Source organism: Macrotis lagotis, chromosome X, assembly GCF_037893015.1.
Source record: "Macrotis lagotis isolate mMagLag1 chromosome X, bilby.v1.9.chrom.fasta, whole genome shotgun sequence".
Taxonomy (NCBI): Eukaryota; Metazoa; Chordata; class Mammalia; order Peramelemorphia; family Peramelidae; genus Macrotis; species Macrotis lagotis.
The window spans coordinates 17,777,031-17,849,119 of record NC_133666.1 but is presented as its reverse complement, the minus strand read 5'-3'; the positions used below and the strand labels follow the sequence as shown (position 1 = coordinate 17,849,119).

General features: G+C 41.0%; 1 protein-coding gene and 1 pseudogene across 4 annotated transcripts; one reads left to right on the top strand and one right to left on the bottom strand.

Annotated features, from left to right (window-relative positions):
- Positions 1-2,937: 2,937 nt before the first annotated feature.
- Positions 2,938-4,478, bottom strand: LOC141498636 (NEDD8-activating enzyme E1 catalytic subunit pseudogene; annotated as a pseudogene).
- A 30,520-nt stretch (positions 4,479-34,998) lies between these two features.
- Positions 34,999-71,766, top strand: LAMP2 (lysosomal associated membrane protein 2). Of its 4 annotated transcripts, none has more exons than XM_074208338.1 (9): positions 34,999-35,116; positions 41,798-41,916; positions 42,764-42,977; positions 48,044-48,199; positions 49,477-49,664; positions 50,530-50,652; positions 54,329-54,392; positions 55,334-55,498; positions 69,345-71,766. In XM_074208338.1, exons 1-9 carry the CDS (start codon positions 35,041-35,043, stop codon positions 69,485-69,487), a joined length of 1,248 nt encoding a protein of 415 aa, XP_074064439.1. In that variant the 5' UTR covers positions 34,999-35,040; the 3' UTR covers positions 69,488-71,766. The 4 variants fall into 4 exon arrangements, with proteins under 4 accessions (XP_074064439.1, XP_074064442.1, XP_074064440.1 ...); XM_074208341.1 differs by having other exon boundaries at positions 64,753-69,429; XM_074208339.1 differs by lacking the exon at positions 69,345-71,766 and adding an exon at positions 58,058-63,341.
- The last annotated feature ends 323 nt before the right edge of the window (positions 71,767-72,089 follow it).

Sequence of the window (72,089 nt, the reverse complement as noted above, 5' to 3'; positions counted from 1 at the left end):
CTCACAATTTAAGTGATTTCATTTATTTATTTATTTTCCAATTTCATGCAGAGATAGTTTTCAACATTCATCCTTTTCGTAAGCTTTTGTGTTTCACATTTTTCTGCCATCCTCCCTTCCCTCCTCCCTCCCCATGGCAGCAAACAATTTGATCTAGGTTTTATATGTACAGTTGTTTTTAACATTTCTATATTAAGTATGTTATGAAAGAAGAATTAGAACTAAGGGGAAAATATGAGAAAAAAAGAAAAAACAAAAGAAGTTTTTAAAAAAGAAAATATTATGTTTTGCTCTGCATTCAGAATCCATAGTTTCCTCTCTGGATTATCCTTCACCACTGAACTGCTGAGAGTTCATTGTAGCTTACAGTGTAGTTGATCATCTCACAAATGCTGTTAATGCATACAATGTTCTCCTGGTTCGGCTCACTTCACTCAGAATCAGTTCATACAAGTCTTTCCAGGCTTTTCTGAAGTCAGGCCACTGATGATTTCTTACCGAACAATAGTGTTCCATCACATTCATATAGCATAGCTTGTTCAGTCATGCCCCAATTGATTGGTATTATAAAAAGTATTTCACACAATTTCACAAATACAGCTATTATTTATCCTTACCTTTACAGTGTCTTTCTCCTTCCTTATCCCTTTTAATTAGATTATTTTTGCTTTTGCAAATTAGGATTGCTACCTCTGCTTTTTTTTTTACTTTAGTTGAAGCATATTATAGTCTGCTCCAGTCTTTTAGCTTTACACTATGTGTATCTCTCTGCTTCAAATGTGTTTCTTGTTAACAACATATTAGAGGATTTTGGTTTTTAATCCACTTCTGTTTTATGGGAGAGTTCATTCACATTCACAGTTAAGATTACTAATTCTGAATTCTATTCCATCCTGTTTTCCCCTCTTTGTACATATCTCTCTCCTTTCCCTATATCCCTCCTCACCAATGTTTTATTTCTAACTGCTACATCTCTCAGTATGCCCTCTTCCCTTTTCTCCTCTCTTTCCCCTTTTATGTTACTTTTTTAAAAGATTTTTACTTTAACTTTATTTTTATTTTTACTTATCCCTTACCTTTTATCAATCTTACCTTATCTTTTTTCCCCTTCCCCCTACTTCCAATAGGGTAGGATAAATTTCTAAACCAATTGAGAATGTATATTTTTCCTTCTATGAACCAAATCTGTTGAGAGAAAAATTTTACTCAGAGCTCACTCTCTCTTCTTTTCCTTTACTAAAAAAGGTCCTTTATGCCTCATCATGTGCTACTCTTTATCCTCTAATGCCTTCTACTCTGGCATAGTTCTCTTTTTCATGTCTTTCATGTCTTCATGTCTTGTATTATACTCTCTGTCAAAGTATATTCCTTTTATCTGTCCTGATAGAAGTACAATTCTCAAGGGTTGATTGATTGAATGAGTGATTTATAAGCTTCATCACATCATAGTCCCAATATAAATACACCCCTGAAGAGCAAAGAATTTGATCACATCACAGTCAATTTATACCCACACCCCCTTTTCAAGTATTTTCCCTTCCACTGAACCAATAGGAATATAATCCTCAAGAGCTAAAAGTCTTATTACATCACAATCAATTTATACCCACACCTGCTGTCTAAATATGCTCCTTTCAACAAACCTAAGAGAAATACAGTTCTCAAGAGTTATAAGTATTGTCTTCCCATTTAGGGGTGTAGTCAGTACAGTCTTATTAACTAACATTCCCTCCCTTTCCATTTACCTATTTACACATTCTTGAGTCTTATATTTGAAAATAAAATTTTCTATTTATTTCTGGTCTTTTTATCAGGTAAGTCTGAGAGTTCTCTATTGGTTGAAAATTCATCTTTTCCCCTGAAAGAATAAGCTCCATTTTGTAAGATAGTTGATTCTTAGATTCTTGATCCAAGTACCTTTGCCCTCCAGAATATTATGTTCCAAGTCCTCCAGTCCTTTGATGTTGAAACTGATAAATCCTGCATAATCCTGACTTGCAATTTCCTGGTATTTAAATTACTTCTATTTTTGGCTTCTTGCAGTATTTTCTCCTTTAACTGAGAATTCTGAAATTTATCTACAATATTCTTTGGAATTTTTATTTTGGGATCACTTTTGGGGGGTTATCAATGGATTCTTTCAAGAGCTATTATATCTTCTTGTTCTAAGATATTAGGAAAATGTTCCATGATAATTTCCTGCATGATATTGTCCAGGCTTTTGTTTTTCTGATTGTGGCTTTTTTTATGTAGATCAACACTTTGTAAATTGTCTCTTCTGGATCTATTTTCCAGGTCAGTCATTTTTCCTAAGAGGTATTTTACATTTTCTTCTATTTTTTTCAGCCTTTTTGGTTTTATTTGATGGAATCTTGATATCTCACAGTCATTTGTTTCCATTTCTTCAATTCTAGTTTTTGAGGTTTTATTTTATTCAGTTTGCTTTTTTCCATTTGATTAATTTTATTTTCTAGCTAGTCAATTTTACTTTCAAATATATTGTTTTCTTCAACTAATTTTTCATAATTCTCCTATATGACTCTCATTTCTTCTCTCCATTTTTTCTTTTTCCTCTTTTCTTTGGTTTTTACACTCCTTTTTGTTCTCTTCCAAGAGTTTTTTTGGGGGAATTGAGACCAGTTCATCAACCTCTTAGAGGCTTCACATGTAGGCATTTTGCACTACTTTCCTCTTCTGAGATGATATTTTTATCACCTCTATCTCAGAATAGTAGCTGTCAAATAGCACTTTTTAATTTTGTTTGTTTTTTTGATAATTTTGTCAGTTGAGTTCTGTTCTTTTTTTTTCTCTAGGGCCATTCTTTTGCATACACATTTATTCAACCAAAAGCTCCAGATACAACATCCTACATCCTAGACCCCGCACAAGGCAGCCTTGGCCTCCTGCACCTAAGTCAGTCTCTGGGCAGCCGCTCTGGCCCCCTCTGAATGACAACTCTCACTCCCCATGCCCAGGCGGGCTTGTGGAGCAGTTCTGAAGTAACAAAGAGGATCCGTTATAAAAGTCAAATTCTATGGAGACTAACACTAAAAGGGACATCGATTGGGTTATTCTGAGGATCCACAGAGCACAATATTGCAGAAGATTTTCATCTTTGCGATGCATATTTATTGTTTTTAAGTAGTGAAGTGAAGTTTGAACAGTAAGGTCTGTGGAGTGGTCACGTCAGCAATGGCCAGCTCTTGTCCATCCATGAGGCCCAACTGTTTTAATGTCTTAGAGAGATTTGGCCTTGTTCATTCTTCAATGGAAGTTATTGTCTGTAAGTAAAGCGTTCTGTTTTTTTTCCCTCTAATGTGGCTGTGATGGCCAGAGATTTCATCTGTAAGGAGGCATTATTAATTAGATAATCCAAAATTTCTTGCAGCTTAGCTGATGGAGGAAACTGGATATTTTGGGGAAGCTGGCTGCAAGCTGGGCAATTGTCCTTTCTTTCTGCTTCAAATGTATATGTGTACAGCCCATCTACATCATTAAATACCAAGTAATTATTAAGGGGAATATATGCACTTGTGGCTGTTTTAAAAACCTCAGTGGCACACACAGCTGCAATGACAGCATATGTGGAAGCTACAGCTGGAATGATTCTTTTTTTACAACTCATTGGGTTAGCCTATATGTAACACCTCTAATATTAAATTGTGATGCTCTCTAGCGATTTTTTGAAAATCCATTGAATGTGATCAGGATCATTTCCATCTAATGTAACTCCCTCTCCCAAAGGCTGTTCCTTGGGCCACTGCCATGTTCTTACATACTCAATACAATGTTCAGGGAGCCTGGGCATAGATGCAATGGTACACATGGGAAAATTAACCTGTGGTGGATAAAGTTCCAGTGTGCATTCAATGCAAGCTGTCATTCCAGGTGGAATTCCGCTAGCATTTCCTTTAAAACCTTCTGTTCCCCCATCTATCAAAGGAATAATGGAAGTGGGATCTAATGCACCATCTTCATAATTTAGAAGTGATGTCAGCATGCCATTTATCCATCTTCTGGAAATAATGGAGTCCAGACCACATACAGTGATATGAAATTGTCTATAGAAAGTGTCATCAAAATTTTGAATCTTGTTGAAATGTGGGACTACAGAGCCATTAGGGATCCTGTCATGTGAGCATTCTGCAGCCACTTGAGCTTTGGATCTTCCAACACCCTTAGGCCTAAATAAAAAGTGTCTATTTAGGTTGGAAGTATCGATGGTGTCCATGCCTGTGACACGACTTTGTCCAAAACCAGGCAACGGCAGCCTTTTCGGGAGCTCACACCCTCACCCTGCTGCTCCGATGACTAGCACGTTACAAGTATCCCATGAACACTGACGAGATTCAGGCCTTGGTTCGAAATCAGGCTGTGTTGAATGGGCCAGATCGCTCGAGGACCTTCCTTGCACGAATCCAGTGAGCATCCCAGTCTCCAGTGTCCCCACACCCACCCTCAACAGCCATGATGAGCCGTTCGGAATGTGCTCCAGCGGGGCTGCTGAGCCTCGCCAGCTCTGGGAGGAGGCGAGAGGAAGGCCCGGCGCCCCGCTCCTGCGGCCTCTCTGCCCCGCGCCGGCTTCCGAGTGGCGCTGCGGGAGCGGCCGGGGCTCGACGGCCGCCGCGCACGCGGGGGCCGCTCTCCCCGGGCCGAGCCGGGCCCCGGGCCCCCCTCCCTCTCGCAGCCCCTCGGGGTCGGGGGAGTTGAGTTCTGTTCTTGTGGTCCAGGATGTGTAGTCCCAAGCTTTTTGTGCTGGGCGCCTGGTCCCTGGCTTTCCCCTCGGGCGTCTCCAATGCCCCTGGTTTGCCCCCTGCACTCGGGGAGCCCAGTGCTCCATCAGTTTCAGGGCCTGAGGAGACTGGCTGGGGTTCAGGCGGGAGGCTACGCCATGCTCCCTGCTTCCAACTCTCAGCTCCTTGTCACTGACTAATCTGTGGCCGAACTCCCAGGAACTCTCAGCCAATTGCCCCATAAATTGGGATTAAAGGCAATCTCTGATGAGCTGAAGTCACCTGACCCAAAGGAAGGCCCTCTGTGTTCAGAAAGAACTGGTAGCCAGGATGCTGGAGCCACGTGCAGGGCTCTGGGAAACATGGATCAGAGTGCGAGAAGTGCCTTCAGACTGGAAAAGTGACGATGTTGTTCTGAAACGAGGCAAGGAAGAAAAGGAGAGACCACAGCATGTCAATTACAGCCAAGTGGGCTTGCCTTCCAATACTGGGGAAATTCGGCGACAGCTCACCCAAGGGGCAGTTTGCTAAGTGGGTGGACGGGGCAATAGTAAGAGCTTGCGCCGGCTTCACCAAGGACAGATTTATTAGCAAAGACTGAATGACTACTGACTTGTTTTGAGAGGGTTGATCAGATCATAAGAATCAGGGACATAATCAGGAACAATTTACCTGAATTTTAGCAATGCATTTCATTAAGTGTCTCCTACTGTACATGAAGAAAAGTTAGAGTTTCAAGTTCGGTGATAATACCGAAAAAATGGATGCACAACTGCCTGAAGGGTCTAGTTCAAAGAGTAGTTTTTATGTCACCTTGGAAGAAAGTCTCTAATAGAGTGCCCCAGGGACCGATGATGTACCCTGTATTATTCAACATTATTATCAATGACATGGAAAGAGAGATCCTGAAATTTGCAAATGATACAATAGGGATTGGGCAGGATTGCTAACCCCATTGAATGACATGGCCCAGAGCTGAAAAGATCTTGACAGGCCAGAGCACAGGCCCGAGTCTAGTGGGAACTACAGATAAACAGAAAGTCTGACACTTGAATTCAAATGATCAGCTTCACAAGAGTGGGATGGGGCAAGCCTAATCAGCCAGCATTTTGTGTAAGAAAGGATGACTGCAATTGTAGTCAAAGTCTGCAGGACTTGGTGGCAAAGTACAGGTCATGTGATCTTGGGCTGCATTAAGGGAGAGCTAGGTTCCCAGAGTGGCTCTGCAGATAGCATAGCGGGCAGGGAATCAGGACAAGCCAAGTTCAAATCCTGCCCCAGACATTTACGAGCCTTGTGATCCCGGGCAAACCACTTCATCCTGCTTACCTCACTTTCCTTATCTGTCAAATAAGCTGGAAAAAGAAATGACCAACCACTCCAATATCTCTGCCAAGAAAACCCCAAATGGGATCACAAAGAGTTAGATGCAACTGAACAACAAGGATCCTAATAAAGATGTGATAGTCCCTCTGCCCTAGTACAACCACACCTTAAAAAACACCTTGAAAAGAGTTAGACAGCATCCAGAAGGGAGAAACATAAATGGGAAAGGGCTTTGAGTCACATCATTTGAGGAGTGGTTGAAGAAATTGGACATGTTTAGCCTGGATGTTTAGCAGATTCTGGGGGGACATGAGAACTGTACTCAAATCTTTGAAGGACTGGAATTCTTTGTTGTGTTTGACCCCTGGAGGAAGAACTGGGAGCAATGGGGGATGAGGGGAAGGAATGAATTATAATGAGAAGAATCTAGGTTATACATTCTAACTATGAGGTGTTTGAAAGTGGAGTGGGCTGCGGAGGTCGTGAGCTCTGCATCCCTGGAGTCCTTCAAACAGAGACTAGATAGCCACTTGTCATTTAGAAATAGCCTTCAGGGACAGCTAGGTGGCACCGTGGATTGAGCACCAGCCCTGGAGTCAAGAGGAACTGAGTTCAAATCCAATCTCAGACACTTAATGATTACCTAGCCGTGTGGCCTTGGGCAAGCCACTTAACCCCATTGCCCTGCACAAAAAAAGAAGCCTAAAAAATGTGGGCAAAGAAATAGCTTTCAAGTAGGAATTGAACTAAATGTCTTCTGAGGTCCTTTCCATATGGAAAACCCTGAGTTTCTCTGAGCTTGGGTGGGAAAAGCAAAATTTCAGAAGATTGGTGTAGTGGTTGTTTGTTTTTACGAAAATGTAAACGGGAAGCTTTAACCTTAGCTCCTGCTAACCTGCAAAGAGTTAACTCATGGATATCTTGCCTTAAGCCCTTCAATGCTTCATTGGATCTGTGTTCTCCTTGATGGATACAGATTACAACCCATCCGTGTCTTCTCATGCTGTGTGATTCTTGTCTATGTCCTCCATCAACAGATGATTGGCCAAGGAGTAAGCCCTCCTCCGGGCCTTGTTCCACTTCATGAGCCATAGAGCACCCCTGGGGCTGTCCACTTGCCACCCCACTGATGCTTTTGATCAACTATAGAATGAACATTCACTTAGCAAAAAGTCTCTTCATTTCAGAAAGAAGACTTCCCCTCATGACCTTCTATGAGCAAGGAGGTCCATTTCAAAATGGGGCATGACTTACCAAACTCTAATGCTCACACAATTTTTGAAAATCTAGCTATTTTCCAAAGGGATGTGCAGAGAGCTAGTATCTACACTTATGCAAAATTCTGGCACTTTCCAAGTAAAGGATATGAATATGGTGCTATCTAGGGCTATGGTTGCAGTTGGGTCAGTCTTTTGAGAAAATGTGGGACTTTATGTGGTGCTAGTGGACAGAGGAGACTGAGCTAGGTTACATCTAAGGAGGCTCAAAGGTTTAACCTCTTCAGTGGGGGGTTGAGGGGGGGGGAATCACTTCATCTGCTCATCAAACATTTCATAATCTTCAAAAAGAATGCCACGAAGCTGGTTGCTTGAATGAATAATTTTGTTCGTTCTTGTAAGGGAAACAGTTAAGAATTTCCAGCAGCAATGGTCAAAAAAGATAGACACTCTAGGTCCTGAAATTTTCAAATTGAAGGTGACAAACTAAAGAATCAACTCAAAGAAAACATTGGGTGAAATGCTGGGTGAAAATGTTGAGAAACTGATGAAGATAAGCACAAACCTTTATTGGCATCTGTGCCTTTTGGGTTTTCTAACCCAAAAGAGTTATGGAGGTTGGGGAGGAAGAACATGGGTTGGAATGCTGTCTTTGCTTCTTCCTAGTTGAGAGTCCCTGGACAAGTCAGGTCATCTTTTGAGGCCTCCAATTCTTTATCTGTTAAAAAAATAAAAATAGAGTTAAAGATCTCTAAGACTCCTTCTAACCTTAAATTTTAAGTCTTTGAGATTTGTACGTCCCTGTAAAGGTATATTAGAGAAAATGATACAGAAAAAACAACAACATTGGAGAGAGGCATAGCATGTCTGTGTGATCCTGGGCAAGTCACATAGCTTCTTATTACTTTAAGTTATTCACTAAGATAAGGGTTCTTATTATAGGAGCTAAAGGGTCCATGGGTAGATTCCAAGGGATTTATTAATTTAGATGGGAAAAATTCTATATCTTCATTTTTACTAACTAGAGGCAATTAGTCAGGTTGATCTGAATTCTAATCCAGCCTCAGTCACTAACTAACTGTGTGATCCCAGGCAAGTCACTTCACCTCTGTCTGCCTCAGGTTTCTCATCTGTAAAATAGGGAAAGTAAGAGTACCTGCTTCCCAGAGTTGTTCTGAGGATCAGAGGAGATCATTGTAGGGCAGTTGGTACAGGGCCTGGCATGTTTCTGTGATTCATTTGAATTCAACTCTTCCTGATGCTGTTTGTAGTTTTCTAGGCAAAGACACTGGAGTGGTTCACCATTTTCTTCTCCAACAAACAGAGGTGAAGTGACTTGCCAAGGTTCACACAGCTGGTGAGTGTCTGAGCCTAGATTTGAACTCAGATCTTCCTGTCTCCAGACACAACGCTCTCTCCAGTGAGCCATCTAGCTGTCTCCTGGCACATAGTAGGTACTAAATACATCCTTCTCCCTTTCCTTCCCCACCAACTACTATTTGAAATTTAGCATTTCCCTCAATCCCATTATTTGGAGGAGTGTATGGTGTTACTTGTTCAGTCGGGGTTGGACTTGACCTAGTAAGTGACAGTCTGAGTTTCCAACCCAGGTGCCCTGGATCTAAGTCCAATTGTACATTTGACCTCCATCGTTCTTCCCATTTCACTCTACAAAGAGTCAGGAGGAATGGAATTATATTATCTTCTGTTATTGTTATTTTTAAAAAATATCCTCTCAGGGTGGCTAGGTGGTGCAGTGGATAAAGCACCAGCCCTGGAGTCAGGAGTACCTGGGTTCAAATCCGGTCTCAGACACTTAATAATGACCTAGCTGTGTGGCCTTGGGCAAGCCACTTAACCCCATTTACCTTGCAAAAACCTTAAAAAAAATACCCTCTCTATAAATTATTCATCAAGGAACATATTTCAGTATCAGATAAGCCCGTCTTGGACAATATCCATAGAATTTAGTTGCTGTCATACTCAAAGAAGCTCATTTAAAATAATTTTTTTCCATGATGCAGGCCTGGATGATAAAGCATTGAGAACAAGGTGACTTAGTTAAAGAGAACTTATGGACCATTGGCTATGTATCACGAATAGGATCTGTGTGCTAGAGGGGCCTCAGTGTACATGCACAGGCCATCTACCATAACAATTAGGGACATGCTCTGCTTTAGTTAATCTTACTGATTTACTGCATTCTCTTCATCCTGCCTGGTTTTCAGGGATGAATTTGGATGAATTTCTGCATAAAAGGCTCTTAGCCCTCAGGTAATTTAAGGTACTGCTTTCATGGATCTGGGTGAAGGAACAAATTCATCTAGGAATATTTTCTAGGCTGGGATAAAAAGAAGCATGAACCACTCAACAAGCACACCACCACAGTGGATAGAACGCTGGGCCTGGAGCCAGGAAGACTCATCTTCCTGAGTTCAAAGCTGACTTCAGACACTTACTAGCTGTGTGACCCTGGACAAGTCACTTTACCTTGCTTGCCCCAGTTTCCTCATCTGTCAAATGAGCTGGAGTAGGAAATGATTAACTACTCCCGTACCTTTGTAGAGAAAACCCCAAATGGGGTCACAAAGAGTCAGACATGACTGAGACGACTGAACAACACTATGCTCAAACCTCTGGGCTAGGTATTTTAGAGGATAAAAAGATAACAGCAATTATGATCTCTGCCCTCTAGGAGTTCACCATATAGGAGAGGAGATAAGATAATACACATAACTATAACACAAGACAAAATGTGAAAGTGCATTAAGAGAGGTCCTGAGATAATGCCATCTTGGAGAAGGGAGCATGTAACACCATGAAGGAGTCAGTCTTTGAAGGATGGATAGGAATTAGATAAATAAATGGATAATCCGAGAGAGCAATGATAACTGATATTTTTATAGCAATTTAAGGTTTGCAAAACAACTTCTTGAAGCATGTTTGTCATAATCTTCTAGCATCCTCCTCTATAATATTTTGACAATCAGCTGTTATTCTAAATTGGTGTTGTCCTTGGCTGCCATGTGTCTCTGGCAAGGAGATGAAATGTTTGTTGGATGAGGTGGTTTCTGGGCGACTGAGAAGACATCAGCCGTTAGTGACCCATATGCCTGTTTTCTCATCTTTAGACAACTTGAAGAGAATAATTTGTGTATATTGAGAGTATCCTTTAAGAAAACACAAGAAGAGAATAGATAAACTCTTGCCATCTAATTTCTACAGAAGACTCCAACTTCATGGTCATACAAATGCTCGAGGATATGAGAAATGTAAGATTCTATTGCATTTATTAATTTTGATTTTTTTTAAGTATTGGATTTGATCAAACGTGAAGGCTCTCCTCAAAGTGAATTCATACGCATATATGTCAAAATTCTACTTCAGGAGAGATGTAAATGGGGAGATAACAGTTCAATATGCCACTGAGAAAATGACAACAAGGGTAGGTTCAAGTGGAGATAAAATATATGTTCACCTCAGGTGCTTGCTTCTTTCTCATATTGAAAATGAATAGATTGGGTGGCTAGGTGGCGTAGTGGATAAAGCACTGGCCTTGGAGTCAGGAGTACCTGGGTTCAAATCCGGTCTCAGACACTTAATAATTACCTAGCTGTGTGGCCTTGGGCAAGCCACTTAACCCCGTTTGCCTTGCAAAAACTAAAAAAAAAAAAAAAATCAATAGATGACATGATACTAATTGCCTTGAAGCCTGAAACACTGCAAAGCAATGTGACAATGAGTTGGGCCCAGAACAAAGCTGCAGGAGATGGCCAGATCATGATGGGGAAACTGTCCACTCAATATTTATTGCAATCCCAAATTTCTCCACAAGCAAAAGGTCCCTCTCTATAACAACACCAGTTAATCCTATAAGAGGCCATGCGACTATAAATCATGGAGCATAGTGATCTCAGGAGAATTTGAAAGGCTATTAGCCCAAAGGGCAATGGGAAGACTTGAATGGGGAGGGACAAAGAAAGTGGGCTTTGAGCATATTATCAGACATGAATCACCACTGAGAAGTGGTAGCGGAGATAAACTCAAGGATCTGTAGGATCCAAAAATGAGGTGGTTGTGTACAATATAGGAAGAAGAAGGTAATGAGGAGAAGGTAAAATGTGGTACCAATATCTGTGAAATACTGAAAGACCCAGAGGAAGGCCAGAGGACTGTTGGGAGTTACCATATTGAGGGTTGTGGAAGTATCAGAAGATCACAGATTTAGAGCTGGAGAGACTTCAGAGGCCCCTTTTGACCAACCTCCTCCTTTTACAGAAAGGGAAATTGAAGCCCAAGAGTGGAAGGGACATGCCCAAGATCATACTTGAAACCCTAGCTCTAGAGGTGGCCCTCAGAGGCCTAGATCCAGTTCATCTCCCTCATTTTCAGAGGAGGAAACTGAGATCTTACAGTAGAAGGGAAATGTCCCAGGTCAACATAAAGCCCTAGCTCTAGAGCTAAAGGACCTGTGATCCCTACATCCAGTCCATCCCTCTCGTTTTACAGAGGAGGAAATTGAGGCCTGTGTGAGGAAGGGAGTTACTCTGGATCACATATGAAACACTTGCTCTAGAGATGGAAGGGGCTTTAGAGGCCTAGATCCAGTTCATTCCACTCATTTTACAAAAAAGGAAACTGAGGCCTCAAAGGGAAAAAAGGACTTGCTCAAGGTCACTCATAAAACTCTAGCTATATCCCTTGAAAGGCTTTCAGAAGTCTAAATCAACCCCACTGCCATCATTTGACAGAGGAAGAAAATGAGACCAGAGAGTGAAAGGATTTTGCCCAAGGCAACACATGAAGTCCTACCCTGGAGATGGAAGGGACTTGAGTCCTAGAGCCCGTTAATCCCCCGATTTTAGAAAAAGAAGAAATTGAGTCCTGTGAGCAAAAAAGAATCACCCAGGCTCACACAGAAAACACTTGCTCTAGAGATGAAAGAGCCTTCAGGGGCTTCCATCTAGTCCATTCCATCATTTTACAAAGGAGGAAACTGAGAACTGAAGGAGGAAGGGAATTGCTCAAGATAACACATAAAACTCTATACCTAGAGCTGGAAGGGACCTGTGAGTCCTAGATCCTGTCCATCCCCCTCGTTTTGCAGCAAAAGAAACAGGTCTGAGAAGCGAAGGGACTTGCTCAAGGTCACATGTTAAATCCCACCTCTAGAGCTGGAAGGATCTCAGGCCTAGGTCCAGTCCATTCCCTTCATTTTACAAAGGAGGAAACTGAGGCTTGATGGACTTAAGTTCATATGTAAAACTCTAGCTCTAGAGCTGGAAGGGGCCTCCGAAGCCTACATCTCATCTACCCCCCCTTGTTTTCCAGGGGTGGAAACTGAGGCTTGAGAAAAGAAGTGACTTGTCCAAGTTCCTGAGTCTGAAGTGAGATAGACCCTGGTTGCCATCTAACGCAATGCCCTCCACTTTACACAGGAGGAAATAGAGGTCCAAGGAAATGACATAACCTTCTTAAAATCACCCATAACCCTCCATCATGAGCATGAAGGGACCATGGCAGTCAAATAGTCATACCTACTCATTTCAGAGAGAAAGAAACTGAGACCCAGGGAGGAGGAGGGACTTGCCCAAGGTCATACAAAAAAAGATGATTTAGTCCTGGAAGTGAACTCCAAGGAATGGATCAAACCCATCCATCTAATTTAACAGAGAAGGAAACTGAGGCCTGAGAAGTGATGGTACATGCTCAAGGTCATACATAAAGTACTAGTTCTATAACTAGAAGGGACCTGTGAGTCCTAGAACTAGTCTGTCTCCCTTATTTTACAGAGGAGGAAAATGATGCCTCAGAGAAGAAGGGAGCTGTACAGAATTACACATAGATCCCAGTTCCAGTGCTGGAAAGCACCTCAGTCCCAGATCAGTTCAATCACCCTCATTTCACAGAGTAAGAAACTGAGGCCTGAGAGGCAAAAGGACTTGCTCAAGGTCACATCTAAAATACTAACGCTACAGTTGGAAGGAACCTGAGAGTCCCGGATCCAGGTCATCTTCCTCATTTTCCAGAGAAGGAAACTGAGGCATTAGCAGGAAAGAGACTTATCAAAGGTCACACATAAAATCTAGCTCTATCAATGAAAGGGCCATCAGAAGCCGAGATCTAGTCCATCCCCTCCATTATACAGAGCAGGAAACTGAGACCCACGTGAGGAAGGGAATTACCCTGGATCACATATAAAGCAATTGCTCTAAAGATAAAAGGGGCGTTAGAGGCCTAAATTCAATGCATTTCTCTCATTTTAGAGGAAAACATTGAGGTCTGACCGGGCAGGACTTGTCTAAAGTTGCACAGTCTTAGATATGAAACAGACAGATCTTGGGCGCCATCTAGGCTAAGGCCCTCACTTTACACTGGAGGAAATGTTGGTCCATGGAAAAGAAAGAAACTTAGTCAGCAATAGGATGGTTCATCATGAACCTGAATGGACACTGACAGTCAGCTAGTCCAACCCACTCATTATAGAGAGGAGGAAACTGAGGCCCAGGGAAGGGGAGGGACTCTCCCAAGGTCACACCTAAAACATTTGCTCCAGACGTGGAAGGGATTGCCAAGGCCCAGATTTACTGAAGAGGAAGATGAATCCTGAGAGGGAAAGGGACTTGCTCAAGGTCACCCATAAAACCCTGGTTCTTTAGCTGAATAGAATCTTAGAGACCTACATCTGGTCCCTTTCCCCATTTTACAGAAGAACTAACTGAGACCTGAGAGAGATTGGGAATTACTCAGTATCACACATAACACACTTACCTTAGACCTGGAAGTGACTTCACAGGCTTAGATAAAGTCCATCCTTCTCATTTTCCAGAGTAGGAAACTGGGGTGTTAACAGGCAAGAAACTTGCCAAAGATCACATATAAAGCACTTGCTCAAGAGATGGAAGGGGCTACAGAGGCCTAGATTCCAACCATTCCCATCATTTGACACAGTAAGAAACTGAGGCCAGCACAGGGAAGGGACTTGCCCAAAGTTAGACATGGCATCCTTAGTATAGTACTAACATTGGAAGAGACCTCAGAGATCTAGATCAGTTCCATTTCCCTCATTAGCCAGAGAAGAAAACTGAGGCGTGAGATATGAACAGATTTGCCAAAGATCACGCGTACAAAAGCCTTTCTCTTTACCTGAAAGGAACCTTAGCGGTCTACATCTACTCCATTGCCCTGTTTTATAGAGGAGCAAGCTGAGGCCAGAGAGCGAGACAGGGACTTACCCAATATGACACATAAAATACTTGCTATAGACCTAGTGGTGACCTCAGAGGCTTAGATCCAGTCCATCCTCCTCAGTTTCATAGGAGGAACTGAGGCTTTAGCAGGTAAGAGAACTGCTGAAGATCCCAGATAAAAGAGTTGCTTTAGAGATGGAAGAGGCCTTAGAGGCCAAGATCCAGTTTAATCCGCTGATTTTTCAGAGGAGGAAACTGAGGATGCAGGGTAAAAAGGGCTTCTTCAAAGTCACACATAAAACCCTAGCTCTTTAGCTGAAAGAAACTAGTCCTAGATTTGGTCCATTTCCCCCATTTTGTAGAAAAGCGAACTGAGGCCTGAGATGGGAAGGGGCTTGTACTGGTAAAATATAAAATTGAATACCTAGAGCTGGAAGAGACCTCAGAAGCTTGAACCCATTCCATCCCCCTCATTTTGCAAATGAAGCAACTGAGACCTGAGAGGTGAAGGGACTTGCTGAAGAACTCACATAAAATCTTACCTCTAAATTTGGAAGGGATGTTAGATATCTAGATTCCATTCATCCCCTTCATTTTATGTGGCAGGAAACTGAGGCCTGAGAGGGGAAGGGACTTGTCCAACGTTAGGCATGTAATTCTAGTATCCAAATGTGAAGAAACCTCAGAGGTCTAGATGTATTCAATTTCATTCATTTTACAGAAGAGAAAACTGAGGCATGAGAATTGAAGGGTATTATACCGGGTCACACATAAAACCCTAACTCTTCAGCTGAAAGAAATCTTAGAAGCTTAGATCTGGTCCAGGGAAGGAGGAAGAGGCCTAAGAGGCATAGGGATGGAGCCAAGATCACCCATAAAACACTTGCATTAGGCTAGGAAGTGACCTCAGAGGTCTGTCCTCCTCAATTTCCAGAGAAGGAAACTGAGACATTAGCAGACAAGAGATGTCAAAGATCACATATAGAACACCTGCTGTAGAGATGAAAGGGGCTTTAGAGGTCTGGACCTAGTCCATTCCCTTCGTTTTACAGATGAGGAAACTGAGGCCTTAGAGGAAAAAAGACTTGCTCATGATGACACATAAAACCCTAGCTCTAGAATTAGAAAGAATCTGTGAGTCCTATATGTAGTAGTTCCTCTTTATTTTCTAGAGAAGCAAACTGAAGACTGAGAGGGGAAGGGGAACAACAAGGGAATATCAAGGAAACCTGACACCTAGTGCTGGAAGGGACTTGAGAGTCCTAGATCTAATCTGTCTCCCTCATTTTACAGAAGAAGAAACTGAGAAAGAAAAATAAAAGAATAAACTGAGGCCTGAGAGGCAAAGGAAGCTGCTGAAGGTCACACATAAAATGCTACCTCTAAATTTGGAAAGGACAATAGAGACCTAGATGCAGTCCATCCCCCTCATTTTACACAAGAGGAAACTGAGACCTGAGAAGGGACTTGTTCAAAGTTAGACATGGAATTCTAGTACTAAAGTTGGAAGAGACCTCAGATATTCCATCTATTTCCTTTTCCTCATTTTCAGAGCAGCGAAATGAGGACTGAGGATAGTGACTCACCTGATATCGCACACAAAGCCCTTACTTTAGACTTGCAGGTGGCCTCAGAGGCCTAGATCCAATCCATAACCCTCATTTTCCAGAGGAGGAACCTGAGATGTTAGCGGGAACGAGACTTGTCCAACATCATACATACAATCTAACTCTACAGGTGGAAGGGACATCAGAAGTCTAGATCCCATCCATTGCCTTCATTTCACAGATGATCAGATTGAGGCCTGTGTGAGGAAGGGAATTACCCTGAATCACATATAAAACACTTGCTCCTTCAATGGAGGGGACTTTACGGCCTAGATCCATTCCACTCCAGTCTTTTTACAGAGGAGGAAACTGAGGCCTCAGGAAAAAAGGACTTGTTCAAGGTCACACATAAACCCTTAGCTCTAAAGTTGGAAGGGACCTGTGAGTCCTAAATGTAGTCAACTCCCCTCCTTTTAGAGGAGCAAACTGTGGCCTGAGAAGGGAGGGGTCTTTTCAAGGAAACCCAGAAAACCTGAAACCTAGAGCTGAAAGGGACCTCCGAAGTTTGGATCTACTCAATCCCCTTCATTTTTCTGAGAAATAAACTGAGGCCTGAGAGGTGAAGGGAATTGCCAAAGGTCCCACATAAGACTCTAGATTTGGAAAGGATCTTAGATCAGACCTAGATCCATTCCATCCCACTCACTTTTAAGGGGAGGAAACAGATCTCAGGGGACAAAGGACTTGTTCAAGATCACACATAAGACCCTAGCTCGAAAGTTGGCAGGGACCGTGTGAACCCTAGATTGTAGCCTATCCCCCTCCTTTTACAGAGGAGCAAACTGAGGCCTGAGAGGGCAAGAGATTTAGTCGAGATCACACATAGAACTCTTGTTCTAGAGCTGGAGAGCACCTCCCAAGCCTACATCGAATGTATCTCCCTCACTTTATGGAGATGGAAGCTCTCTCATTTTACAGAGTAGGAAACTGAGGCATGACCAGCCAAGAGACTTGGCAAAGGTCAAAGACAAAACCTCGCTCTACAGGTGGAAAGGGCATCAGAAGTCCAGAACCATTTCATCCCCTTCATTTTACAGAGGTGGAAGCTGAGGCCTGACAGAAGAAGGGACTTACCCAAGGTCACATATCAAACCCTCTAGTCCTGAAGTGATCTCAGAGACATAGATCCAGTCCATCCTCCTCATTTTCTAGAGGAGGAAACTGAGACCTACAAGGGCAAGGAACGTACCCAGAGTTCGACACAGAATCCTAGCTCTAGAGCTGGGAGGACTGAAGTCATCTAGTCCAGCCACCTAATTTTACAGTGGAGGAAACTGAGGCCTGAGAGGCAACGGGGATTGCTCAAGGTCATACATAAAACCCAGCTCTAGAGTTAGAAGGACTTTAGAGGCTGAGATGTAGTCCATCTCCTTCATTTTCCAGAGGAGGAAACTGAGGCTTGATGGAAATCAGGACTTGCCTAAGATCACACACAAAACACTTGCTGTAGGCATGGAAGTGACCTCAGAGACCTAGATCCAGGCCATCCCCCTTATTTTATGCAGGAGGAAACTGAGGCCTGAGCCTGGAAGGGAATTGCTCAAGATAACATACATAAACCTCCACCCAGAGCTGGCTGGGACCGGTGAGCCCTCCGTCTGGCCCATTCCCTTCGCTTTACATGGAGGAAACTGAGGCCTGTGTGAGGAAGGCAATTACCCCAGATCACATGTAATATACTTCCTCTAGAGATGGAAGTGACTTTAGAGTCCCGAATCCAGTCGTTTATACTATTTTTCAGTAAAGGAAACTGAGGCCTCAGGGGGGTAAAGGCTTGCTCAAGGTCACATATACAATACTTGGTCTACAGCCAGAAGGGACCTCCGAGTCCTTCATCTAGTCCATCACCCTTGTTTTAGAGAAGAGTAAACTGAGACATGACAAGGGAAGGGACTCGTCTTGAGTTCCACATGGAATCCTTGTCCCAGAGCTGGAAGATATCTCAGAGGCCTGGATCTATTCTGTCCCACTCACTTTTTTTTTAGGTTTTTGCTAGGCAGATGGGGTTAAGTGACTTGCCCAAGGCCACACAGCTAGGTAATTATTAAGTGTCTGAGGCCGGATTTGAACCCAGGGACTCCTGACTCCAGGGCCGGTGCTCTATCCACTACACCACCTATTTGTCCCCCCACTCACTTTTAAGGGGAGGAAACTGAGGCCTGAGAGGCAAAGGAACTTGTCCTTGTCCACATATAAAACTCTTGTTCTAGACTTAGAAGTGACCTCAGGGGCATAGATCCAGTCTTTGACAGAGGAGGAAACTTAACCCCGGGGGAAAAAGGACTTGCTCAAGGTCACACATAAAACCCTAGCTCGAGAGCAGAAAGGGACCTCAGAGGCCCAGATCTAGTCCATTCCTTTCATTTTAAAGAGGAGCAAACTGAGGCCCGATAGGGAAAGGAGACTGCTCAAAGTAACACATAAACCCTGATACCTAGAGTTGGAAAGGACCTATGAGCCCAAGACCTTGTCCATCTCCCTCATTTTACAGAGGAGGAAACTGAGGCCTGTGTGAGGAAGGGAATTACTCTGCATCACATATAAAAACACTTGCTCTGGAGATGGAAAAAGTTGTGGAGGCCTAGATCCAGACCATCCCACTCATTTTACAGAGAAGGAACCTGAGACCTCGGGGGGGGAAAGGACTTGCTCAAGGTCACACACATAGAACCCTAGCTCTAGAGTTGGAAGGCATCTGTGAGCCCCAGAGAAAATCAATCCCCCTCATTTTGCAGAGGAAAACCTGAGGCCTGAGTGGCAAAGGGACTTGCTGAAGGTCACACATAAAATCCTACCTCTCGATTTGGAAGGCGACGAGATCCCATCCATCCATTTTACACAAGAGGTAACTGAGACCTTAGAGGGAAAGGGGCTTGTTCCAAGTTAGACGTGGGATCCTAGTACTGGTGTTGGAAGGGACCTCAGATTTCCAAATCTATTCCATTGCCCTCATTTTACAGAGAAGAAAACTGAGGCATGAGAGATGTAGGACTTGCCAAAGGTCACACATAGCACCCTAGCTCTTTAGTGAAAGGGACCTTAGAGACCTTAGATCTAGTCCTTCCCCCGCCATTTTACAGAGGAGCAAACTGAGACCCGAGAGGGATAGGGACTTACCTAATATCACACATAAAACACTTTTAGACCTAGAGATGATCTCAAAGACCGCCTCATTTTCCTGAGGAGGAAACTGAGGCCTGAGAGGGATAAGGACTTGTCCAGTGTTAGACATAGAATCTTAGTGCTAGAGTTGGTACCTCAGAAGTTTAGATCCAGTCTATCCCCCTCATTTTACAGAGGAGGAAACTGAGGCCTGAGCAGGGAAGGGACTTATCCAAGGTCACACATATAATTCTAGCTCTAGAGCTAGAAGGAATCTCCAAAGTCTACATTCAGTCTATCCCCCTCAGTTTACAGAAGCCCGAGAGGGGAAGTGACTTGTCCAAAGTTACACCTAGAATCCTCGTTCTGACATGAAACAGATCTTGTGTGTGTCTTCTGGCCCAATGCCCTCCACTTTACACAGGAGGAAATGGAGACCTAAGGAAGTAAAGTAACCTTTAAATCCCCATTGGAACCCTACATCATTGGTTGAGGGGACATTGACAGGCAACTAGTCATACCCACACGTTTTCCAGAGGAGGAAACTGAGATCTGATAGAAGAAGGGATTTACCAAGGATCACACATAAAAAGCCTTGCTCTAGAGCTGGAAGTTAACAAAGAGCCCTAGATCCTGTCCATCCCCCTCATTTTACACAGAAGGAAACTGAGGCCTGAGAGAAGAAAGAACTTGCCCAAGGTAACACATAAAATCCTATATCTAAAACTGAAAGAGACCTGTGAGCCCTAAATCTAGTCCATCTCCCTCATTTTCCAGAGGAGGAAACTGAGGCCTCAATGGGGAAGAGACTTGCCAAAAGTCACTCACAAAATCTAACAGCCTAGATCCAACCCACCCCCTTAACATGGAGGAAACTGGAGCCTGTGTGAGGAAGGGAATTATCCTGGATCATATAAAACACTCTAGAGATGGAAGGGGCTTTAGAGGCCTAGATATAGTCTATTTCCCTCATTTTACAGAAGAGGAAACTGAGGTCTGAGAGATGAAAGTTACTCCTCAAATCCTAGATTAAGAGCTGGAAGTGACCTCAGAGGACTAGTTCTAATCTATCACTCTCATTTTACAGAGGCAACTCAGACCCTGGAGGGGAAGTGACTTGTCCAAAGTTACACATACTCCCAGGTCTGAAGCTGAGCCAGACTTTTGGTACCATCTTGACCATTGCCCTTACTTTAGAAAGGAGGAAACTAATACCAAAGGAAGTAAAACAACCTTCTTAAAGTCAACCATATAATCCTACACCATGAACTGGATAAGACCTTGGGACCCAGCTAGTCCAAACACCTCATTTTGCAGAGGAGGAAACTGAGGCTCAGGGAGAAGAAAAGACTTACCCAAGTCACATAGGGATTAAGTGTCAGTAATAGGATATGAACCAAGTCATACTAGAGACATGCTTTTTCCACTATACTGACCATGCCCATATATGATATCATCTATACTCTCATACAGTGAAAATGCATGGAGAATCAGTAATCTGTTCCCGCCCCAATTGGGTGGGATACGTCTCATTGCATTCTCCCTGGTCAGACCACAAATGTAGTAAACTGGGCACTACAGTCTAAGAAGGACACTGATAAACTGGAAAGTGTCTAGAGGAGAGTACCTGAAATGGTGTCTTATGATGATTTGCTGAAGGACCCAAGGCCACTTAACCCAGAGAAGAGAAGATTAAAGGAGTATCAAAGAACTATTGTCAAATGTCTGAAGAGCTATCAAGTCATCATAACTTGTTCCCTTTCACCCCAAACGCCAGGACCAGGAGCAATGGGCAGAAGTTGCAGAGAGATCAGTGTAGGCTGGATGTCTCTTAACTATGAGAACTGTCCCTGAGTAGGATGGACCACCTGTGGAGTCTGGGCCACAACATAGTGGAGGTTCCTTTAATGAATGGGTTGGACACTGAGGTAACTCCCAACTCTCAAATTCTGTGATTCTTTGAATAGAAATCAAGCCATAAGCTCAATATGTTTAGTCCAAACCTTCCATTATCCTCATGCATTTACACAATGCATCTCTGGAAGTCCCCTGCCTCTGTACCTTAAAGAGACATGTGGCCATGGATCTCTATGATCACTGCTTCTTCTTTTCAAAGCTTACTAACCATCTTTCTAATATTGTGTTATAGATTTTTGCCAGGAATTGAAATCAAGTTTGTAGGCCTCTGGTTTGCAGACTATACTTCCTTTTTTAAAAACTGGAACAACTCCACCTTTCTTCAGTAGGGTCTCCCTAATTCTCCACAATCTTTCAGATGCTTCTGCCAGTGGGTCATTTGTTTCACAGTCCAAGGATGTAGTTCATTTGGATCAGGAACTTAATTTCCATCCAGAACAGCTAGGTACTCTTTTAATCTCTTGATTTGTTTAAGATATTTTCATCCAGGGCAGCTAGGTGGCAGTGCAGTGGAAAGAGTGCCAGGTCAGGGGTCAAGAAGCTTCACCGTTGTTAAGTTCAAATCAAGCCTCAGATACTGACTGGCTGTCTGACATTCAGCAAATCACTTCACCCTGTTTGCCTTAGTTTCCTCATCTATAAGATGGGCTGGAGAAGGAAATGGCAAACCCCTCCAGTATTTTTGCCAAGAGTTAGACTGGACTGAAAAAAAGCACAGGATCTTTGATCTTTTTGTTGTTATTGTTCTACCCTTTCTAATTCAAAGATCCTTCTCCTTGGTAGAGAAAAGGGAAGAAAAATAAGAGAGGAGCAGCTCTGCTTCCTTCTCATTCCAGAGACAAATCACACTGAGGTTGACTCAGACACTTACTAGCTATTTGACCCTAGGCAAGTCAGTTAACCTCTAACTACCTCATCTTCCCCATCTGTAAAAGGAGAATACTGATAGCAACCCACCTCAGGGGACTATTGTTTTTTTTTCCAATCATATGTAAAGATAGCTTTCAATATTCATTTTCTGTAAGATTTTGAGTTCCATATTGTTTACCTTCCTTCCCCTCTCCCTATGACAGCAAGTTCTAATATAGGTTTACATGTACAATCATGTTAAACATATTTCCATATTAGTCTTATTGTGAAAAAAAGAATCAGAGCCAAAGGAGAGAAATGAGAACGTAAAAACCATAAAACAAATTTTTTAAAAGAAGCAAACATAGCATGCTTTAGTCTTCCTTCAGACTCCATAGTTTGTTCTCTGAATGGGGATGGCATTTTCCATCACAAGTCTTTTGAATTGTCTTTGATTATCGTACTGCTGAGAACTAATTCTATCATAGTTGATCATCATACAGTGTTGCTGTTAATGTGTGCAATGTTCTCCCGGTTCTGCTTACTTCACTCAGAATCAGATCATGTTACGTTTTTCCAGGTTTTTCTGAAATCTGCCTGCTCATCATTTCTTTTTTTTTTAATATTTTATTTATTTATTTTTCTAACTACATGCAATGGTAGTTTTCAACAATCTTTTTTTACAGGGTTTTGAGTTTCACAGTTTTCTTCCTCTTTCCCTTCCCTCCCTCCTCCTGATAGAAAGCCATCTAATATAGGCTAAACATTTATAACCATTCTAAATATAGATCCATATTAATCATTTGGTAAAAGAAGAATCAAATCAAAACGGGGAAAAACATTAGAGAGGGAAAAGCATGTTACATAAGACAACTTTTAAAAATTAAAGATAGTAAGCTTTGGTCTTCATTTAAACTCCACAGTCCCTTCTTTGGATATGGATGGTATTTTCCTTCACAAGTCTTTTAGAATTGCCTTTGATTGTTGTACTGCTGAAATGAACAAATCCATCAAGGTTGATCATCGCCCAATGTTGCTGTTAGTGTGTACAATATTCTTCCGGTTCTACTCATTTATTCAGCATCAGTTCATGGAAGTCTTTCCAGGCTTTTCTGAAGTCCCATCCCTTGTGATTTCTTATAGAACAATAATGTTCCATCTCATTCATATACTACAATTTGTTCAGCCATTCTCCAGTTGATGGGCATTCCCTGTTTCCAATTCTCTGCCACTACGAAAATAGCTGTCATGAATACTTTTGTACATGTGGGTTCATTTTCCTTTTTTTATGATCCTCAAAGGGCCAATGTAAGGATAAAAAGACATAGTATTTATAAAATGCTTAGTACAGTACCTGGCTCACAGCAGGTGCCTAAATGCATATGCCCTTTCTTTTATTCTCCAAGAGATTTCTCATGTCCCATTGCTGAACAGCTCTAGCAAAGTTACCATAGCACCCAAGGAATGAAAGAATATTTAGTCAAAGTCAGCCTAAAGTCATAGACCTGGAGCTGGAAGAATCATTAGAGGTCATCTGGTTTGCCCTCTTTTTTTTGAAAGGTGAAAAAACTAAGGACGTTCAGAGATGGGAAGGGACTTGCCCAGGGTCATATAGCATGTTACCCCATTCTCAGTCTGCTGCAGGCCACCATTCTGTATCCTCATCAATTACTTCAATATGTTTGGAGTAGGGATTCTGGAAGGATAGTCAATAAGGCCCAAATCTTGTCCCTGTTCTTGAGGAGCTGACAATCCTTTGGGGGAGATTTTACTAAAGATAAGTACAACAGGGCAGCTAGGTGGCTCAGTGGATAAAGCACCGGCCCTGGAGTCAGGAGTACCTGAGTTCAACTCTGTCCTCAGACACTTAATAATGACCTAGCTGTGTGGCCTTGGGCAAGCCACTTAACCCCATTTGCCTTGCAAAAACCTAAAAAAAAGATAAATACAACATGCACTGGAAAATTTGTGCCCTAAATAGGTCAATAAATTTGCTTCCGATTGCTAAAGGTGGCACCTCCTAGCACATTTTAATCCTTACAATATCATAAGAACAGAGATTTAGAGCTAGAAAAAACTATGGTGATATAGCAATAGCAGCAATAATGGAAGGTAGGTATTCTTATTATCCTCATTTGATATATGAAGGAAACTGAAGCAGTAAGAGGTTATGTGACTTGTCCAGGGTCACACAGCTAGGAAATTTCTGAGGTCACATTGGAATTCAAGTCTTCCTGACTCTGGGGAAGCTAGGTGATGCTGCAGAGGGTAGAGCACCTCTCTCCTTTTGCAGAGGAAGAAAATGAGTCCAAGAGAGGTGAAGTGACTTACCTAAGCCCACATAGTTAGTAACAGTAAATATATCTTAATTTCCCAGCTGGAAACATATATATTCCCCAGCAGATAGAATGCTGGGCCTGGAATCAGGAAGATCATAATTCAAATCTGGCCTTAGACACTAAGTAGTTATGTGACCCTGAGCAAGTCATTGAACCTCTGTCTACTTCAGTTTCCTCACCTATATGATGGGGATAATAACAGCATCTATCTCCCAGAGTAGTTGTGAGGATCTCTCGAGATAATACTTATAAAGTAACTGACATATAGATACTATAGAAATGTGAATTCTCTCCCTCTTCTTCCATTTCTTACTTTACAAAAATTAATCAGAGAAAAACAAAATAGCTTTTACCTGTCAAATAAACCTGGTTTCATATCACAATGTTTTCTTAGACATTTCTTACTCTTTTTATCCTATCTATGATTTCATTGGTGCAAAAAACTCCAAGGTGAGGAGTTTACTTCCTTCTAAGCAGTTTAGAGATTGAGATATTTGCTTGTGGTACGATGAGATTAAATGACTTGCCTAAGGACATACGGCCAAGATGGGTCCATGGTAGCACTTGAAATCAGGTTCCAGCATTCAGGTTTCCAAACACTGATACATTCTCCTTTAGGTATTCTTTATTAAGGACCTATATTATAAAGTAATGTCATTAATGTGATGCATTGTGACCACAAAGAGAAACTTAAAGGCTATAGTAACTAAGTGGTTGATCTTTGCCAATAAAGCAGCATTATAGTCATATGATTTTGTAAATTAAATGCATGTCAGTTTCATGTATTATAGTTATTTTATTTCTTACCATGTCATGTGTATATTTATGAGTACATGTGTATTTCGTGAGGTGGTCAAAGAATAAAATAAAGGGATTTCCAGAAATACAAATTATAAATGATCACATAAAATCATATTCCACTAACTCTCAGGTTTCACCAGGCCTGGGAAGGTTGTCAAAGATGGAGGGGGTGGATAGGTGGTCCAGTGGATAGAGCACGGCCTGGGAGTCAGGAGTACCTGAGTGCAAATCTGGCCTCAGACACTTAATAATTACCTAGCTGTGTGGCCTTGGGCAAGTCACTCAACCCCATTGCCTTGCAAAAAAAAAAAACCCATAAAAAAAAGTATGTGAATGAAGTTACTAAAAATGTTCATACCCTTTGACACTCAAATCTCACTACTGGTCTATACCCCAAAGTAGCCAAAGACAGAAACAGAGGCCCAGTATATACCAAAATATTAAAAGCTATACTAGTGGACTGGAAATTAAGTATGGGTGCCCAATAATTGGGGAATACTAGAAAAACCAATGGTATTTAAATGTAATAGAATATTATTGTGTAGTAATAAATGACATATATGAAGAACTCAGAGAAACTTGGGGTGATTTATTTGAATTATTCAGTCTAACTCCCTCATTTCACAACTGAGAAACCTACTGCACAGTGACTTGCCCAAGGTTACACAGCCGGCAAGTGTCTGAGACTGAATTTGAACCCAACTCTTTCTAATTCTAAACTCCCTGTACTGCCTAATGGCACTCAGCTGGGTACAATTTTTTCCCCTCTGGGCCTCATTTCTCTCTTTCACAAAATGATGATGTGGGACCAATGATCTTTAAGATCCATTTAAATTCGGATGTTCTAGTCACTCCCTGGCTAGAATTAATAGTAAATTAATACTCCGTTATGCAAACCAGCAGTATTCAGAGCATTGAATCTGTAGTCTGGAAGACTCCTCTTCCTAAATGTAGATCCACATTCATCCACTTCCTAGGTGTGTGACCCTGGGCAAGACACTTAACTTGCCTCAGTTTCCTCATCTGTAAAAGAAACCGAAGAAGGAAATGGCAAACCCCCTTAAGAAAACCCTACATGGGGATCATGAAGAATCAGATATGATTGAAAGATGACTTAACAATGACATAAAAACAATAAGAAAAATACTCATCAACTCACACTTGGATTACTTCAATAGTATGCTGATTGATCTCCCTGCCTTAAGTCTCTCCCAAGTACAATCCATCTCAGCTGACAATTTAATCTTGTTAAAGTAGAGGTCTCACTCCCCCCCCCCATTCAATAATCTCCAGTGATTCCTTATAACTCCAGCTTCAAATATAAAATTCTCTGCTTAATTTACAAAGTTCTTTTTTTTTAGCAAGGCAAATGGGGTTAAGTGGCTTGCCCAAGGCCACATGGCTAGGTAATTATTAAGTGTCTGAGACTGGATTTGAACCCAGGTACTCCTGACTCCAGGGCCGGTGCTTTATCCACTACAACACCTAGCAGCCCCTACAAAGTTCTTTATAACCTATTCCTACATCCTCCTCTGTCTCTCCCCCCTTCCTCCCCCTGCCCCCCCCCCCAGTCTTCTTTAAGGTTACTTACCGCCATATTTTCTTATCCCTATGGTCAGTAACACTGGTCTCCTTGCTGTATCTCTGTTTCTGTATTCTTTCCATTCTGTCTGGTTGTCCTTCATGCAGAAAACATTCTCCCTTCTCATCTCTTCCTACTGGCTTTCTTAGCTTCCTTCAAGTCCCAACTAAAATCTCCTCTTCTTTAAGAATTCCACATTCTTCTGAGATCACAGTACTATTAATAACCATAACTAACATTTACTATGTGCGCAATACTAAGAGCTTCATAATTATTATTTCATTTGATTCTCACAACCCTGGGGGATAGGTGCTATAACTGTCCCCATTTTACAGTTGAGGAAACTATAGTAGACAGTAGTAAATGACTTGCCCATGGTCACACAGTTAGTGTTTGGGGCAGGATTTGAACTCAGGTTCTTTCTGACTCCAGCGGTTACCTTGGCATTACTTCTGATTAATCCTATCTAGCTTACTTGTATGTAGATATTTGCACATTCTCTCCCCCATTAGACTTTTCCCTTTTGTTGTATTCTCTAGTTCACAGGGTCAGCACCTAGTAGATGCCTAATATACCCTTGTTGACTTGACTTGACAAAGGCAGAGTTAATAACTGAATGCGGAGAAAGCTCAGAAAAGGTTTTTCTCTGTGGATTTTATTGACTGATTCCCTCAGTCAGCAAACATTTATTGAGCTTGTCTCAAGTATATGGCTTGCTCTTTGGGAAATAGAGATTAATGACAAGACTTTTTTGTAGGGGTTCACTGTCCCTTAGTGGTGCAAAAAATATAAATCCAGAGAATTATACTACACGACAATCTAGTTATGGCACAAAAGGGGAGGAACAAAGTGCTGTAGGATGGCAGGTGGGGCCGTTCTGAGCACATGTGTAAATCAAGTTTCATAGATAAAACATTGATGAAATGGAAAGAGCACAGGCTTTTTTTTAAACTTTTTTTTTGAATTTTACAATTTTTCCCCAAATCTTGCTTCCCTTCCTCCACTTCCCACAGAAGGCAGTCTGATAAAACTTTACTTTATTTCCATGCTATACATTGATCAAAATTGAATGTGTTGAGAGAAAACTCATATCCTTAAGGAAAAAATAAAATATAAGAGGCAGCAAACTTACATAATACATAAGATATCTTTTTTTTTTTTCCGCAAGGCAAATGGGATTAAGTGGTTTGCCCAAGGCCACACAGCTAGGTAATTATTAAGCATCTGAGGTTGGATTTGAATTCAGGTACTCCTGACTCCATGGCTGGTGCTCTATCCACTGTGCAATATAGCTGCCCCTATAAGATAATGTAAAAAAAATTAAAGGTAATAGTGTTTGGTCCTTGTTTAAACTCCATAATTCTTTCTCCACGATATTATCCACTGTAGATACCCTAAAATTGTCCCTGATTATTGCACTGATAGAATGAGCAAGTCTGTTAAGGATGATTCTCAACCTCATGTAAGTACTGGCTTTTCTTTTTAGGTTTTTTTTATTTAATATTTATTCTCATTTTGTATAAATGTTTTTTTACATTAATAAAATATTCTTATTTAAGAGTAAACGAAATGCCCCCTCCCCCCATAAATATAGACTTGCTTGATCGATAAAGTAAAGGGGAGATAAAATAAAATTAAAATAAAAAAAATAATAGTAATAATTGTAGGTATGGCCAGGTGGCGCAATGGATGGAGCACCAGCCCTGGAGCCATGAACACCCGAGCCCACATCCGGCCCTGTACAGCCAACAATCACCCAGCTGTGTGATATGCAATCCACCTGAACCCCACTGCCCTGCAAAAACCAAAAAAGAAAAAAAAAAAAAAAGAAAAAAAAGACCCATAATAAAATAAAATATTAATAATAGTAGGGGTGACTGGGTGGCAGACAGAGCATTGGCCCTTGAGCCAGGAGCACCTGGGTCCAAATCTGGCCTCAGACACCCAACCATCACCCCGCTATGCGGCCCCAGGCAGGCCACCCAGCCCCATTTGCCCTGCACCCCGCCCCAAATAATAATAATAAAAAATGTGCTTGAGTCTTTGTTCCAACATCAACAACTCTGTTGTGGGTGGATCACATTCTTTATAAGTCCATGGCAAAAGTTACTTCCATATTTTTCCACCATTGCCATTGCTGATTGCAACTCCCTCCTTTCTTATTTCTCCACTACCATGTACTATATTTTCTCTCTCCTTTCACTCTGACTCTGCTGTAGGGTAGCTGAGTAGGGCAGCAGACAGATCCCCAGCTCTGGGGTCAAGAGGCCCTGAGCCACCATACCACCCCGTAGGCCCAGCATCCACCTGGCCCTATGGTCCCAGACAGGCCATCCAATCCCAGCCCCTTGCAAGAAGTAAAAAAGAAAATGTGTTATATCTGACCACTCTCCCTCCATGGTCCATCCTCTCCTCCATCACTCACATCCCCCCCTTCCCCCTGTCCCCCCCTTTTCTTCTTACTCCAGATGCCTATACCCCATTGAGTATATATGCTGTTTCCTCTCCTAACCACCTCTGATGAGAGCGAAGTTTCCCTCATTCCCCCTTGCCTTGCCCCCTTCCATATCATTGCAATAGCTCATAGTAATAAAGAAAAATCTTATTGTATGAGATATCTTGGCCCATTCCCCCCTCTCCTTTTTCTTTCTCCCATTACATTTCCCTTTTTTCTATTGACTCCATTTTTACACCATATTTTATCTTTGAATTCTGCTTTCTCCTGTACTTCAACTATAAAAGCTCCTTCTACCTGCTCTATTAACTGAGAAGGTTCATATGAGTGTTATCAGTATCATTTTTCTATGCAGGAATACATGTAGTTCATCATCATTAAGTCCCTCATATTTTCCCCTTCTCCTAAAATCTCTATGCTTCACCCGAGTCCTGTATCTGAAGATCAGACCTTCTGTTCAGCTCTGGCCATTCCAACAAGAACATTTGAAATTCCCCTGGTTCATTGAAAGTCCATCTTTTTCCCTGGAAGAGGACATTCAGTTTTGTTTGGTAGTTGATTCTCCATTGCATTCTAAGCTCTTTTTGCCTTCCGGTATATTATATTCCAAGCCCTAGGAGAGCTTCCAATGTAGTTTCTGCTAAGTCCTGTGTGATCCTGACTGCAGCTCCACGGTATTTGAACTGTGTCCTTCTGGCTGCTTGTAATATTTTCTCTTTGACTTGGGAGTTCTGGAACTTGGCTATAATATTCCTAGGGGTTGTTTTTTTGGGATCTCTTTCTCGGGGGGATCAGTGGATTCTCTCCATTTCTATTTTGCCCTCTGCTTCTGGAATATCAGGGCAATTTTCCTGTAGTAATTCTTTGAAAATGATGTCAAGGCTCTTTTCCTGATCATGACTTTCAGGTATTCCAATAATTTTTAAATGATCTTTCCTAAGTCTGTTTTCCATATCAGTTGTTTTTTTCAATGAGATATTTCACATTTTCTTCTAATTTTTCATTGTTTTGGTTTTGAAGTATTGATTCCTGATTTCTGGTAAATTCATCAATCTCCCTGAATTCTATTCTTTGTTTGAAGGATTTGTTCTCTACAGAGAGTTTTCTTATCTCTTTTTCCATCTGGCCAATTTTGCTTTTAAATCTTTCTTCTCCTCCCTAACTTTTTGAACTGTTTTATCCATTTGACCTAATCTGGTTTTTAGCATGCTATTTTCTTCAGCATTTTTTTTGTATTTCCTTGACTAGGCTGCTGACTTCATTTTCATGTTTTTCCTGCATCTCTCTCATTTCTTTTCCCAGTTTTTCTTCTAACTGCCTCGTTTGATTTTCAAAGTCTTTTTTTTATGTAACAAATTGTTGTTTATTTATTTATTTATTTTTAAATTTATTTTTATTAAAGATATTATTTGAGTTTTACAATTTTCCCCCAATCTTGCTTCCCTCCCCCCACCCCCACCCCCCACGGAAAGCATTCTGTCAGTCTTTACTTTGTTTCCATGTTGTATCTTGATCTAAATTGGGTGTGATGAGAGAAAAATCATATCCTTAAAGAAGAGAAGTCTAAGAGGTAACAAGATCAGACAATAAGATAGCTGTTTTTCCTAAATTAAAGGGAATAGTCCTTGCACTTTGTTCAAACTCCACAGCTCCTTATCTGCATACAGATGGTACTCTCCTTTGCAAACAGCCCAAAATTGTTCCCGATTGTTGCACTGATGGAATGATCAAGTCCTTCAAGGCTGAACATCACTCCCATGTTACTGTTAGGATGTACAGTGTTTTTCTGGTTCTGCTCATCTCACTCAGCATCAGTTCATGCAAATCCCTCCAGGCTTCCCTGAAATCCTGTCCTTCCTGGTTTCTAATAGAACAATAGTGTTCCATGACATACATATACCACAGTTTGCTAAGCCATTCCCCAATTGTAGGACATTTACTTGATTTCCAATTCTTTGCTACCACAAACAGGGCTGCTATGAATATTTCTGTACAAGTGATGTTTTTACCCCTTTTCATCATCTCTTCAGGGTTTAGACCCAGTAGTGGTATTGCTGGGTCAAAGCGTATGCACATTTTTGTTGTCCTTTGGGCATAGTTCCAAATAGCTCTCCAGAAGGGTTGGATGAGTTTACAGTTCCACCAACAGTGTAATAGTGTCCCATATTTCCCACAACCCTTCCAGCAATGATCATTATCCTTCCTGGTCATATTGGCCAATCTGAGAGGTGTGAGGTGGTACCTCAGCGAAGCTTTAATTTGCATTTCACTAATAATTAATGATTTAGAGCATTTTTTTCATATGGCTATGGATTGCTTTGATCTCCTCATCTGTAAATTGCCTTTGCATGTCCTTTGACCATTTGTCAATTGGGGAATGGCTTTTTGTTTTAAAAATATTACTCAGTTCTCTGTATATTTTAGAAATGAGTCCTTTGTCAGAATCATTAGTTGTAAAGATTCTTTCCTAATTTACTACATTTCTTTTGATCTTGGTTACATTGATTTTATCTGTGCAAAAGCTTTTTAATTTAATGTAATTGAAATCATCTAATTGGTTTTTGGTGATGTTCTCCAACTCTTCCTTAGTCATAAACTGCTCCCCTTTCCAGAGATCTGACAGGTAGACTAGTCCTTGATCTTCTAATTTGCTTATAGTATTTTTTTTTATGGCGAAGTCCTGTAACCATTTGGATCTTATCTTGGTAAAGGGTGTGAGGTGTTGGTCTAATCTAAGTTTCTTCCATACTAACTTCCAATTATCCCAGCAATTTTTATCAAAGAGGGAGTTTTTATCCCAATGGCCTGACTCTTTGGGTTTGTCAAACAGCAGATTACTATAAAGATCTTCTGCTTTTACAGCTAGTCTATTCCACTGGTCCACCACTCTATATCTTAGCCAATACCAAACAGTTTTGATGACTGATGCTTTATAATATAATTTTAGATCAGGTAGGGCTAAGCCACCTTCTTTTGCACTTTTTTTCATTAAGTTACTGGCAATTCTTGACATTTTATTTCTCCATATGAATTTACTTAGAATTTTTTCTAACTCGTTAAAGTAATTTTTTTGGAATTTTGATTGGTAGGGCACTAAACAGATAGTTTAGTTTTGGTAGAATTGTCATTTTTATTATATTAGCTCTACCTATGGATGAGCAGTTGACATTTGCCCAGTTATTTAAATCTGATTTAATTTGTGTGAGAAGTGTTTTATAATTGTTTTCAAAAAGATTCTGAGTCTGTCTTGGCAAATAGACTCCCAAATATTTTACATTGTCTGAGGTGACTGAGTATTTTGATCTTTCTTGGGCTCATTTGCAAAATATTTTTCAATGGTGTTACTCTTTTTTCTCTGCTTGCTCATTTCCCCAGCCTGAGCCTGTTTGGGGGGTACTTCCTCCGCTTTTGGGACTCTCCCACAAGGGTCTCAGTGTGAGGGGCTCTGTCCTCCCTCCTGGTCTGTGAATGACCATATGTGCCCCCCCCTCTGCCACGGGGCTGAGGTGGGGGGGGCCTGCTGCTTTATGGGGGGGCCTAGACTGTGATCAGGATCTGAATGTGGTCAGAGCCCTAGTGTCCTGTTCCAGGGAGAGAGGACGGAGCTCTGCAGTCTCTCCCTTCACTCCCCTCCCTCAGCCCAATGGGCTCATGCCCTGGGGGCTCCTGCTTACTGCCTCTGCCTGCTTCTGTTTCTGGTTCTGGGCTGCAGAAAGACCGAACTGCTAGCTGTGTGCCCTGAGGGCTGGGCTCCACGTGCTTGCTCTGGCAGAGGTCCCCTGCTGTTCCCCCTCTTTGTGCTTGGTGCTCCCCGGGGTGTAGCTCAGGAGACTCCCCCGCTGCTATGAGCCGCGGCTCCCAGCACTGTGGGGCTGCCTTCGGGAGGCTGAAGTTCTTTTGCTCTGGAGGGCCACCCTTCTGGCGGGGCCACCCTTGTGGCGAGCTGCCCCTCTGACCCCGGGGAGCAGAGCCTTTCTGCTCTTTTCCAGGTTACCTTGAGTAGGAGAACTGCCTCACTGGGTCTCTCTGTGGGTTCTGTCTCTCAAAAATTTAGTTAGAGTCCTTAACTTATGAGTTTTATGAGATAGCGCCTAAGACATGATCCTTTTTTATCGCCATCTTGGCTCTGCCCCAAGTCCTGGCTTTTTAAAAAATATTTTTCATTTGTTTTTTCTGATGTGTTTAAGGATAGCTTTCAACATTCATTTATGTGAAATTTTCTCTGTCTCATCTTTCCCCGCCCACTCCCTAAGATAGGAAGAAATTTGATCTAGGTTATATATGCACAATTATATTATGCATCTTTCCATATTAGTCATGCTGTGGAAAAAGAATCAGAAGAAAAAGGGAAAAAGTATGAAAAAAAATTCTAAAAAAGTGAAAATAGTGTGGTTTAGTCTGCATCCATAGTTCTTTTTCTGGATGTGGATGATATTTTCTGTCACAAGTCTTTGATCAGTGTATGGGTGAGAAGAGCTAAGTTTATCATGTTGCTTTTAGTGTGCACAATGGTGACTGATTTTGTTCATTTTGCGCAGCATCCGTTCATGTAAGTCTTTCCTGACATCCAACTGTTTATCATTTCTTATAGAACAATGTTCCATTACATTCATATACCAAGGAGCACTGACTTGTGAGTCAGAGAACCTGGCCTTGAATCTCACTTTGGATGCTTCCTATTTGTGTAAGCTGACGTGTCACTTTTCTCCTGACCTCAGTTTCTTCATCTGTAAAGTAAGAAGAGTGGAGTAGCTACTGAGATCTTTCTAGATCTAAATGTTTGTATGAGTAAGTGCAGTGAACAATCTTGGTTCAAGGAAACAGAAGATGACAGATAATTTTCTCCTCCAGAAAGAGTGTGGGGCATTACACAAGTCTGTGGTTGCTTTGTGAGTTTTGTTTAATTTTCTTTAGTTCAGTGCAGAGTGGGGAGGAAAAATGTGTGGGAAAACGCTTGTGATATTCAAGAAACAACAAAAGCATCAACTCACACAATGAAGAGATGGGAAGTGGTCAGGTGTATCCGACAGGAGCGGGTAGGGAAAAAGCCCTTCTCTGAGGGCCCACGATGGGCCCCTGCTTCACCAATGTGATCTCCTTTGATCTGGAGTTGCAGCCCAGCCGTCTGGAGCCATCCTTTTCCAGGTGAGGAGTCATTTGAAGCCTGGCGAGTTGAAGCAATGGTCCAAGGTCACACTTAGGATCCTGGGTCTGCAGCTGCAAGGGACCTCGGAGGACATTGGGTTGAAACCCTTCGTTTTACGGGGGAGGAAACGGAGGCCCAGGGAGGGGCAGGGTTTTGCTCAAGGTCTAGGGGGAGAATTTGAATCCAGGCCTTTCCGCTGGCGCTCTAAAGAGGCAGGGGTGGGGCTGGCGGCAGGAGGCGGGTGGAAGCCCCCAGTCTGCTTTGCCTGGAGCCAGAGCGGAAGTGGAGCGATGAGCCCGGTCCGGGATGAGGCCCGGGGCTAGGCTGGTGCCACTGCCCGGGCTAAGCCCCCCCCCCCCCTTCCTCTTGCCTGCCTCAGTGCATCGTCGGCGCCTCGCCCTTACTGAGCGCTGCCCGGGGACTGCGCCGGGCGCGGGACGCCGCGGGGAGGCGGCGGGCCATGCGGCGGGCCCTCCCGCCTCCTCGGCCGGGCCCCCTCCTGCCGCCCGGCCCCCCGCCATTTAGCCTGGCGCAGCAGCCTTGCAGCCCAGCTGCCGGCGTCCTCTCCGGAAGCTGGGGGGGCGCTCGCGACGCCGGCTGCAGCCCCCGGCCCGCCCCCGCCTGCTGATTGGCCGGCGGAGGAGCCCCGCCCGAGTTCCTCCGCAGCCCTGGGGGCGGAGCCTGGGTGGCTAGTTGCCCCGCTTCCGAGTCCCTGCTCCCGGCCGCCGGCTCTCCCCGGACTTGGCTTGGCGCTCTCGCCTCCGCGGCCCAGGGCCATGGCGCGCAGCTGCCGTCTTCCTCGCCCTCTCGTCACCGTGCACTCGGCCTTGGCTTTGCTGTGCCTCTTCCTGGGTGAGTGCGGGCGGGCGGGGGTGGCGAGGGGGCCCGGGCCCAGGGCTCAGTCCGGCTCAGGGTCCGAGACCGCGGCAGCCCTTGCGCGACAGTGATGACCGTGCATGGGGAGGGGGACCGAGGCCAGGACGAGGCCCCGAGGGAGCCCGGGCTGGGGTGGGGGGAGAGGCCTGGCCTATGGGAACGGGGCAGCAGAGGCTGTGGGGTGCGGGAGAGATGAAGGTGCAGGGGGCGCGGTACGTGCAGGAAGGCCAGGGACTAAGGTGAGAGTGCAGGCTAGCAGGGAGAGCAGCCTGGGGGTGCAGGGCCCCACGGCGGACCGAGCTAAATGGGGGTTGCGGGCCCTAGACGGCAATGGCAGGGGGTGCCAGGGGACAGCAAGCATCGGAGCTGGAGGGGAGGGCTGAGGGCTCACCCACAGGAGCCGTGGGAAGACCCGAGGAGTGCCCAACGCTGGAATGGTGCAGTCGGCAGGGACGCAGTGGACTTGGGGGGTGGGGGGAGAACACAATAACCAAAGTGAGGGTGGGGGCTTGGGGGGGACCTGGACCTGGTGGGGAAGTGTGTGGAGGCCACAACGCTAAGACCAGCTGCAAGCCAGATCCTGAAGCTGAGGATGCCCTAGTGCAAAGAGTAGTCTTTCATCTGGGGAGCCCTCCCCCCAATTCCTTCTCCTTCCTTGCGTGGCTAGGGAGGGAGCCACCCCACCCTGGACCCAGTTGAGGTGGCTTCTCCTAGCTTGACTGGAGTTTAGGGCTCCGTCTACTCTCCATACCTTTTCAGTTTGCTCCCCTTCCCCCCCTGCCATTATTAGCTCCCAGGGATGTTTCATGAAGAAAACATGCTGGAGTTCAATAAGAAACTGATCTCAGACACTCAGCCTCACAGAGAGGATGATGATAGAAACCAGTTTTAAAAGGTTTGAGAAGAAGAATTTTTGATTTGGTTTTGTTTGTTTTGCAAGGCACTGGAGTTAAGTGGCTTGCCCAAGGCCACCAGCTAGGTCATTATTAAGTGTCTGAGGCCGGATTTGAACTCAGGCACTCCTGACTCCAGGGCCACTGCTCTATAGACTGCACCACCTAGCTACCTCATCAGAATTTTTAAAAAAAGAAACAAAAAAACTTTCCAGTAGATTTTAAATATCCCTCATAGACTTTGCTGGCAGAATTAATCTTATGATCTAATCTACTAACCTGGCTTCCCATTTGCCCCCAGAAAGGCCACTATTTCTTCTTTTTTCCCATTTCCTAAACTCTCCTACAATTTCTGGGACATTTAAATTGCTCTAGACAGATAAGCAGCCCCAAGGGCTTGGAATTCAGAACTTCCATGAAAGTCCTAAATGACAAAGATTTCTGTCAAGTCAATTTGTTTAGCCTTATCCAGTTAAATGCTAAACTTGTCATAGATGTCTCCTTCAGACATGTAATTAAAGGGATTAATGAATATGTAGTCCCTGATGGGATAGAATCTATATCAATTCTTTTTTTAAAAAAATTTATTTTTATTTAAGGCAATGGGGTTGAGTGACTTGGCCAAGGTCAAACAGCTAGGCAATTATAAGGTATCTGAAGTTGAATTTGAACTCCAAGGCCAGTGCCCTACCCACTGCACCACTTAGCTGCCCCTGTATCAATTCTTAGGTATAACAATACCTAAGGAGCTTCTTGTTGAATCACAAAGACCTTAGGCAAAGATATGTATGACCACTTTATAATTCTCATAAACTACATTTCTTTTCCAAGGCTTTGCTTGAATTCCATTTACAATATAGGTATTTGAAATGACTTATTACTTAGTTAAGTAACCATTTAACCCTCACATTTTTTTATGTTTCTAAGGTTTTACATTTTTTTCTTTTTGTTAAAGATTTTATTTTGAGTTTTATAATTTCCCCCAATCTTACTTCCCTCCCCCACCCCCCAAAATTTACATTTTCACATTTTTTTTATTATTGATCAATCTCTTTAACTAACAAGAACCATTCAAATAGTTGAACAAATGCAACAGTGAAACAAAAAGACTATAAATCATCTCATTATAACTCTAAACTGGCCAAGATTGTGCCTTCAGAGGAGTGACCTAGATGGGAATGGCAGGGAGGATGCCAGGGGAGAGTAGTGATCAAAGTTGGAGTGCAGTGCAGTAGGGTAGGGGTGGCTGTGCAGTTGAGTGCTAACCTAGAAGAGAGATGGGGCTGGGGGTTTTGGACTAACCTAGATGAGAGGATAGGTGGAAAGACCAGAGGAGTGAGCAAGATTGGAATGGGTGCAATGGGTGTTGGAACTTTTTTCCCCTTATCAGATCCTTATTCTCCTACTTCCCCCACATCATATGGATCAACTTTGCAATATTACAATAGATTATACTTTTAGATCTTGGTTCCTGGAGCCTCTGAAATGTTCAAAGGCATTCTTTCCTAATCTTACATTCAAGTGATTACAGTCATTTCTGATAGGAAATGATTTACTTGGAGTCAGAGCTGTCTACAATGAGATGGCACTGGAGGTTGTCCAAATGGACAACCTTTTCCCATGGTAGCATTTTTTTTCCATTCTTTCTCAGAATGAACAAGCATTTTGTTGATAAAAGTTTAAACACTACAAATTTGAATCATATTTGCTATTTAATCATCAGTAATTTTAAACACCTAACAAAAGCATCACTTTCTGAAATTATGGAGCCATTCATGACAGTGGGTGAAAGGTTACTAGTTATTTCTCTCATGGGGAAAATTTCTTTTGATGCAAAAAGATTAATTAGATGGGGAGCCACATCTCAGTAAAAGTGAAAGAACCTTTCTGATTTCTCATCATAAATCAGTTAATGTTGGCCTGGGGTGAGAATCCTATACTTTGTCAAAGAGAATAATTCTTAATAGCAAAACTGGTTTTGGGAAAGAAGTGTTGCCTAGTAAATCAGAATAGCCCAGTAGAGGTTTATTATGGAGGAGCTTATTCTGCCTCCAATTCTATTTTTCTATAAACTCTACAAGGCTATGAAGGTCTTATATTTTTGAAATCTATCTTTTGAGTAATTCATATTATAATTCGATTTTTAAATGTTTTTTAAAACTATCCTCTGGGGGCAGCTAGGTGGTGCAGTGGATAGAGCACCAGCCTTAGAGTCAGGAGTACCTGGGTTCCAATCTGCTCTCAGACAATTAATAATGACCTAGCTGTGTGGCTTTGGGCAAGTCACTTAACCCCATTTGCCTTGCAAAAACCTAAAAAAAAAAAAACCTATCCTCTGTATCCTCTTTGCTGTTGTTCATTTTTGTCCACTCTGCTTTTTTCCCCTATAATCCTCCTAAATTCTTTTCCAAGGCTTTGCTTGAATTCTATTTAGAATATAAGCATTTGAAATGTCTTCATCATTGTATGAATTGTAGTTTACTCCAGAGGGTCTGGAGTTAGGAAATCATATTGAGGGATGACCATCTTAATGAGGATGGAAGTGGGGAGCAGGAGTTACAGATGCTAAAAAGGAACTTGTGCTGATTTACTTTGCAAAAGTTTTTTCAAATACTGGGATTTGAAAGAGAAATAATTTGGAGAACCCCTGAATAGACAGCATGCTTTCTTTGGATCCCTTGCTGTTCCAGGATATGTCCATACTTTTATTTATTTATTTTTTGGTTTTGTTTTTTAATTTGTCAAGGCAATGGGGTTAAGTGGCTTGCCCAAGGTCACACAGGTCATTATTAAGTATCTGAGGTAGGATTTGAACTCAGGTACTCCTGACTCCAGGATCGGTGCTCTATCCACTGCATCACCTAGCCGCCCCATCCATTCTTTTCAATGGACTGTTTAGGGAAATGATATTGACTAAGGCTAGCCCCAAAGAAGAACTAATGGCTTCCGTGCAGAGGTGGGGGACAATGGAGGTGGAATACCACATATGGAGGATGGAAGGCATTTTTCTTTGTTTGGTTTTTGCTACGTTTTGTTGAATTGTTTTTGTTTTGCTCCTTATTTCTTGTTCTCTGATACATTGCCAGAAGGAGGTGAAATAAAGACCCAAGATAGTGATTAAAAATAACTGCTTCTCTGTGTTACCTCTTTGGAGGACAGAGTATCTTGTGAGCAAATAGGGATGTATTGAGAATCCTGCCTTTAGAAACGTGACTGAATTACAGAACTAATTGTCCACTTGATTTGCTGATTTCAAACCCATATAGAGAACAACAGTGTTGTTACTGTGATAAAATCAAAGAAGAGGTAATTCTAGGGTCTATTTCTTGCTTAATTCTATGTTAATACTTTCTACCCCAAGGCTGCAATTTAAGGGTTTTGGTATTTGAACAGTTTATAAATCTCTTTGGGGAAACTAGGTTGAGACATTCCTCTCTCCTGTCTTCTCCTCTCCAGTCCACATAGAGTATCATACCCTTACCTGCGGCTGTTCTGCCCAAAGGCATGTACATTTTGATCCCTTGAAACCAACCAAGCTAGACATCTTGGGGTTTACTGACTTAATTTCTTTTTTTTATGAACCATGCCTTAAACTCAGTCACTCTGGCTCCCACTGATTGGCCAACAGTGAATGAGTTTGGGATCTGATGGCTCACAGTGAATATTAATGGAAATTGTTTGTGTTTTGGCCAGAAACCCTTCCAGATTGATTTCATTGTTTTATTTTTTTTCCACTAGGTAGCAGAGGCCATTCTTTGCCTTATTTCTTTCCTAGCCCTAATCACTGAATGGGTATTATCTCAGTCAAAATGAGAACTGTCAAAGATCTTGGCTTGAAAAGTCCAAGGTCTCCCATTGCATCCAGGGCCATTTCCACTCATCCTGATCCATATCTGGCCACTGGACCCTGATGATTCCATAGGGGAAAGTGAGACTGAGGACTTAGCACAGCACCTGTTCACTTAAATCCAGTTCACTTGCATGTCATGGCATCACCTCCCTGATGTCATGTTCTTCTTCATGAATGAAGGATAAACAATAACAACAGATTGGTACAACTACCATGTTGATATAGTAGAGAGGACCATGATGTCAGGAAGACCTGGGTTTGTATCCTACCTTAGATCCTTATTGAACTCTGTGACTCTAAACAAGTCACCTCAATTTCCAAAACGAAGGACTCAGTGAATTCCAAGTTTCCAAATTGATGCCCTATGAAATAATGTTGTTCAATTGTGACAGAATATTATGGAGTATATAATGACTTACTCAGTAAAGGCTTTTGGGACTAGTTGAGACTTTAGCTGAACCTTGAAGGATGGACATAATTTAGAAAGAAGGGCAGTCATTCCCCCTAATGAGAAACAATCACAGAAGGGATGTGGTTAGGGGACACTGAGGAGGTCAGTCTGATTAGAAGGTTTGATATTGAGGCAGCTAGCCCTGGAGTCAGGAGGACCCGAGTTCAAAGCCGGCCTCAGATACTTAATAATTGTCTAGTTGTGTGTCCTTGGGCAAGTCACTTAAAAACCCTATTGCCTTAAATAAATAATTTTTTTTAAAAAAGAAAGTTTGATACTTGCATTATAAAAAGTGGGGACAGATTATGATGACCTTCAAGACCCAGCAGAGGGACATGGAACCATTGAAAGTTCTTTTTAGCTTTTGTTTTGGTTTGTTTTGGTTTTTGAAAGGCTGTGGAGTTAAGTGACATGCCCAAGGTCACACAGCTGTCATTATTAAATGTCAGATTGGATTTGAACTCAGATCCTCCTGACTCCATGGCTGTTACTCTATCCATTGCATCACCTAGCTGCCCCAAAAGTTCTTAAGAAAGGAAATTTGAAAAAAAAAATTTAAGGAAAAAAACTGCCTGGATGACTTGGAGTAGGGAGGTGCTAGGAGAAAAGTTAACTGAGGAGGCTTTATAATAATTTAGGGGGCTGGGGTTAGGACTAGACTTGTTTCATTATTTGTCCTTCATTCTTGAAGAGAACTTTGACATCAAGAAGGTGATGCCATGACATGCAAGTAAAATGGATTTAAGTGAGGGAGAACTGTACAAAATCCCCAGCCTCACTTTTTCCTCTAGAGCCATCTGAGTCCAGTGGCCAGATATGAATCAGGGTAACTGAAAATGGCCTGGATGCAATAGGAAACCTTGGCCTAAGCTGAGGTTTTTAACAGATCTCAGTTTGAGGCAATGCTCATTCAGTGATTAGGGCTAAGTAAGAAATAAGACAAAGAATGACCACTTTCACCTAGTCAAGAAAAAAATCAGTCTGTGAGGGGAAGACCCACAGGTATAGGGAATGTCCAAGTGAGGAAATCAATGCAGGTCAGCACCTTTTCTTCAAAGTCTGAGAACTTCCTAGAACACTAAGAGATTAAGTGACTTGTTTAGGGTCACACATTCTGGCTTAGTCCCAAGGAGGGCTTAAATTTGCATTCACCTGGCTTTTAGGCTGGCTCTCTATTTACTGTTCCACATTGCCTAGACAGTAACATGGGTCAGATGTGTTCTGAATATCCATATTGCTTGAACATATGTTTTAATGGTTATTCCAGTCTTCCTTCAAATATATAGGAAAGCAACAGTAGAGGAACCCAATTGTATAGTTACCCAAGAGGAGTTGAGCTTGGATCTTAAACCTGACCTGAGATTCATATTTGCAAATGCATTTTTCTTTTTGCCAGCAACAGTCTCATTTTGTCAAAAAAAGAAAAAAGAAAAAAAAAGAAAAAAATTTTTTTTTAATTCCAGGCATTCTCAAGATCGATACCTTGAGTCTCAATTTGAAGAACTCCCACAATGCCACCTGCCTGTATGCCCAATGGCAGATGAATTTCACAATTGAATATGAAACTGTAAACCATGGCCTTGTAAGTAAACGTTGGGCAAATGAAGGGGAATTTCTGTTGCTATCCTCTGGGCTGGATTAACTTGCAATTTAGTCTGTCCATGTTTTTTTCTATGTACTTGAAGACATTTAAGTTTTGTGGTTTTATGAATTGTACTTCCCTGAAGTTATAAATTATTTAGGTTTCTCAGACTCAATTAAGGGAAAATGATGAAGAGTAAGCTACTCATTTCTAATGACTTAATACTTAGATGAACACTCTTCATTGAAACATTTACCCTTATCATCTCATCTTTGTCCTCCATTTTTGGTTTCTCTCATTTCCTTACTTGCTGGTTAAGGGTTATTTTTCTCCCTTTCCCTCCCCGCTTTCTCCATCCCTCTCTCTCCATATTCTCTTTTTTGGGTAAGTCCTATGCTTTCATTGTAAGTTACCAGTACAGATTACTCCTGCTTTTTAGAACATTAGACTTGGGCAGGGGTGCTGACTTACAGAGGCATACAACCAGTGGGTTATCTGGAGTCTGCACTCTGACCTAAGCCTGAGGCTAGTTCTTCAGTGCTGCCTCTCTAAATCTACCAACTTGCAGCCTGGGGGAGGGGCAGAGGGAAGAACAAAGACAAATCTGTCTGCTAAATAACATTTGCTGATCTTGACCCATAATCAGTTTTGTGATTTCCCTAGAGAAGTAAAAAATATGGAAACACCTGAGCCCCACCTCCCCTTCCCCCCACTTTTTTTTAACGGAGTAGACTAAGGAAAGACAGATAGGGAGGGTAGGAGAGTATTGATTCTAAACCTTGGAAATTTGCTTTTATTCATATTATGTTTCTTTTCCTCCTCCATCCCTTTCCACTTTTTACTGTAGAAAAAAGTAACAATTCAGGTCCCCAGTAACGCATCATACAACGGAAGTGATTGTGGTACTGATGGCAGTCTCCCCCAAATTCAAGTCCAGTTTGGATCAGGTTTCTTTTGGAATGTGAATTTTAACAGAGAGACTTCTGCTTATTCCATTGGCAACATCTCCTTTTCCTATGACACCAGCGATAACAACACTTTTCCTGATGCCAAAGAGAAAGGTAAATTGGGCACTTAGGGTTTCTTTGTTTTGAGAAGAATCAGGTAGGTTGGGTGGAGTGGTCAGTGACCTCTTGGGGTATTCCGATAGCATTTTATACTAAAACTTTAGATACTGAATGATAACCAATCAGATGCCAGCCCCCACCCCCTTTTGCTGTGGGAAACCTATAGAGTCAAAATTAACTGAGAAAGACTTTTAGGGTGGAAATAGCATTTGTGACTTCTTAAAGGAGCTGTTCAATTTGGAATGCCTTTAATCCCTGGAACTAAAAGAAGTTCCTGGTCTTTTCAAGCTGTGATTGTTAGTTTTATTTTTTGTTGTTGTTGTTTTTGGTTTTTTGCAAGGCAATGGGGTTAAGTGGCTTGCCCAATTACAGCTAGGTAATTATTAAGTGTGAAGCTGGATTTGAACTCAGGTCCTCCTGACCCTAGGGCTGGTGCTCTATCCACTGCACCACCTAGCTGCCCTGAGCTGTGACTGTTTGAAAGTTTATACGTAGCTCACATTCCAGCCAGACTTTTATGCAGGATATAACAATAGTATTAATGAAAATAGTTTGTATATGAACTCAAACCCTTTCCAAAATGAAAAGAAATGTGACACTATGACTGTTGTTAAGTTGTTTTTCTGTTGCGGCTGACTTTTCATGAACCCCCTTTGAGGTTTTCATGGCAAAGATACTGGAGTGGTTCATCATTTCCTTCTCCAGCTCATTTTACAGATGAGAAAACTGAGGTAAACAGGGTGAAGTGATCGACTCAGGGTCACACAGTTAGTAAATATCTGAGACCAGATCTGAACTCCATCTTCCTGACTCCAGGCCCAAGATTTTATCCACTATAGCACCACCTAGCTGCTCCTGAGGCATAATATATGGTATAAATATGTCATATAATTAGGGGGCGGGGATCAACAAATCACTGCTATTAAAGTTAGTAGAGCTGGGTCCAAATCCTACTTTTTATCCTTATGATGCGTATGACCTTGCTCAAGTCCCTTCATCTCCCTGGTCCCCCCTTTTTTTGCTTCTTTAAAATGATGGCCTGTGAGGTCCCTTCTGGCTCTGGAGCTTGGATCTCATGATATGCTCTATTATGTTTTGGGAACAATATTTTTGTTTTTCTCAGACAGAGCAAACAAAATTTGTTCCCACTAATGGCCATCTGGAAGCAACCTTTTTATTTAGACTTGCTAATGAATAATTCATAGTTGCTTCTAGTCCACAGAGTTGTACTTCTTGAGATAAAGAAATGAATGATCCAAGTGTAAAAGTCTGAAGGGGATAACAAAATAGACACTAAAATTCTCTTTGCTTAGCCTCCCTCTTAGTTTGTTATTAAGCCAGAGTTTTTAGCCCAAAGTCATCAGATACTTTTTCAGCCTCTCCTATGTACATAGTAAGTGAGCTGGGTGGCAAGGGGAGAAGTCCTAGCTTTGTTCTTGAGTAGATAAAATGTATATGAAATTTGTGGAGAAAGTCAATGATATTTCCTCAAAAGATAAGATGGCAGAAAATGGAAGGGTGAGTACCTTCACAGAGAAGATAGAACTTGGCTAGGGAGATGGGAAACCCATATGGGGGAGAACAACTTGAGGAAGGCAGCCATGAGCATAGTGTATGCAAGAGGCTTAACCTGGCTATAGTGGAAGGATGTGTATTGGATAGATGAATGGAACCCTGGTCAAAGCAGAGAACTGTGGGCCTGAAGTCAGGAAGACTTGAGTTCAAATCTGATCTCTGTCCTTTACTAGTTGTGTAGTCCTGAGCAATTCACTTAACTCCTTGTTGCCTCAGTTTCCTCACCTGTAAAATGGGATTAATAGCAGTATGTACCTTTTAAGTTGTTGTGAGGATCAAATGAGATAATATTTGTATAATGTTTAGCACAGAGTCCTAGCACATAGTAAGCACCATATAAATGTTAGCTATGATTATCATTGTTGTTATTGCTGCTAGAGGGCCTCAGAAGCTAGACAGAGTGGTTTCGACTTGTTACATGCAAGTCCTAGGGAGTCATAGTGTGTTCTGAAGCATAGGAATTGACATGGCAAGAGCAGAATTGAATATGTAGGATGAATTTTTGAGGGGGGAGTACTAGAAGCAGGGATGAGCCAAGGGTTTGGGAAATGGGGCAGTAGGAATGCATACAAATTAATTATTTGATAAGTGTTTTTTCATTCTTTCATTGGGATACAAAGATGAAAATGAAACACCCCCTGCCCTCAAGGATTATAACTAGGGGAGTAACAAGTACTTATAAAGAAGAATTTGCAGAATACACCTCAAGAGAACAAATATGAAAGAAATACCAAGTATTTTAATACAAAGTGAAGATTGGACAAGGCTAGAGGGCACTAGCAGTTGGGGAACCATTTGGTTGCTTGTTGTCCTTCATTCTCAAAGACCAAAATGACATCATTATGTTAAGAGTCATGTTATAGTGTGTCCAACTGTGACTAATCAGTCCAATTCAAGCTTGGAATGTTCTACCATAAGTCAGGCACAAGTAGTCCATGTGAACATTTGGAGAGAATTCTCTAAATTGGCACATCTCACATCTCTTTTGAGCTACTTAAATTCTGTTTTACTCATAGAGCCCAGCACCTTCTTTAGATGAGGGCATGCCATGCTGGGAGGTCTTGTACCAGTGTCTCCCAATGTCATCCAATCCCATAATTCTTTTTTTTTAAATTTTATTTGTTTAAGGCAGTTGGGTTAAGGTCACACAGCTAGGGAATTAAGAATCTGATGCTGAATTTGAACTCAGGTCCTCCTGACTCCAGGGCCAGTGTTCTATTCACTGTGTGACCTAGCTGCCCCTCAATTCCATAATTCTTGGCTTGCCCAAGGCCACACAGCTAGGTAATTATTAAGTGTCTGAGACCGGATTTGAACCCAGGTACTCCTGACTCCAAGGCCGGTGCTTTATCCATTACGCCACCTAGCCTCCCCAAAGAAACTTTTTTTTTAGGTTTTTTGCAAGGCATATGGGGTTAAGTGGCTTGCCCAAGGCCACACAGCTAGGTAATTATTAAGTGTCTGAGACCAGATTTGAACCCAGGTACTCCTGACTCCAAGGCTGGTGCTTTATTCACTACGCCACCTAGCTGCCCCTCAATTCCATAATTCTTAAGAGAGACCTTGAGAGTGTCCATGTATCACTTTCTGACCATTATGTGAACACTTGCCTTGTGCGAGTTTTCCACAAAATACTTTTTTAGGCAAGCATACATATATTTGTCATTTGGCCAATGTGGCCAGCTCATCGGAGTTGTGTTCTTTAGTAGAGTTTGAATACTTGGCAGTTTAGTTTGAGAAAGAACTTTAGTGGCTGGTACCTTATCCTGCCAGGTGATCTTCAGAATCTTTCTAAAACTATTCAAATAGAAGCAATTCAGTTTCCTGGTATGGTGCAGGCAGATTGTCCTGGTTTGATAAGCATACAACAATGGTTCTGTAGAACTTCAGTTTGGTAGTCAGTCTTCTCTCCCACACTCTCCTTTGGAGCCTCCCAAACACTGAGCTAGCTCTGGCAAAATAGCAACCTCATCATCAATATGTATATCTCAAAAAGGACACTGCCAAGGTAAGTGAACTTATCTACAATATTCAAAACTTCTCCGTTTGCTGTAACCAGTGGTGCTGCATATGAATGGTGTTATGCTGCCTGGTGAATGTTTTTTTGATGTTGTTAGGTTTTCATGATCTTTTTGAACATATAGGAATGGCTCATTGGCTACTGCCATATTCTCTTGACTCTTCCTTCTAGAGACAGTGGTTCTTTTTTTTAGTATAAAAATCTTTTAAGTAATATGTAAAAACAGTTTTTAACTTTTGATTTTTTAAATTTTGAGTTCCAGATTTTCCCCTCCCTCCTTTCCTTGCTTCCTGAGACAGCTAGAAATTAGATGTAGCTTATACTTGTGCAATAATTCAAACATATTTCCATATTAGCCTTGTTGCAAAAGAAAACACAAACCAAAAAAAATCAAGGAAATTAAATTTTAAAAAAAGTATATTTTGATCTGCATTCAGATTCTATCAGTTCTTTCTCTGGAGGCAGATAGCAATTTCCATCATGCGTCCTTTAGAATTTTCTTGAATCATTGTATTGCTGAGAATAGCTGAATCATTCAGAGCTGATCTTCATATAGTATTGCTATGTACAATGTTCTCCTGGTACTGCTCATTTCACTTTGTATCAGTTCATGTAAGTCTTCCCAGGTTTTTCTACTCATAATTTCTTATAGTATAATAGTATTCCATCACAATCATATACTACAACTTACTCATCCATTCCCCAATTTATTGGGCATCCTCTCAGTTTTCAATTCTTTGCCACCACAAAAGAGCTGCTGTAAATATTTTTGTGCAAATAGATCCTTTTTTCTTTGATCTCTTTGTGATATTGATCTGGTAGTGGTAATGTAGAGCAATAGTTCTTAACCTTAATCAGAGGATTTGGTGGCCGTCTGGTGAAGCCAATGGGCCTTTTCTCAAGATAATGATTTTTTAATAATGGAAAGAAATTCTAAATTTCAGTTAAAGATCAGTGAAAATAAAGTTGCTATTTTTTCTCATCCAAATTCACAGGCCCCTTGAAATATATCCCTAGACTAAGTTGCTATATCATAAGGATGGTAGAATTTGCAACTCAAAACTTTAAAAATCTTTAAAAATTCTTTTAACATGTATTGGGAGAAAGATAAATATATAAAATTTTTAAAAAGAATTAAGTGATGAACTTTGCAAAATGTAAAGTACAATCTTAATGTTTGTTCTTGGTTGTTAAATAATAATAAACATTATTAAATAAAACATTTTTTCTAGCAAGTTTATGGCTTCATCCACAATCATTTTGATTTTCTTCACGATTTGAGTATTCTTGTTAACAGGTAGGTGTTAGTAGATTTTGAAGTCATCCTAATACAAAGGAGGTCTTCTAAGTCATTCTAATAAAATAGAGGTTTTCTATAACTTGTAGGCATATGGTATTTCAGAATTCTGAATTTTTACATGGTAGAAAACCAATATCCAAACTAATCCATCTTCTTTTGAAAAAGTCAACACTGCTTTTGAGGTCAACTCAGTTGAAGTTCCATTGGATGAAATCTTTAGATGTCATAGCATGAGGACGATAAAAGAAGGAAATGTCACCCACAACTATTGGGATATCCTTGTACAAGCTTTCATCCAGAATGACACAATCAGCAAAAAAGGTAACATGCCAAAAGCGTATTGTAGGATATTGTGAAACTTAACACTTTATTTGGATTCATTCTTTGAAAGCCTTTGAGGCAGCAGCATAACCTAGGAGGGGGAGAGCTGCTCTCCAAGCCAACAAGTCTTGGCTTTATATCCCACTTCTGGGTGATTGTGGGTTAGCCAGTTCATCTCCCAGTGCTCCGAGCATCTTTCTGCATTGGTAGAGGGAGTTTCCTCACCTTGAAATTCTATCTTCCCAATCCTTAGCCTTATCCTATTATCTTTAAGGCCTAAAGTTTTTCCATCAATAGTCATTATCATGATGTTTGTGAACCTAAAAACTCATGGAGTGTAGTTTGTGATGGGCTCAATAAAAACTTAAATTACTTCAGGGGCGGCTAGGTGGCGCAGTGGATAGAGTACTGGCCCTGGAGTCAGGACGACCTGAATTCAAATCTGGCCTCAGACACTTAATAATTACCTTGCTATGTGGCCTTGGGCAAGCCACTTAACCCCATTTGCCTTGCCAAAAACCTAAAAAAAAACCAAAACAAAATAAAAAAAAACTTTATTACTTCTAGATAATGTTTTAACTGAGTACTACAGCAGATACTGCAGTGGTTCTGTTGGCCCTCCACTATACTCCAAGGCTTCCTTGATCTTGACTTTATAAATTTCTGTATCTGTTTTTTTGTTTGCTTGGTTGTGTTTTTTGGAGGCAGAATTATTTGCCCCAGGATTGTACAGCTAGTAAGTGTCTGAGGCAGATTTGAACTCGGGTCCTCCTGACTCCAGGGACAGTATTCTAGCCACTGGGCCACCTAGGTACCCCCAGTATCTGTTTTTGTCATTGACATGGTAGTTCATGAAATTTCCCAGTCATATAATTGCTTATTTACTCATTGTGGATATCTCTGAAATTTAAATTGTGGCTCTACCACTTGAAATCTTACATGACCTTGGACAGGTTCCCTTCTCCTCCCTTGGCCTCACTTTCCTCTTCTGTAAAATTAGATGATCTCTTCCATCCTTTCCAGCTCTAGGTCTTGAATAGTATTTCTGACCTTGGACAAGTCACTTCATTCCTTCCTGGACCTCAGTTTTCCTCATCTGTAAAGTGAGGTGGCATTGATGATCTCTGCTCCGTATCTTTAATCCTAGGTCACTTGGGTCCTTTGGGAAGAACTATTTTCTTTTTCCTAGCCTTCAAGGTTAAGGAAAAAGGTGAAGTCACCGAGTTCTTTTTTCCCTTTAGAGTTCGTGAAGTCACCGAGTTCTTTTTTCCCTTTAGAGTTCGTCTGTAACAAAGATAGTCCTGCGTCAACTGTATCAACAACCACTCTTACTACTGAGCCTGTTGTTCCTTCAAAACCCATCCCAGAAGAAAGACCCATTCCTGGCACCTATTCTGTTAAAAATGGGAGTAATGTTTGTCTTTTGGCTACCATGGGGCTGCAACTGAACATTACCAAAAATAAGGTACAATCATTTCCTCTTCTTGTCCCAGCCTCTCTTCTTCTTAATGGGTTATTTTACCTTTAACCTCTGACAAATTGACCCTGGAATCATATGGACTACAAAAGGGCCCCTAGCATTTGTCTTTTAGCTTTTATGTGGATCAGTGTCCATTTGTCATGAAGAGAAGGGTTAGTCTAACTTGAAAAATATATCACCTAACATACCTTCATCTCTCCGGCTTAAAAATGGCTTAGTTGCTGCTATTTTGCATCACCAACTCAGAGTATAAATAGTTGGCCCTTATTTCCAGGCAGTTAATGTCTTATCTTAGGTTTTCATCCCAAGCATTGATCCCTAGATTAGCTGGGGGTTGACACATAGAATAAGCATGGATTGGTGAACTCTGCTTCAATACATCACTCTCCTGGCTGTCCAGTGCTGCAGGAGGACCAGCTAATGAATCTTATTCCCAGGGTTCTATGTTGAAAGGAAGGCAGATATATGGACTCTTGTACTTCAGAAAAAAGAAGATATACTCCCTTAACTCATTAATAGAGGAAGCTTTTTTATTTGCTATGATGTAAAAGTAAATTTCTGAATTGTGGCTCACAGGTCCAGAACAGCATTAAAAATCTAGATCTAATTAGGATAGGGCTTCCTATCTGTTTTGTCCTGAACTCTTTGGGCAGTCTGGTGAGACCTATGAACCTTTTCTCAGGAAAAGGTTTTTCAATGAATAAAGTAAAGTACATAGAATTACAAAAGAAATCAATTATATTGAAATACAGTGATCCAGTTATATATTATATATATTTTAAATTGGTGGAATCCAGGCAAATGTTATTTTGTTCAACCTCCAAGATCATATATCTTCCTTTCCCTAAAGGTTACTTCACTTTTGAACATTAACCCCAATGTGACGGATTTTGGTGGCGTATGTCTTAAGCAAACAGCTATACTTTGGTTGAATGACAGCATCATAGATAATCTTGAATTTCTCTTTGCTATAGTAAGTAATGGTTTTACATCAATCTCCTGGTTCCTAATAGTTTGACAAGCATGTATTAAGGTTTTGCTGTGTGTTGGGGACTTTATGAGCTGCTGGGGATCCCCAGCTAAAATCAAAACAGTTTCTGTCCCCAGGGAGCTTGCTGTTCTCCTCAGGGGAAAACAGCTTCAATCAGCAAGCTTTAATGAGCACTTATGGTCTTCTAGCCTTGTCTGCGGTGTTAGGAAAAGCTTTCATTCTATCAAAATGTAATGTATTTCTCCTGGGCACTTAGATCACACCAAGTAACAGCTTTCTCTTTGAGTGATCTGGCCTTGACCTATATGAGAGAACTCCAGTGCAAATGCTTTAAGTATCCATGGCCCTAAAATGTGGGTTTTCCTTCCCCTGGTGCTGCCTGTTACTAAGCAGACCATCTTTGAGAACTGCTCTGCCTAAAGGATATGTCCCCTTGTAACCACTCTGGTGATGGATTGCTCCCAACTGGTTCACCTCAGCCAGAGTCTCGCCATCTTGTGAAAGGTCTGCCAGAGTTTATATACCTCTGGCAAAGCCGTCAAGGACCCAGGATCTCCCACATACTCCAGTGGGGAGGCATCAGAGGAGGAAGTCTTTAAAGGGCTTCTCCCCCAAATGTGGCTTGTTGGGGATCTTTTAAGGAGTTTGAATGCTTATGGAAGGCTTAAATGCTCAAGGTAACCACCTTGGTGAAGGGGAGGAGCCAGGCGTTCCCAAAATACTCCAGATGGGTTTTTTTTCCTAAAAGTCTTTGCTAAGAACATATGTTTTTAATATTGCTAGCTAGAACCCCATTATGGCTCTCTAGAAGTCTAAAAGACCTTTCAAAGAACATTCTCACTGTTGATCCTAAAATCAATAAAGCCCATGGTGGCAATTTTCCTGCCTATGTACTGACTTCACAGGCCACATGCACAGTTCTGAAGGCTGTAGGCTGACCCCCCCCCCTGCCTTAAATTTGGGGTGGGTATTAATTGGATATCAGTGTATTCTCAAAGTCTTAGTACCAGTTCGCTTATTTATTTATTTAATCGTTTGTTTATTTATTTATTTTTTTGTTTATGTTTTTGCAAGGCAATGGGGTTAAATGACTTGCCCAGCTAGGTAATTAAGTGTCTGAGGTCAGATTTGGACTCAGGTCCTCCTGACTCCAGGGCCGGTGCTCTATCCACTGAACCACCTAGCTGCCCTTTAGTACCAGTTTAGGTAACTTCACCTCTCAGTGCCTTAGTGTCCTCATCTGCAAAATGAGGGGTTGGACTTAATGACCTTTAAGGTCCCTTCCAGCACATATTCTGGAATTTCCATAAATTTTAGCGGTCTTTTGGCAAGTGGGAATAATTATGATGCGTGCGTCCACAGACTAGTTTACAAATGACCATCATCCTTTGTGGGAGGTGAGGGATGGGGAGGGCTATGAATGATAGCATAACACAGCAATTCAAATTTTGAACTCAAAATAGCAGATCAGAAATAAATTTTGGAACACAGACTATCAAGTCAGGAAAGGAGTTTAGGAGCCAGAATGTCATATCAAAAAAGGACTTTAGAACTCATAAAGTAAGATCAAATTGCACTTTAGAACTAAAAATGTCTTTGAGAGGCTTGTCCCTTTCTGGAGTGGTATGTGAATAGAGATCATTCGAGAAAAAAAAATGTTTTGTCCTTCATTTTTTTTAGGTTTTTGCAAGGCAAATGGGGCTTGCCCAAGGCCACACAGCTAGGTAATTATTAAGTGTCTGAGACCGGATTTGTACCCGGGTACTCCTGACTCCAGGGCCAGTGCTTTATCCACTGCACCACCTAGCCGCCCCCTGTCCTTCATTTTCGAAGAAGACCATGACATCAAAGAGTTGATGGCATGACAAGCATGTGAATTAGATGAGTGAGGGGGGACTGTGCTGATTCACCAGCCTCACTTTCTCATCAGAGACATCTGGGTCCAGTGGCCAGATATGAATCAGGACGACTGGGAAGGGCCCTGGATATGAGGCTGTCAGGATTAAGTGACTTGTCCAAGGTCACACAAGTAGGAAGAGTCAAATGTCTGAGGTTGGCCATTGTCCTCCTGATTCCAAGGCCAGTGCTCTATCCACAGCACCACCTAACTGCCCTAATCATTTTGGAACCATCAGTATAAAATAGCAGTTTTCAAATTACAAATTATTTCATTGTATTAAGACCAAGGTTTTCACTTTTGTAGAGATAGCCTAAGGTAGTACTGAGTCAGGAAAATGTGAGCTCTAGTCCTTTCCCCAACAATGGGCAAGCCCCTTAACCTCTCACTGACCGAGACTTGACTCAGTGGTTGATGATTTATTTGCCAAAGCAGACACAAGAAGTTCCAGCAGGGCCAACCCCACCTCCCCTCAAATTGGTTCTTTAAGGAACACATTTGCTATGCTTTTCGATCATTTGTAACCTCCCCTCCCCAACCCCATCCCCCCAAAATGATGGTGGTCACTTTTAAACTAGTCTGCAGACTCATCATAACTATTAAATTAAGTAGGAATAAGTTGGATAAGAATATACCTTTTCTCCCTTGATTGAAATTTGTTCCCATTATTTGGCCTATCTTTGACTAGATATCAAGCTTATCATTTGTGGTCCTGGCCATATCAACTAATTTAAGTAATAGAGGATAGTTCTAGATTCATTTTCAGGTATACTATGATATGAAATAAATTAAATATTTTTAAACCTACTTTTAAATATCGTTTTCACATGATATTTAGTTTTGCTTTTTTTTTAAGCACACATAGAACTATGATCTGATTAGCTAGCTAGATGTAAAAGTTGTATTCCTTGAGTCTGGTAACAGGACAGTTAATAAAGCCTTAAAGCTTTATTGTGAAGGTGGTTTTTTTGGAGTGACTTTTTCCTTGATTTGTCCAATGTTATGTTTAATGTACCTGTGGCTTCTTAGAAAAATCAAAACTGAATGTTGTAGGAAAATGAGGTTTGATATATTAGAATAAAAAAAGTTTAAGAAAATTCTCCTAAATGTTTTGATGCTTAAATCTTAACTATTAAATAAAGCCCTTTGAGTAATGAAATAAAAATTTTTTAGAAACCCATTGTTGTTGGCACCCTAAAGCCTAATTGTGGTTTCTACCACCTTCAGGCTTGACTCCATAAAGGAAAGGATGCCTTCTGCTGTTGTTAGCCTTGTTAGGGTTTTTTGATCCTATTGATTTACCCCATAATGCTAATCAAAATTATCTGGGGAATGCTAAGTGACCAAGGACCCTGTGATAGAAAATAGCAATGAAAAGGCTTTGGTATTTCTTTTCAGATCTCCTAGGAGAGCTAGCATGGTGTAGTAGCTAGAGAGCCAAAAAGACCCAGGTTCAAGTCTTATCTTTGATACATACTGATTATGTGACCCTGGACAAGTCACCTAACCTCTCAATGGCCAAGGTAACTCTGGAAGACTTGAAGTTGCAGAGAAGGTTCCAACCTGCACTTGTAGAAGGTATTTTTTCAGCTGAAAATTTCTCAGGTCAATAAAATCCCAGACCCAGGCCCTGCCTCTATATGCAATTGCTCCCATGGGTTCAGTTATCGTGAGCCTTTTCCCCCTCTGGATATTTAATGTTTTTATAGACAGTTGTGAGATGATCCTACCAGTGTTTAACTGAAAGCTTTCTTCAGACAGAAAAATGGAAACCGGTTCTATCTAAAAGGGGTGAATGTCAGCTTGTCTTTGGTGAATAGTTCTGGTAAGCCAAGCTGGGACCTTCCAACCTGAGGAGGGGAGGGCGGAGCAAAAAGTTACTAGAAACTTGTGACCTGACCATGAAGTATCTAGCTTTAGCAAAGAAAGTATTTTAAGTGTTTTCCTTGAGACCAAATGCTAATTAGTATTGTTGGAAATGAAGTCAAATCTAAACTTTGGAATTTTAATTACAGTTTATTGATGGAACTCTGAGCTAAGAAGTCTATTGAGTCCTTTCAAAATAGGGAAGGGAAAGAGGAAGGAAATAAACATTTCTAAAGTCCAAAGTCTACTATGTGCCAGCATAGCATTTTTTACAGATGGTATCTCATAATATATCTCAAAAGGCTCAGACATACTTAGACTGTAGACAAGGCTAAAGGCTAAGAGTGGTGGAGTGACAAGGGCATCAGACTTCTCTCTAGGCAGAGGACCTGCCTTACGGCAAGGCATTTCATTTTTATGGGTTTCAGTTTCCCTGTCAGTAAAATGGAGGGGATCGAACTAGCCAGTCCCTGGGATTCTTTCTACTTCTAGCTCTTTGATCCCATGTCTCATCTTGGACAAATCCTCTCCTTTCCCTGGGCCTCAGGTGAGGTTGGACTAGATGTCCTAGGAGGCTCTGTGTTCCATCTACAGCTCTCTTGGTTTATGTGCCCTTGAGCAAGTCCCTTCCCCTTGCTGGGTCCCAGTTTCCTCCTTTGTAAAATAAAGGGGTTGGTAAAATGACCTTTAGGGCTCCTTCTGAATTCCAAGACTTTGATTCTAAGATTTTTAAGGAGAATGTTACAGATGTTTAGTTAACTCAATAGCTATTACAAATAGTAAATTATGAAAAGTAGTTCAATATGTCCAAGCTAGCACCCTTAACTGAGAATCTTAAGACCTTCCATAAGCTTTAAGTTGATATTAAAAGAAATAACTCATCTCTGTCTTTCTTTAAAGATTTCACGGCCGGAAAGAACAACCTTAGCTATTGGGATGCCCCAATAGGAAGCTCTTACATGTGCAACAAAGAGGATACTATTGCAGTTTCTGACACATTTCAAATTAATACTTTTGATCTAAGGGTGCAGCCTTTCAATGTGATGGAAGGAAAGTATTCTACAGGTAAGAATAAATCAGATTTTATTAAAACTTTCTTCTGTGGACTCACCACAGAAGTTTTGAGCCCAACAAGCCAATATAGAAGATACAGACTTTTCTGTGCAAAGGTCACCTCAGATGAGACTGAAATTTGCACTTACTTTGTTCAAACTATGTTGAACAGACTTAAAAGAATTCAAGAATAGCCAAACACAGAGTGAACTTAGTTAATGAGCTAGATCACCACTCCAAAATGCACAGTTCTAGAAGCTAAGAATGGTTTTTCCATTTCATTTTTTATTGTATTAAAAATGTCCAACCTAAAAAGGCAGTAGACCAGATTTAGCCTCAGTTCTTGGTTTGCCAACCCCTGTGCTAGACTACCCCCCTGCCTTTTTTTGAGGATAAGGTTTAGTACCTGATGGAAACATGATAACTAAGGCCAGCATATAGGACTAGCTTAAATCTTACTTCATTCCCCTATAATATTTGGACTCTTGAGAAATCCATTTTTGGGTTTTATTTTTCAAATTTCAAGTGACCAGTTGCCTGGAGGTCTTTGAAAATTATGGTAAATTTGGACTATCCTGACCAATTCTACAAAGCACAGGAATTTGAAATGTTGTCTGCCTGTTCACAGGTCGACTTTGGGGAGTGTCTCCAATGGTAAACAGCACAGTTTTGCAGAGATGTTAAAATGACAACTTTTTAGATGTGCTTACAAAGAAAAGTAGCAGGGCAACTAGGTGGTGCAGTGGATAGAGCACCAGTCTTGGAGTTGGGAGGACCTGAGTTCAAATATGGCCCCAGACACTTAATACTGACTTAGCTGTGTGACCTTGGGCAAGTCACTTAAACCCCATTGCCTTGCCAAAAAATAAAACAAAACCAAAAAAAATAGTATTAACAGTTTTTCAGGAAAATTGGAATATTGGAAATTCTAGGTCATGCACATGTTTCTTTCACTAAATACCTTTTCTTTCTGACTAATTTTGTTTTACAATCAGGGACACATGAACCATATTTGTTATTTCCATCTGTATACAGGATTCTCATAGTTAAATACATCCATAAGGCTTAGAGTATATTGTAACTAAAACTAGTCATGTTTTATGAAGCATCTCAGTGATTTTTTTTAGTGGGCTTAAATTTTGAATTTGATTTCATTCTATGAAAACTAAGCTTTTCCCCTCACTGCAGCCTAAATATTTACTTCTGAAATTAATTTTTTCCCCCTCTGTCAATCCTTCAATTATTTGGATTTTTTGAGAACTTTATTTTGGGTATCTTTTTCTAAGCACCTATGTTGCTAACCTTGCTTTTGGTCTCCGATTTCCATTGAGAATTTAGAGCGTATTCCTATGTGTTTATACCTCAGTTATTTGTAATAGAAATGAGCTCTGTTTTCTTCTCATTTGGAACTCTGGCCTTATATGTCCAAAGGTTTAAGAATACCCATCCAAAACATAAAACCTGATAAACTTTGATAATGTGATATATGAATCCATTCATGAAAATAGACTTGTCCACAGGGGCCTGATATTACACCAGGTAGACTTGGCCAAGTAAGACAAGATGGAGCAATTGGGGTGGAAAATAGGGAACGTGGATTGGTTTCAGAAGAAGGAGCAGTGTGGTATATGGTCCTAGATTTGGAGGCAAAAGCCCTCCAAATTAATTTCAGAAGTAAATATTTAGGCTGCAGTGAGGTGAAGAGGCCAAAAGGTGTGAATCTCAGTTCTGGTACTTACTATCTGTGTCATCTTTAGCAAATCACTTCTCTTTCCCAAGTCTCAGTTTCCTCTTCTACAAAATGAGGTCACTGAACTAGTTGCCCTCTAAGGTCGAACTCTATTTTTGTGATCCTTTCTTGTGACTTTGGGCATGTCACTTCTTTTCTATGAGCCTCAGTTTTTTCACCCATAATAGGAGAGGACTGAACTGAAATGACTACTTAAGTCCACCTAGTTCTTGAGCCACAGGAGCCTGTAGTACCAGGACAATCTAGGATTTTCATCCATGACTCTGGGAATGGGAAGAAACAGCCCATCTTTCTGACTCTGGTGTATTTGTAGTCTATCCCTCAGTTGTTTGTTTCTGTGTGGAGGATGAAACCTGACAGCCTAAGTGGCTCTGGCCCAACATTTCTGGCAATTTCCCACCCCTATCCCAAGTAAACAACTAAGGGATGTGGCTCCCATCTGTGAGTTGGTAGGGAGTACCATTTTCTTCACCTCTTCTGAAGTTCCCAAGTCACCCAACCCCAAAGAAAAATGACTCCACCCAGTAGATACTCACCCGCCCCCAAATCTTCCATTTTGGTTCTGTGGTCCCCTTGCATTTCCAATAAAGCAACATCTCTTTAAGGAGGTGGGTCTTGGGCCTCTGTGTTTGCCAACTCTCTGCTTGGGGTTATCTCCAATCCTCTGGGACTCTGATCTGATTCAAAAAGTTGGTTGCTTAAAACAATTTGTCTTTCAAAAACTAAGCAAAAAAAAAAAATAAGCTCGGTATTAGCAGTTACAGACAAATTAAGGATTTTGCTTGTATTTACTGTTTGTCACATACTTTTTCTATCTACAGCCCAGGAGTGCTCACTGGACGATGACAGCATTCTAATACCAGTTATAGTTGGCGCTGGGCTTGCAGGCTTGATTCTCATTATAGTGGTTGCTTACATAATTGGCAGAAGAAAAAGCTATGCCGGATATCAGACCTTGTAAACTGAATCACTGTTTATAGTTTGATGAAGCAAGTACAAGTTCCAAAATTAAACACCATTCAATTAAAGTATCCTTAGTTTGAATCAGAACCTGGGTGTGTGAGTGGAAACTGAAGCAGAAATAACAATGAAAACAATAGCAGGAATAAAAAAGGGAGCAAAATAGAATGCAGAGTCATGTGGCTTTACTTTTCCAACTGAGAAGTAAACTCCAATTTGGCTCTTTAAAGCTTCAACCTTTCCCTCCTCACCCCCAACCAAAAATCAAAGAGAGAGAGAGAGAGAGAGAGAGAGAGAGAGAGAGAGAGAGAGAGAGAGAGAGAGAGAAAGAAAAAAACATTCATAACCAAATGAATCCCATTTTGTCCTCTCGTTACTATTTCAACTTTATACTCATGACTAGAGATAAAAAAAAGTTTGATAATAAAAGCTTGCATATGGCAAACTGGGGTATATATTTCCTCTCCATTGAAATTTGGACTTGCTTCTTCTGTATTTTTATGATGACCTGTTTGGAAGATGGACTTACACAACCCTTGCTAATTCTGTATGTCTTGATCTTAGAAATACCTATGAATGGATTTGGCCAATGTCAAGCCATATCTCATTTTTAGCACTGGATGCTCCTTTTAAAGCATTTTGAACATGTTTGTTTACTGTAGCTGTAAAAAAGCAGAGTTACAGAAAGATTTCCTTTTCTCTTCTTCCTGTCTTCCCTCCCTGCCCTCCCTCCTACTTCTCCCTTTATTTTACTGTGGCTCCTCTTTGCCTGAAAACAAACAAACTACTGGATAACATTGAAAGCTTTCCAATTGAGAATTCCAACTGAGTCCTTTCAGTCCCATTTCCTAAGTCCTTTAACTCACATGGTCTTTATCACAGCACTCATTAGCGTGCTCTCTAGACTGACTTCTTTTATCTACTATCATAAAACTAACGGAAATTTCTTTTTGACTATTGTGACATCCTATCCTATCTGCAATCAAAAAACTAACAGAAGTTTCTTTTTGACTATTATAGCATCCTTGCTGGTATTGGGTTGAAAAGGGAATGCCCATTTAATTAAAAAGCTTGGCATCTAGATCATAAAGTGCACTTAACCTTTCCTCCTTGTGTATAGTGTCCTGTTCAGGGTTACCGACTGTCACTGTCCTCTTGGAGCAGTGCCCATCCCCAAAGATACTCTCATCTCTGTTTCTGAGCCAGCATGACTGGATGCCTGCCTTTTTGGTTTGTTTTATTTTATTGCTCTCTCCCTCTCCCTCCTCCCACATTAAAATGGTTCTATGCTAATTAGAACTTGCACTGTGGTTGTTTTTGCTGCTGGGATCCAGTGGTCTATTTTGTGCTCAACTTGTGTGAGCAGTTATCCATTCATGGATAACCCCTAATGTTTATGGAGATTGATTTGGCTGGAATAAATGATTATGGCCTTGGTGGGTGGAAGAGCATACAAGTTAGTGGTCAAAATAGAACATCCTTTTCTCCTGCTTTTTATGTTTGTTTGTTTGTTTTGGAGAGGGAGGCATTCTGATGATGCTGATAAACCATTATAATAGATTTTAATTTTGATTTTTTTGCAATCCAGTCATTGGGAATGACTTGAGTGGGTACTTAAATGCCACAAATCTTGACTGCACTATATCTATCTATCTAGATACACACACACACACACACACACACACACACACACACACACACACACACGGTGTCCCAAAAGTCTAGATAGTTTTAAATACTTTATATTCAGGTTATCCCAAAAGTCTGTGCAGTTTCAAGTAACTGAAAACAGCACAAAGATTTTGGGGACGGTCTGCTCACGCAGAGGGTGTGGGGAGAGATCGAGAGATTTGGAGATTGAGTGTGAGACTGAGAAACAGATTGAGACAGAGTGAGAAAGAGTCTGAGATTCAGAGATTTCCCTAGACACGATAGTAGTCCATGCCTGCTCAATCTAACTAACAAACCTGTTGAAGTAATGACTATTCTTCTTCTGCTCTCAGCCTTTGGTTTGTTGGTACTTTTACTACAGAACTGACTTGGTACTTAGGGCTGGTAGTTGAGAACTACACAGAGTTACAACATCATGGTCTTCAAATCCTTCCTAAAGAAGGATTATAAACTTGATAGTAAAGACTGTGGGTTGCTACTTTCGTCATTATAGAGTGTGAAAAAAAATCTAGAAAGTCTATCAAGAGTTCTTAATCGGGGAGGCTAGGTGGCACAGTGGATAGAGCACTGGCCCTGGAGTCAGGAGTACCTGAGTTCAAATCTGGCCTCAGACACTTAATAATTACCTAGCTGTGTGGCCTTGGGCAAGCCACTTAACCCCATTTGCCTTGCCAAAAACAAACTTAAAAAAAAAAGAGTTCTTAATCTTATGATCTTATGTTTTAATGTTGGTGGCACATAAGGCTAGACAATGCACAAAAGGCTTTTGGCCTTCACTTCCAAACCGAAGATTTTATAAATTGGAAGCAGAAGAGTGAGGCATGGAATTCAACACAGTTTAACCAAGATTTTGATCTCCACATTACTTACCTGCCTTATATTATAAGAATACCTCTCATACTACTGTTTTGTAGAAGGGCTGACTTGCCATTTCAGTGACTCTTCTTTTATGTGAATTGGTTTATATATATAGCCATTTCAGCTGTTCTTTTGTCTAGCTGGATAGCCTTTGCACCTTATGTATCGCACCACAAGGTTGAACTGAATGCCAGATTTGAGAATAGTAAATACTTTCATGGTAACTTACCAGTAGTTAAAAGAGAGTTTAAAAGAGGAAAAAGCTGATCTATATAAATATTTTCTCATGTGTTACTGCTTAAAGTTGTTTGAGCCACTACCAATTGAACCCCCATTTTTTTTTTGAAAAAAAACCTTTTTTCTTTCTTAAGGAAACTTGTCCATATTTTTAATGGTTCAAGCCCAAATTTCTCACTGTGTAATTTTCTTTCTAAAGGAGAAACTTGGCTTGGTGGAAGTGAAATCAAATTATTCTCTCTCTGACTCCCACTTCCTTCCCACCCTTCCATCATCCCTTTTCATGCTTTCATTGTATTATAGGGGTGAAGGGAGTCTCCACATTCCTTATACCAATGGATAAAGTTACAGAACAGGGAGAATTTGTTGGTGGCTAGATGATTTTGTGGGGAGAGAGGGAAGTTTGGGTGTGGGGTACCCTTGGAGTATAGGAGGCTTCTTGGCATTGAATTTTTTTCTTTGGAAATTAGGAGGGGGCAGCATGGTGTAATGGAAATCTTGATTGATTTAGAGTCAAAGGAGTTCAAAGAGAACTCCTTAGAGTTCGAATCTTGGCTCTGCCAATTCCTACCTAGTTCAGTTACTGAACAGGGCCTCGGTTCAACTAGACAACCTCTAAGGTTCCTTCCAGCTCCCAATCTATGATCCTCAATCTCCAAGGTCATCATCTTGTGAAATTTTCCAAAACCCAGGGGGTGCTGGTACAGTTCTGCATTTTCTATCCCACCACTTAGGTTTACCAAAAGCTAAAGACTCTTTCAAAGTTAGTTGTGCTGGTTGAGTACTGAACTAATTATGAACTGAGTTTTTCTTCCAGTATCTAGAGCATGGATACATCTTAGACCAAAGGTAGCTCTTTTGATTTTTAGCCTCTCTTCTGACTTCTAAGGCTGATCAAGGGTCTTTTAATGTAAAGGGAGAACCACTTGTTTAGAAGTTCAGGGTAGGTTGGAACCATGAATGTTCTCCTTAAATAGTCTTCACTTCCATATTACACATATAATCGTAATTCTTTTTAAAATAAAGAAATCCTTTAATTTTGAGATAAGAAAGTTATAATGATCACTAGAGACATTTTCTCAATAACTCAATTGATTTAATTTTCTCCATTTTGCTATAATCAAGCCTTTCATGAAGGGTTCATTATCATAACACCTGACTGTACCAAGCAGCTTTTTGGCTTTGGATAAATCACTTGCTCTTCTCAGGTCCCCAGTTTCCCCTTCTGTAAAATGAGAAAATGGACTAGATAAATTATCGATTTGTTCCCCTATTCAGCTGTTGAGTCTGATTTTCTTTTGTGGGATGCTTTTTTTCCATTGAAGTATGAACCACTCAAGGGGCAGCGAGGTAGCATGGTGGAGAGTGTCCTCTTCCTGAATTCAAATCTGACTTAGATACTTACTAGTTGTGTTACCCTGGCCAAGTCACTTCACCCTGTTTGCCTCAGTTTCCTCATCTGAAAATGAGCTGGAGAAGGAAATGGCAAACCACTGTAGTATCTTTTCCAAGAAAACCCCAAATGGAGTCACGAAAAGTCAGACATGACTGAAACAACTGAATAACTATGAACCATTCAAACACTCCAGCATCCTAAACCCTAATTAGACTAAACTATAAAGTGACTCCCCCTTTGTCTTCTAACATGGTTCAATGGTAAAAGGCGGCATCTTCAATTTCTTACTATTTTACGGATTGGTTATTTCAATATTTCATCTCTTCATCTTTCTTCAAGAAGGCCACTTCATCCCTCTTGCTTTCCTTATCACAAACTGTCTGCATCCATCCATAAAATATAATTTTCTTCTTAGGTACCAGAATAGAACTGAGCTGGTATGGGGTTATTTTTTTTTCTAGTTTAAGCAATAGGACAAATGTCCTGGGAATAGGCAGATAATATTGTGAATTAAAGCTATCACACCAAAAATGTAATTCTTAATGCTCATTTCTCAAGGAGAGCTTGGTATCAGAGATGGGCATGTAATTGGTTTGTGGGGATTTGAGGCTTTATAATAAATTCGAAACAGAATGATCCCTGCATCCTAGTCTAATAATAGGCATATTCCAAGTGTAGGTTTGCATCATAGCCACCATGTTGAAACTTTATTTGAAGAATTTTTTAATTGGCTAGCATTTTAGGAGGAATGGTTTAAAAAATCTAGTTAAAACTCATTCTGTTGGGCCTTTTCTAATAATATCATGCACACCTTTGCTTTTTGGAAATGGAGAAATCTCTACTGTTCTTATAACTTTTAAATTAAACCCAAAATAATTTTTTTTTCTCTTTTCAGCATTAGGTGGTGTTAAACCCTCACCAAGTGACAGGTCATCAAGAGACTTTCAGAATGAAATTTATTTTGATTTAGGTTGCAATCTTGTTAAAATAATGGCCTTTCCATTGCTTGTAGGTCTGCAAAAGTAAATTTGAATTATGTGCAATAATATATTGGATTATAATGAAGTATTTTCCCCCTAAGTCAAGAGCCACTCAAACTTCATTTTTTCTTCTCGTTGAGAGCATTTGAAGTAGGCGATAAAGTTCTCTCTTGATACTTTGTTGCCTGAATTGATTTTTTTGATTCATTTGGCTCATTTATAGCTTCTTGATAAAAACTGAATTGGTAATATTTGTTAAATTGGTTATCATTATGATTAAAATATCTAATTTTAGCAGAAAACTAATATGAGCCAGACCCCAGTTTGGCAATTAATTTCACTAATAAAGTAAAAGAATTCAGATTGTGTAGCAACTGAGGTCTGTTGCTTCCTGACAGGAGAACAATGTATTGGTAGATGGTCAGGGAAGGAGTGGAGAAGACATGGGGCTCAACAAGCACGTCACTGGTCTGGTACCCTTAATTTATCTCAACACAGACAAGAAGGAAGGCAATCTTCAAGTTCATGCATTTGATTTCTAGGAATGAAGTAGATGACATCTGCACTCAGGTTATTGCCTCAAGTTTAATTCACAATTCTAACAAACTTGGTTATTTGGTTTCCAAGATGAGAACAGATTGTACGTGGGTGTCAGGGTTGTTAGAAACAAACTGAAGGCAGAGAAAACTGACAGTTGACAACCTAATAGGGAAGGATTCAGGAATTCCCATTGTATTAGAGTCAGACTCTAGTGTAAGAACCAAACAGTTCAACAAACCTCAGTGGTCCCTACAGGCATTGTTGGATTACAACTCAGGACAATTGATAAATGATCACCTCCCAAAAAAGTTCAGTTTCCTTCAGTTTTCTCTTTAACAAGGCAGGAAAGAGTAGAAATGTAGTGGAGAAAGTTTTTAGTCTAAAATGGATGAAATTTTTTTAAAAAAATGATAACCTGCTTTTAGGGCTATATTTTCTGGGAAAATTCACTGACATTGAAACAATTCATTACAGAAACAGAATGAGGTCAGGTAAATGAGATGTACCTGATGTAAAAAACAACCTCAAGAACATCTGATAAAATACTTCCCTCTTCTCGAGAGAGGTAGGGAGGGAAACTAAGACTACAGGATATTGTACAAATGACCAACGTGGTGGTTATGTCTGTGTTGCTTACCAAAAAAAGTGGGGGCAGAGCAGGATCCTATATTTAAACTGTTGTTTAAAAGGGGGGGGGAGAAAGCGTGAAAAGCCCCACAAGCCAGAAGACCTCACCCAAACCTATTTTTTTTAAATTAAGTTTAAAAAGAAATTGATTATTCCAATGTGATTTGACAACTTTTCATTCAATCTTGATTTTGATTGGTTTTCAGTTATTTTTTTTCTCTCAAATTTGCCCTTTTTCCACATCTAGCCGAAGACTGCCATGCAGATGATAACTTCATTGTACCCATAGCAGTGGAAGCATCATTGGGAGGATTAGTTATTCTGGTGCTGTTGGCTTATATTATTGGCCACAGACATCAGAGTATTGGATATGAGCAATTTTAGCTCTTGGATTGACCATGTCCTAATTTAGTGGCTTGCTTACTACATAATCAAAAGAAAGTGGTTTCTTAAGTGATTATTAGTTCAAGCTATTTTTAGGGAGAAATAGCAGATCCAGTATTTTAAAAGGGAACATTTTGAATGAAAGCTGTACTATTTGTAAAACTGCAAATCTGAACTGTGTTTTCATTGGCCCTTAGAGGCTTGGGTTCAACAGCTTGTCTACATTCAATACTAAAATGAATACTTCTGCAATCCTAGCCAAACTTTGATCAGGAGTTCAAGTGCCTTAAACTATTATGAACATGGGCACCATTTGAATAAAAGATGTACTTGTGTTTAAATGAAATGATGGACTTGTTTCCCTGCCAGTGTTTTCATGTATTGATGTCTGAGTTCTTGTAATTAAAGCTTCATTGCCATGTCTTCTGTTTTCTGTTCATTATAATAAATATTAATGATGTGTGGCCCAAGTGCCCATCAGATTTGATCAACCTTTGGTTTTCCATTGAGTAAATAAGAAGTGGTGGTCCTAACACCAACTGGCATTCAGAGGAATACAGGAACATTATGCTAGCTGTCTTTGTTTTACAGAGATGGCTGTAGGAAAGTGGTGGTGGGTCCCAATAGCAAATTTGGACTTGGAATTCTGCTTTTTACTAATTGTGTGACCTAGGAAAGTCTCTTACTGCTTTGAGTATCTCTTTTTCCTTCTAATATGAGGGCAATTGAACCACTTTCTGCCTCAATTGAAACATTTGAGGTTTTGGAAACCTCAGGACCTTAAAGAAATGTCAGATGAAATTATTCTAGGTTGACAAGAAGATACCCTAGTAAAGATAAAGCTAACTTTACCATCTTGCCAAGGCAAAATCCCAGCCAGGAGGCTGAGCAAAGCAGGAGAATGACCTTTCTTAATGAGCTGTCTTTTCTAGGACCCCCTCCATCACCCTTTTTAGAACTATAAACTGAAAGAGTGCAAACATTTTTCCAATAGTGGGTTTTGTCCTTGGAGTTTTGCTTTTGCCTGCTCAGTGTTGGTAGGCAAACTTAAGGCAGGCAATAGGGCCCAACATGCACTGTTTAGACCATAGCTGGCATTTAAATATCCAAGGTTGGGCTGGAGGATGGTGGAAGGCCTTGATCCATGTTATATAAGGACCAAATGAAGGAACTGGGAAGATTTAACCTGCAGAAGAAGAGCTGTCTGAGAATATGGAGGCTATCGAGGGAAAGAGGGACTAGATTTGCTGCTTGAATCCAGGGAGCTGAAGAACTAGGAGCAGGGAGGGAAAGAGGCCAACTTAGACTTTTGTGTCAGGGAAAACTTCCCTAGCAGGGCTGTCCAAAAATGGAATGGGTTAGTTGTCTTGTGGGGTGGGAGGGAGATGCCTGAGACTGTAGAGATCTCTTTTAGCATTCTGTGATAATTATATTTCTTCCCATTTACTTGGGTGATCTCTTGTTGATTAAACTTTGTTCAAGGTTGCTTGTTCTCCTTGGGCCCCAAGCAGTTTCTGAAGGGAGACCCAGTCCCTGCCATCTCCAAACCCAGTAGTCATACTATGGCTACTTAAAGATAGATACAGGCAGGGTGAGGGGTCGACAGCAGGGTAGCTAGAAACTCCTGGTGCTAAAATGAACTGAAAAATGTCCCCTACTCAGTATCTTCCCTGAGAATAAGAGGCAGCACAGTGTGATGGGAAGACCATAGAATTAGGGAGCAGCCCAGGAATCTGGCCCACTATACAACATGACCTTGGACAGATATCTTCCTCCTCCAGTCCTTCTTCTATAAAATGAAAGGGGGCAGGGCTTGGACTACATGAACTTTCTTTTGAAGAGAGCAGATGTGTTTGACAAGCAACAGCTGGAAGAGACCCAGATTGAAACTTGGTTTACTATTTGTATTAATATCTTTTAATTTAGTAAGTGGAAAGATCCTGGCCTGTTTTCAGAAAATTGTAAATATTTTGATTTTTTTTTTTATTTAGTTTTCTATCTTAGACTTTAGCAGTAAAGAATTATCATTTAACTAATTGATTATTGGTTCAGCATCTTTTTTGGTCTTCCTCAGTGAAGGGCAGGAGGTGCTGTAATTCCTTTTAATAATTTATTGAGATTCACACTGCAAACCCAGAGTCCCTTAGCAGCTGCCTTTCTAATTAAAATGCAAGTGGAGACTTTGAGTTTAAAAATAGCAAGGATCAGGGGGAAATGGCAAGTTTATTGCCCAAGTATAAAGTACCTTATGTGTCCTTGTTTTTTTTCTTATTTTTTATTATTGGTGATTTATATTTATGTTTTTCAAAAATTAGCAAAGGAAACCTATTATAAAAAAATGTGGTTATCAATTAAAAAAGACCAAACCAACCAAGTTCCCTGCTGCCATGTTACTGACCCTTGCCCTAGGATCTAGGTGCCTGCCAGACCTCATGGGTCTTCTAGTCCAAGTCTCTGATGAATAAGATGGAGTATCAGAAGTCATTCAATCCCCCTTCTTTATATCCTCTGTTGCAAGACAGTCTAGAACTCAAATGTCCCTGAACTAGCAATTAGTAAAGTGTCTCCTCAGTGCTGGGCCCTGTTGAGAAACACAAAAAGTTAAGTGGAAGCCGGGAAGGAGAGCTGCAAAGAGGCCCATTAAGGCTTTGTGTAAGTCAGGGCAGACTTGCTCACAGTTGAGATTGCCCAAATAGCAAGACAACCCTCTGGAAGTTGTTCCACCAGGTTGTCTAACCAAACTTATCTTGTATTTGGTTGGGGTTGAGTGGGAATGATTAAGTTTAAGGAGGATGACCCACTAGTTTCAGCTTTTACATCATAAAAACAGAATTGGACACAGTTTCCCTTCCCACAGGTACACCAGTCGCTACCAAGTGCTGCAGTATATGGTGGCTTTGTTTAATGATAGCACACTGGGGCCTAGTTGGAACAGTTTCTCATCTCATAAGACATTGGCTTCTGACGATTCCTTTTAGGTACTTTTTGGCTGGGGTTCAAGAAGGACATACATGCCAAAGTCTGTTTTATTACTGAAAGTGTCTATCCTATGACCTTTATTGAATGGTTACTGCACATATGATCTGTGCTCTGTATTGGCCAAACAAAGATGAAAAAGCATCATGGCTCCCTCAAGGAGTTAAACTCAAAACAACCACATTATAATAATAACTACTTTTTAAAGTTTGCAAATAGCTTTACCTACATTATCCTCACAACACTGTAAGGTGTTTTACATATTAGGAAACTGAGGCACTGGGAGTTTAAGTAATTTGCCCAAGGTCACATAACTGTCAAATTTCTGAGGCAAGTTTGGAACTAAGGCCTTCCTTGATTCCATATCTAACACACTAACCGTTAGACCAAAAGTATTTTATAAGAAACGAGGAAGATCTCAATTTTAGCTGATAGGAATTAGAGCAGCCTTCTCCTGGGCTGGGTCTTGAAGAAAAAAAAAAAAGATTTCAGCAGCTGGAGATGGGGTGAAGGTGTGGTGCAGGGATATAAGATAAATTCACGAAATGGCTGATAGTCATAGGCTCTAGGATCTGGAATGTTGAGGGGTCAAGTCCAACACTCACAGATGAGAAAAGTGAGGCACAGAGAAGTTGGTTAGGTGACTTACTCAGGATCACATAGCAAGCGATTGTCTGAGGATTTGAACACAGGTCTTCCTGACTTCAAGACTGGGCCGTCTCCATTACATCACACTGCTAAAATGTTTGGCTAAAATGTGAAATACAAGAAAGGAAGCAGCATAAAATAGGGACTAGAAGGCAAAGTTGTGCCGCATCGTGGAGGGTCTTCAGTGCTCCATTGGAGAGTATCAACTGACCAAGTTAGCAAATCCAACATGACTGAATACATTCACCTAGTACCCCCCATAGTCAAAACTGGTCAGAGTGATAATACGTGTATAAATAAACCTATATGTCTTTTCCAAGTTTCTCTTTTACAGGAATTCTTATTTTGAACCCTCATGTTATCCCTGTGTTGTATTTTGATGGGGACCATGGTGGGTAAGGAAATAGAGTGTAGGTGATGAATCTGTACTCCAGTATCTGGCATCGGAAACAGCTCTGGCCAGGCATGAGCTTTTGTGTACACAACCACTTGAAATCATCCTTTCCTTTGAGACTTGACTTTAGTGGAGCCAGTTGGGTTGTGTGTTTTTTTTGGTTTAGTTCCGTTGGTTTTGGGGGAGGGGAGCAGGGAGGGACAGATGTGGGAGATGGGGAACAGAAAGTACCAACCATATCGGAGACTAGATTTTCTTGGTGATAAGAATGGGCAGATGAACAGTAGTAAATGAATGACCAGATTTGAGGAAAAGGGAAAGGCTACAAAGTCATTAAAGATTAATCTCAGTGTATTTGTTCCTGGCTTAATTACTCAAATGCTTAGGTTCTTTACTAATATCCTTTCCCTGCTTTCTGTTTGTTCTTTTTTCAACAGCCCAAGAATGCTTTGCTGACTCTGACCTGAACTTTCTTATTCCAATCGCAGTGGGTGTGGCCCTTGGCTTCCTTATAATTCTTGTCTTTATCTCCTATATAATTGGAAGAAGGAAAAGCCACACTGGCTATCAGTCTGTGTAATCACTTCATCTTTCATTGGCTTTCATTTCTATCCAACCAAAGTAATGTGTTTGCTGTGTGGTGCAATAGTTTGTTGTTGTTTTGAGTCAAAATTTCTTCCCTACCATGAGCTTCTAGCCTGCTTTAGTATGAGTGAGCCTTGGGTTCGTTCTGTCCAAGCCAAAGTGTAATTACAGAAGGAAAGATTTACCCCTTAAAATATTGTCTCTTATAGATCTTGTGGATAAGATGTAGTCTCTAGGATTGCAGAGCCCAAACCATCCATGCATGACTCTTGTCCAGGAGCCTCAGCCGATCCAAAGCGGGTCCAATGGGCTGGGGGCCTTCGGGTTCTCGACATTAGGTGACACCATCACTTCTCCCTCCTTCTTGCTGGATATTCACCCCACCTCCTTTTCCAAACCTCCACCTCTTCCATTTTATCTTTTACACAGCTTTGTGCATGTCATTCATCATTCATAATGTGCTGTGACCCATTGTGTCTCTCGCTCCATTCCCCTTTGGTTGACCCTCAATTCTGATTCCTTGGAGACTGATTGATTACATGCTTCACTAATGTAGTTCATGGATATTAAGAAGATGGGGTTTCATTTCAGGGAGAAGTTTGGAGTCACTGAAAACTGGCACAATTTCCCAAATTTGATCCAGGGGCTTAAAAGCAGATTAAACTCTTAAATCAGTTTCACAATAGACATCTTATTAAGCACTTACTATGATCTAGGCAATGGTGCTAGGCTGGTGATACAAAACAGGGCAAACAAACCAGTCCTCGCCCTTAAGAAACTCAAAAGAGTTCAAGGTAGAAGGGACCTTTAAGGTCATTGAGTCCAACCTTTTCATCTTACCAATGAGGATACTTCTACCCACAGAGAGGAAATGAACCAGTGTAGGATGGTATAAAGAAATCTGCCTGAGTCACTTACTAATTGGGTGTACTTGGACCAAGTCATTTCCTTTTTCTAAGCCTTAGTTTCCCTATGTGTAAAATGAGGGGTCTGTAGCTGATCATCCATTAAAGTGAACATTTCATGGTTCTACTTAAATCTTTTTACTTTTCTCAACACACTGCTGCTCCCTTTTCTACAATGAGCAGAAATGCTGTTACAGAATTAAATTCTGCAGGAAGAAATGGAATCTTGTCAGTTTCATCGGTATTGGACTTTAAATTCGGTTCATGACATTGATTCCCTCCTCATCTTCATCCCCAAGAAGATTATTGCTATTTTTTCATTAATGGAACATTGGCCACTATATTATGATTGCTAGCAAAAGTCTGACTATTTCCTTTCTTAATATGATCTGTTAGCTTATTATTATCATCATTTTATTATTTTAAAATAAATATTATCTTGATTATTACATTCTCTAACAAGAACTTGACCCCTGGGTAGAACAATGAATAAATAATGAGCTTTTGGGGGTTTTTTAGGTATTACTTTTTGGAAGGGAGGGAGAGTCTGTTTACCTGGAACCCCAACTTACTCAGTAAGCCAAGGCCCTTTCTCTCAATTTATACAGTGGTTCGAGTACATATAATTCTACAATGTCCAAATTGTTTTCATTCAGGACCTTTTTATGCATATTTTTTTCTCTACATAGTATTAATTCAAAGGATGACATTTACCCTAGACTGTCCTCATTTAGGGTCCAACTTTCCTAGGAATTTGTTTCACCTGATAGATATCCCTGCAGCAATTTCATTTGACTTCAACCTTGTGGGTCAGGTACTTCCTGCTCCATATTTGCTTTATTGATAGATTATTACCTTATCCCTATAAGTTTCCCTTGCCTTATCATCATAATGGGCCTGTGATCTCACTCCTGCTATTGTACAGAACATACTTCTTTCACATCTTCTTGGATTGTGCAGCTCGTCTCTATCCTCCCATAAATCCCCAACCACATGCAAATTTGTAGAGCTTTGAATGTTTTTTTTTAGTGACACTGGCGCAAGATTTCATTTCCCACCTCCAAGCCTTTGCATCCGCTCTTCCCCATGTCTAGAATGCACTCCCACCTCACCTTCACCTCTTGGAATCCCAAGCTTCCTTCTAAGCACAACTCAGGTGCCACCTGAGGCCTTTACTAATGCCCCGAGTTGTTAGTACATTCCCTTCCTAAAATTACTTTGTATATGCTTCATATTTATCTGTATTCATGTTATCTCCCCCTAGTAGAATGTACGCTCCTTGGGGGCAACGATTGTTTGGTTTTTTGGTCTTTGTATCCCCAGTGCTTAGAACAGTACCTGGTGCTTAATAAATGTAGTTGAATTACAACCACGCTGGATTGTTTCGTCTCTCTGGGCTTCAGTTTCTCATTCTATAAAATGATGGAGTTGGACTGTATGACCCGTTTGGATCTAAATTTGTGCTAACAGGACTACTTTACATGGCTATCAGTAGTATAAAGAGGCTGTTTGTTTTTACCAAGATATCTCTCTGTGGGTGATTTGGGACCAAAAAACGCCCCCAAACACGAATCTGTTGGGTTTTCTCTTGTTTTTAAAGACAGAATTTAACTTTAATTTTATTTCATTCCAAAGCAACACCTCAGCACAATGCATACACAAGTCACTCATTTATTTCCACCATTAATCAGT

Bases quoted from the DNA above. Each gene is read 5' to 3' on its own strand.
- LAMP2 (XM_074208338.1), top strand. From the start codon at position 35,041: ATGGCGCGCAGCTGCCGTCTTCCTCGCCCTCTCGTCACCGTGCACTCG. The intron at 41,917-42,763 runs GTAAGTAAACGT...TTTTTACTGTAG, and splicing joins AAACTGTAAACCATGGCCTT to AAAAAAGTAACAATTCAGGT. The intron at 49,665-50,529 runs GTACAATCATTT...CTTTCCCTAAAG, and splicing joins TGAACATTACCAAAAATAAG to GTTACTTCACTTTTGAACAT.